Raw genomic sequence first — 72,089 nt, 5'->3', positions numbered from 1 at the left:
GTCAAATTTGGTGGCGAGATGAAGCATTAAATGCCTTGAGAAGAAGGCCACTCGAGTAGTTTTTTTGGGCAAAATGTGAAGAAGAAGATGAATAGTAACCAAAATGACATTGTTTTTGGTAAAGTTCATTTTAGTCTTTCGATTTATGATTTCTCAAAGTTACACCCCTAATTGGGTTCAAACTTTTAATTTTCCTCCTAATGTACTTCAATTTTACCCTTGGATTTCAGCATCTTTTTCATTTTGATCCTTGGTCTTGGATTTATGTAAATTGACCCTCAATTGACCATTAAATTTTCAATTTTCTTTAAATTCACCCCTGATTTCATCCAATTTTATCTCCATAGTTCGGAGCCTTTTGCAAAATGATCATTGACTATGAATTTCTTTAATTTAACCCTTAGGTGACTCTAAAACTTTGATTTTCTTGCAATTATACCCCTGATTTGAATCAATTAACTTGGTAAAAATTAAATTTGGTCTCCTAAAATTTCAATTTTCTTAATTAAGCCCAATTTAGGCTCCCAAACTTAATTTTTCACCAATTAAGCCCCTAATAAAATTAATTTGACCCATTTAAAGTACAATTAAGTCCTCGCACCTAATTAAATCCTTCAATTGGACCCGAATTAATTCTTAAACATAATTAAACTTTAATTTGGATCATGATTAAGTCAAATTGACCTATTAATTCTTATGCAGATTCGTTCAATAATCATGTAACTTGACCTTCGACCTACAATGTCTCTTTAGTTTTGGGTAAAATGAGGTACGATTAGTATCCCAATTCCATCCAAAATTACAGCTTGATTTTTTCTACATGTGAAATCCTCCCATCTTGCTTTTGCCAAAATACTAGTCTTTATTTTATTTTTTTATTTTGAAAAGAAAAAAGATGAATTTGGGGAATAACCCAGAAATGATTTATGATAGTTGCCCTCCTCTTTACAATATTACGATAGAAAGTCTCGTAAGAGACATTAGATAGTAAACTTTGTAAAGAAAAAAAAAAGAATGGTGATAATAGATTCACTAGATCAAGAAATGATCAATTTTTCTGAAAATATTTGATCTGAGGGCTCTAAAGCACACTCAGAAGAAAAAGGGATAATGCTAGAAAGTGCACTTGAAAGAAAATGAGATAAAGTTTGTAAAGAAAAGAATGATCTTTGTGAAAAACTGAAAGTTTTTTTTTCAAAGTGGTCTTATTGTAATAGGCGACCTGCCCAAGTAGAAAATGAAAGATTTTCAAAGTGGTCTTATCGTAATGGGTGACATATCCAGGTGAAAAAATGCAAAGATTTTGAAAAATGATCTCATTGTAATGGGCGACTTGCCCAGGTGAAAAAATGCAAAGATTTTGAAAAATACGAAGATTTTTAAAAGTGGTCTTAGTGTAATAGGCAACCTGCCGATGAGGAAAATGCAAAGAGTTCTCAAAGTGATCTTATTGTAATGAGCGACCTGCTCAAGTGAAAAAATGCCAAGATTTTGCAAGATGATCTCATTGTAATGGGTGATCTGGCCAGGTAAAAAAAAAATATCAAGATCTTTTCAGTGGTGAAAAATATGAAAATTTTTCAAAACCCCATTCTTAACTTTTCCAACATATCCATTAAAACAAGTATCTTTATACAAAACTTACAATTCTACAAACATGACATTTGTTTAGGCATTCTTATAACTAATTCCTCTTTTTTCAACAAACTTTAGTTCCAATTAAAAACCTCTTTAATTGGTCGACCACATATCTTTAAAGTTCAATCCTTAAAGTTCCCTACTTTCCATCCAATTTTTCTCCCTTCAATTTTATCATTTAAACTAACTATCATCACATAAGTTTACAAGAAATTCAACAAAACAAACATTTTTTTTTAAAATCTCATAAACCCTAAAGCTTAAGATTTTAAGCTTTTCAATCCTATATATTAATTAACCAAATTGAAACCTTCCCAAGTCATTTTCATAACCCAACATCAATAAAACCAACTCAAATAAGCATTCTAATATACACACAACATAAACACTAACTTCAAGAATTGGATAAATTTCAACCCAAGCATAAAAATCCATTAACATAAGAAATAAATAGGTTAGAACTTCTTAGCACAACCAAAAACACCCAATGGAATGAGTTCATTGCCAATATTCTCCAAGTTTTCCATTTCCTCTTCAATTTAACACACTTTCCCTCACTAACTTCTTCACTTTTCATTGTTAAAAGTCCTTCCAAAGATTGTGTTTATGTGTTTATTCCTCTTAATCTACCATCAACACATTTTAATTAAGAATCCTACTATAGAGAAAATTAATGAAAAAATTGGGGAAAATAAGAAAAAAGAGAGATTTGCTCTTTGTTCATGGCTGCTGGCATTTTTAAGAGGAGAAGGAGCTGGAATATTTGATCTAATTACATTTTTACCCTTATTGTCCACATGCTATTTTCTGTATTTTCTCTCGACCACTAGTAATTTTGTATGGCCTTTACAAACTTTAATTGACCTAAACTTTTAACTCAAGTTAGAAAAATATATCAGGAGACTCCTCGTAAAATTTCAGCCCGATTCAACAGTCGTATTGAGAGTTATGCTTGATATCGTAAAAGTGGACAATAGAGAATTTTTCACCAAAAATCCAAATTTGCTTATTTTTTTCATTACATAATGAATCATAATTCTCAGAATAATTCATTGTAGAATTCCATCTATAATCATAATAAAAATGTTTTTCAGAGTTTTCACCGTTTTTAGTCGAAATAGCGTGTATGTACACGAGACTTATACTAGCAAGTCAATGTTATTTGTGTGTAAATCCATACATTGCTTTATTCAAAATTCCACTTCATTCTTGTTGTTGGTTTTTTTTTTTTCCTAACCATTTTCACCTCAATTTATAAAAAAAAAACTTTCTTTTAAAATGATTATTTTACCAGTCAGAAAGTTTATGCGATTTATCACCAATTACCACTTCACGTACTAATTTTATTATTTTATTTCATTTGAAATTTAAGTTGATTTACTATGGACTTTTATCCCATATTATGACATTTTTCTCTTTTAATCTACCTTCTTTGTTTTTTCTTTTGAAGAATACCTTTTTAATCTACTATTTTTAAGCTAGGGGTTTACCAACATTGTTAACACACTCTTTAGCATAAAGAAAATTTTTATTTGTGAACTGAAGATTTGATGCATCCAATTAATAAAACTGATCAAGAAATATATTTTTCAATAAATATTAAAATATTTTGTTAACATTAACTAAAGACTAAGTCAATAAATTAAATATAGAAGCAAATTAAGATATATAATCTCAGCGTTATAGGGAGCTCTTAAGTTATTTTAATTATATGACAATAATGTTTTTTTATAAGAATAATAATAATTTAAATTTCATTAAAATAAAATAATTTTCTAACATAATTCCTCTTTTTTATTAATACTTTTTTAATAAAAAAAATATAGCTTTCCATAATCATAAAAAAAGTGATTATAAAATCTGAAATAAAGATAAAAAAAAGTATATCTTTAATTAAAACCCCTTCACCTTATTAATATGCTATATTTTAATATTTTTAATAGAATAGTTATTTTTTTAATAATAGTTTATCATAACTGTAAAATATATATATATATTTTTAAATATGTTTTGATAATTTGAAATGAATGTATTAAAAAAATAAGAATAATATATTTTCATGGAGAGCATTTTAGTATTTTCTTTTTAATTAATTATGTGATAATAAAAAATTATATTCACATGAAAGAAAATTAATAAAATTATGGAGAAAATGGATTGTTTTTGTCAAAATTATCTTTTTTTTATTCATGTAATCTTTTGTTTTTTTTGTAAAAAAATATTATTTTCTTTAAGAGTTTTTATCAATTTTAAAACCCCACATAAATATACCTAAAAAAACAAAAAAAAATAAAAAAAGTTGAAAAAAAAGAGAACATGAAGAACTCTTATAAAATTGCCAAAGATTGCTTAATGAGAATCACAATATAAAAGTTTGAAAAAATTAATAGACAAATTTTGACCGATAAAGACTGTAATCATAATAGAAAATTGAATTTGGGATCTATTCTTCTAAACATGAAAAAATTGATACACCAACTTCTCAGTCTAGCAAACATAGCAACAGCAACGGCTGACATCTCTTGTCTGCTCAGCAACGAGAACTCAGGCAATAGCGTCCAGCCTCTCCATGCTGGCAGTTTCTCCACATCACAAGGCAGCATAGATCCACTCCACAGAGCAGCAGCTGTTCTCAGTCCAGTAGCAGCCACAGTGATACGGGTTCAGCAATATATGGCATCGTGATCTCCTTTCCTATGCACCAACTCCAGACCGAGAGCAGCAACATCCATCAACAACAGCATCGCCTTTCCACTACTCAAACGGTTTCTCCACAGCAGCAACATCCGTGGACGACAATAGCTCCAGCAGCGGCCACGAGCAACTGCAGCAGTAGCACTTGCCGGTCAACCCAGTAGCAGCCATAACGACCTCTCAACCAAGCAAGCAAGCGTTTTAATTGTTTTAAGGAAATCATGCAGTGAAGTCCCTTCTTTACCTCATGAAGCGTACGTCGTGTTGTTTTTTCCCCCTAGACAATGAATGTATTAGCGCTGTCGTGCATAGTTTCTTGTAGTCGGTACTCCTGCTCTTTGATTCTGATGTTGTTTGAACCTAGTCGTACGTTTTAGCTAGCTTGCATGTGCTGTTAATGGAATCCTATCTCTGTGACAATGTGTGTGCGTCTGTGAAATAATTCTACTGGACATAAGGATTGAAGTTCGGTTTTGGGAGAGAAACCCGTGGATCAGGCTTGGGATCTTGGTAAGGCCTTCTAGTTATATATATACATATAGCTAAAAGCATCAGCTTTTAAGATTACTGTGTCACAATTCATTATGGATTAATGTACCTCTGTATGTTTTGAAAATTTTCACTTTTATCCTTAAACTTTTATTTTATACGAATTGGCTTTTTAGAGCTCAAATTAGCTCCCAATTACATATTTTTTTAAGGAAAAAAGATTGAATTGAAAGCAAAGGGACTGAAGTGAAAATCTCGGGTAATATAGAAGGCAGGTTGAAAATTTTGTTGAAACATTTATTTTAATCCCCCATGTTTTTTAGGTATAAGGTTACCAGTCCCTTTAATTTTAAGACAATACATTTTGGTACCTAACTTTATTTACTTCTTTTTTCAATCCTTTTTTGTTGGGAAGAGAGAGAGGGAATTGCTGGATTCCAACCTAGAGAGAGAAAGTGGTCGTCGAGGAAGATTATGACCACCAAAATAGTTGATTTTTGTGTTAAAAGGTTCCATATGATGATATGAGTTATGTAAGATGTTTTTTTTTTTTTACCTTGCAAACACCTAAAATAATAGATCTGAGTTCGGGAAGAATTTTTGTTCCAGGTGGATTTCAGGGTTTTGGGAGGTTTTTTGGCTTTTTGGTGGCTATAAATTGGTTTAACACGGTCTCTAAAGTGTTCTCTAGGTATTTTGGGCCAAAAGTGGGGTGAAAATGAGATTTCTGGGTGATAAAACAACGGACCTTATTTTTTCGGCTATCACAGCGATCGAATTTTGGGTTGGAGCAAGCGATGTATCGTCTGCTAATATAGGTGATGCGCCATATATTTTTTTGAAATATTTGGGGCAGACGACGCATCGTTGCGTCGTCTGCCCCATTAAACTTAAAAAAAGGCACGTGCTCGAGCCTGGCGTTGTAGGCCCGAGCGCGGGCCGCTGTTTCATTAGGCCAGGCTAGGCCCATAGCCTGACTTGGTTTTTTTTTTCTATTTTAAAAAAAATAATGCATTATTTGTGTATATTTTTCAAATAAATTTTTTGTTTATATTTTAATTAGATTGTGATTATTTTTAAATAATATTAAGTGTGTTTAGTTTTTAGAGAGGTGAGTATGATTCATCTGTGATTTTTTTTAATTTTAAATAGATTAATTTTTTTTAATATTGATTTTTTTATAAGATTTTTCATATGTACAGTCTTGCATTGTTATTTTTTTAATTTTATGTGTGTGTCGGTTTCTATTACAAATTTTATGTGTTTTTCTATTACAAATTTATTTTGATAGAGAAATTTATTATACATGATCAGGTAAATTACTCGTGTTGCAATGTGAGATATCTTGATTTTCATTTTTCGTTTGGTTTTATCAATTTCATTTTTATTTATTGTTGATGAATTATTTTTTCATTACTTTACACAATGGTTATTGAGTTGTTTAATTAGATGCATTCATAAGTTTTTCGATTTACATTTGCTATATATGTATATACATGCAGAATCTGGTGGAGGAAATTATTTGACTAATGCTTGCCTAAGAAAGTTTAAAGGCTTTAGGTGTTCTTAGGGTGCTTTATCTTGAGGGAAAAATTTACCTTTTAAGACGAGTATTTGAGGTATGTACCATACTCATTTTATAAACTAGGTCTAGACACGTAGATGGATACATAAAAGTTTTTAAAGACATTTAACTAAGTTATTCAGGTCCTTGCAGTAATAAGAAGTTGACAAGCATTTGTTACTCTTTACTTGCTAACAGTTGTTGGGACTTCACTTCTCACTCAAAATTTGGGCTTCCATACTTTTTTTTTGTTTATCATGCCACCTTTTGTTTTGAGTTGCTCAAAGAATGTCTTTGTTAGATTGATGTCCCTTTACATTTTACAATTTGATTCTTATATGAAATTCAAGATAATTTAAGCAAGTTTTTTGCTTATTACTTATTTGTAGCTTGAAAGTCAAATCATATACCTTTTTAATACTACCAGCTCTTGATTGCATGCTTAGATAATGTTTTTTTCTTTTCTTTCAATTGTCTTATAATTAAAAGCAGCATATATTTTCAGAAGTAACCCGCGATAATACGCGGGCAACCTATCTAGTTATAATTATTTGTGATGAAGTAGTTTGGGCTTGTGTCTCGTCTTTTGGTTTGGGTCACTTTTTTTACATCTTTAGGCTAACCTTGTTTAATTATATAAGCTTTTTTTTTTTTGGGTCGGATTAGCATGTGAGTTAGGTCTTTTATTTCTTGGCACGGTTGAGGCTTGAAAAGCTCTATGGTCATGTTTATCCTGGTAGAAATTTCACAAATATAAAATAATATATTTTTGGTCATCACACCAAACAAACACATCCTAACAAATTTTAATAGTTTTTCTTGCTATTTTTTTAAAAATATTTTGTCAAATAAATCCTAAATAATTTCCAAAAAAATTTAGAAAAGATTTAGGGATTTTTTTAAAATTATTTATGGGTTCCTCATATATTTTTCCAACTATTTCATTTAATATCGACATTGTAAACTTATACATAAAATACTGACTCGAAATTAAAATTACCTGCTTTTCTTCAATTTTTCAAAAAAATACAAAAATCCCTTATATAAGAAAAGTGCAAAATTTTGTTTTTAATCGTGTGCATATGACCAAATTCTAAAAAAAATAAAATTCATGCATACTTTGTAAAAAAAAAAATTGCATTTTATCATACTTCTAAAAATATAAAAAATCAGTTAATGAGTATCATAACTAGTTTATATCATCCATTAGGATTTGAAAAAAATCTCAAAAAACCCTAAAAATTATTTTGTTTAATTAATATTTCGGGTATGAATTTTACAACGTAATGCATACTCCTAATATTAAATTAAATGAATTGACAAAAATAAAATGTCAGGAATTAATTGTAGACTTTAATATTTGGAGGTATAAAATTATACTGTAAAGTATATCCTCAGGTATTAAAGATACAAAACTATAAATAAATACACTATTAAATTTTAAACTTTAGAATGATTAGGTTTTAACTTGATAAGATAAGGACCTCCTTACCGAGAAAGACTTTTTTTGAACTTTAAATGGACTAACAAATAAAAATAAAACTTAGCAAAAAATAAATAAATCAACAATGTAGTTTACCATAGGTAGGGTGTACTGGGAGTTGTGTGTCTTTTTCATGCACAATTAGTCCCTTTACCCAGACTCTCGCAAACCATTAGGTTTTCTAATAACCATAATACTAGGTGGTGAACTCCTAAACCTTTCAAATTATAATTTTATAATTGATCTCAACACATACAAAAATTCTCGATTCAGGAGGAAAACCAGCGGCTCGATATCGTGCATGCCATAACAATGTTTTTATAAAAAAAATTCCTTGAAAGGTTTGGTTATTTACTCTAGGTGTCTAAGGTAAATATACTCCATACGGGCCATTGCCTTAGACAACCTAGGGGGTATCATTTCTTGGTTTTCAAAAATGGGCCAAAGCCTAAAAGAAAATTTGTTTTGTTATTAATTTTAGTGTTTAAAGCATATGGACCCACAAGCCTCACAGCCCTCAGAACAGGAAACCGGTTATGGCTATTGCTTCTCAGGGTGTAACATGCAACAACAAAGGTAAGGAAGTGACAGGTACCATGGATGCTAGAGAGGGGAGAGCCTGTGATGAAATCCATAATAGTCAGCTCACCAGTAGTGGGGGAAGGATCTATGAAGGAACTCCTACCAGGCTGATCACCAGGACTGGGGGGAAGGTCTGTGAAGGAACTTATACTGGTATGCCTGTTAGGAATGGGGGGAAAGCCTGTGATGACATCTCTCAGGGAGTAGCCTCTCAAGTTGTGGCCACAAGGAGTGGTAGTAAGAAATCAGGTGGCAGTGGTAGGAGGCCTCCTACCTCTCCTACTATTTGATGATAGTTTACAGCTGGAACATCAGGGGACTTAATAATCCTTTGAAACAACATGAGGTTGTGAACCTCATGAAGAAGAATAAAATGGATGTTTCTGGTTTTCTTGAAACCAAAATGAACTCTTCGAAGGTTGCCTATATGCACAAGTTTAGGCTTAAACATTGGAAGTTCCTAACTAATGTTGGGGCTGGTAGCAATGCTAGAATTGTTGTCTTTTGGAATCCATCAATGGTAAAGGTTGAATTGCTTGACTGTTTAGCTCAAGGTCTTAATGTCACCATCAACAGCTTAGTACACCCGTTCAGTTTCACTGCCACTTTAGTTTATGGTTTTAATATTATTATTGCAAGAAGATCTTTATGGGAAGACTTACGGGGTTGGTGGCCAAACTATCCATGGCTGGTTGTAGGTGACAAACACAATGGTGAGCCTGTTTCTAATTATGAGGTCTTGGATTTTAGAAGTTGTTGTGCGGACCTTGGGCTAAATGATCTTAATTACATGGGTTGTCATTTCACCTGGACTAATGGGAGCATCTAGAGCAAAATTGACAGAGTATTAGTTAACTCCTCTTGGTTTTCTCTTCAAAAAGCAACTCATGTTCATTTTGACAACCCTGGAGCATTCTCGAATCATTCACCAGCAGTTGTCAGGTTTGATTACCAACTCACAAAGGGGAGGAGAAACTTCAAGTTCTCTAATATGTAGGCCTCTCATGATAACTTTCTAGAACTTATCTCTGAAAAATAGCACTCTAGTGTTCATGGCTCTTCTATGTTCACTCTATGTAAAAAGCTTAAGCGTTGCTAAAGAGGCCTCTAAAAGAGCATAATAAGCTACATTTCAGTCATATCTTCGAGAGGGTTGTTAGAGCTGAGGAAACTTTAGAGGATCACCAAACAGATATTCATGCTGACAAGGATAATTTGCATCTTTTGGAATGTGATAAACAACTCAGATTGAAGCTGATAAATCTTAAGTCTGTGGAAAAAATGTTCTTTGCGCAAAAACTCAAATGCAATTTATTCAAAGAGAGTGACAGAGGCACTAGTTTTTTCCATGCTCTTATGAGTCAGAAAAACAAAAGGAATCATATTCCTGCTATCTAGTGTTGTAACGGTATCCTTAGTACATCGGCGGATGAAGTTGGTGAAGAATTTGTCAGATTTTACCAACAACTACTTGAAACGTCCAAGGAAACTCTTCCTATGGTTATGGAGGTTGTTCGATGTGGGCCTTGTCTAGATGCCAATTCCCATGAGCTTCTTTTAGCTCTTGTGTCTAATGAAGATATCAAAAAGGCTTTGTTCAACATTGGAAATGATAAAGCTCCTTAACCTGTTCGCTACTCCTTCTTTTTTTAAAAATCATGGGATATCATAGGAGAGGATTTATGTGCTACAGTTCAGGATTTCTTTTCTTCTAGGGAGGTCTTGAAACAAATCAATCACTCCATTATAACATTGGTCTCCAAGTCAGCTAATGTAACTGCTGCCAATGATTTTAGACCCATCTCTTGTTGCAATGTGGTCTATAAAGTAATCTCTAATATTTTATCAAGAAGATTAGCTCATGCATTAAATGACATCATTAGTCCTATGCAAAATGCTTTCCTGGGTGGAAGAATGATGGCAGATAATATTAATCTGGTCCAAGAGTTTCTTCGACATTATGGCAGGAAAAGGGCTTCGCCTAGGTGCCTTATGAAAATTGATTTCAAGAAAGCTTTTGATTCGGTTCAGTGGGCTTTCATAAGAGAGCTTCTTCGAATGCTTGGCTTCTCAAATCATTTTGTTCACTTGGTTATGAAATGTGTTAAGACAACATCTTTCTCTGTCGTTGTTAATGATAACCTTTATGGTTTCTTTCCTAGAAAAGTGGTGTGAGGCAGGGTGACCCCTTATCTTCTTATCTTTTTATTTCTTGTATGAAGTACTTCTCTAGGATGCTTAAGTTAGCATCCAGGAAATGTGACTTTCATTTTCACCCGAAATGTGGTGCATATGGTATATGCTACCTTACTTTTGCTGATGATGTTCTCTTACTGACTCGTCGGGATAGAATCTTGGTTTTCACTCTGTTTCAGCAGCTGATGATCTTTGGACATACTTTAGGGTTAGCTATTAATGTGGCTAAATCTTCCATTTATTTTGGAGGAGTTAGTGAAAACTTGAAGCAAGTTATTCTCCAGGATACTAGATTCAGATAAGGTAGCTTTCCCTTCAAATATCTTGGAGTTCCCCCTAGTCCCCATAGACTTCTAGCAAGCTAGTACTCTCCTCTCTTATATAAAATGGAATCGGCAGTCCAGAGTTGGATGGGAAAGCATCTTACTTCTGTTGGGAGGTTGGAGTTAGTGAGGAGAGTTCTATATGGAATGGTTCAGTTTTGGCTAAGTATTTTTCCTATGTCGGGTATTGTAATTAATCAGATTATTTGCATTTGTAAAAATTTCTTATGGATAGGCAACACTGCTAAAAGTATATGTGCTCTAGTTGCTTGGAAAAATATGTCTTTCCAAGAAGGAAGGAGGCCTTGGCTTGTTTGACTTGAAGGCTAGAAACAAGAGTTTCCTAGCAAAACAACTCTGGAACATACATCTCAAAATGGACTCCATATGGATCCAATGGGTGCATCACTACTACTTGCATCGCCATTCTATATAGAGTACTGTGCATGCTCATAAAACTTCTTCGCCCATGTGGAACTCCATTATCTCTTTAAAAGATCAGTTAGTTGAGGATTGTGAAGGCCAAACTGAAGCCATGACGTTGCTAAGGAGCTGGAATAGTAGTGATGGCCATTTCTCGGCTAATGCATATGATTATCTTAGACTTTCTAGTATCTAGGTGAACTGGGAACGAGTGGCAGGAAGATGAGTCGCATAGCCATCTCTTTTTCACTTGCAATTGGACATCATACCTATGGTGGAGAATTAAGTCCTGACTGCGAATAAATAGGAAGATGACGGGCCCTGACCAATGCCATTAGAGGATTAAACTCAGGAAGAAATAAATTAGAAGCTAGAATGAGAAGAGTTTCTTTGGGACTCACAGTTTACTTAATATGGGAAGAAAGAAACAAGAGGATATTTGATGACACTTGTATTACGGTGGAAACTATATTTCGGAAATTTCAAGTGTTGTTTTACATAGTATTTCATTTCCATGAAAAAGACCACCACATCCTCAATGTTGGCTGAAGTTTATGGTCATGGCTAGTTGACTCTATGGGCTGCTCTGGGCAGAATGCTTGTTATAAACTGGACTTCCCCTTGCATGCCTGAGTAGTTTTCAGTGGACATCACTGAGGGCTACATGTTGAGAATATGGTGATACAATTGTGACGCTGATAATCATTGTTTTGTGATGATGTTGGTTAACTTGGTATTACTGGTTTTCTTGTTGGCGTCATTATCCCAGCCTTGCTGGTGCTGTGGCCGCCAGGCTGCTTCTCCTGTGAATATTGCCACTTGTTGGTGCTGGTGTTTATATGGACCATCATCTGAGGCTTGGGATGATTACTTTGGATATCTTTTCTTACTCCAACTCAATTGCTGGCCTTAAGTGATTTGATGCTGTTATGCTCCTTCTAGCCTTTGGTGATGTACTTTGACAGCTTCTGATATCTGGTTCTTGTGTGTCTTGTTGTCATGCCTTGTCTGCTAATTATGTTGGCTACTGTGGTGATATACTTCTCTGGTTTGCTGGAGTATGGTTTATGTGTGTCTCGCTATATATTGGATCCTCTTGAATGCAGTGATGCATCCTACTGTTATGCTGTTTTTCAGGTTGTTCAGCTTTGCTTCATGTTGTTAGGGAAACCGGGTTCGTGGGCTACCTTCTAGATGCTTCCTGTTGATGTTTGGGTTAGTTTAGACACCACCATCTATGGATTGGTTTCTTCTTTAACCTTTGTCGCACTCGGCCTTGCATGGCCTTTTGCTGTTTCTGCAGGAGCTTGTTCCCTTTTTGTTTTATTTATAGGTTGTATGCTTCTCTTTGTTCTCTTAGACAGTTGGCCAACGGCTTGGCTGTATCTAGTTTTGATTTCATTGGGAGTCTGCTCTCTTTTTGTCTTCTCAGTATTTATTTCTATACATCTATATGGACTTGTTGGTTAACTAGCGTGGTAACTTTTGATCTTAATATATATTTGTATTCTAATAAAAAAAAATATATGAACTCTACATGGGCATGATCTTAAATCCTAACAAAAAAACAAATAGATAATACCTTTCCTTGTATTTTAAAAAATAACATCTAAATCCAACCTTCATCAAAATAAAAGTGTTGGCCTTTTAAAATTAGACTCTTATACATGTTCAACCAAGAAAAAGAATATTATAGAATAAGATATATGAGTAACCACCAAAACAAAAGGTAAATGTTAAACCAGTATAACTAAATGGAAAATAAACTTGAAAAAAAAGTTATTGTGCAAACCAAGATCTAAAAAGGATATCATGTCACTCCAATGGATGAATCTCTTATGATCATTACTTAGATAAGATTAGGATATACAATCATCATTCAACAAATTTTACAAGTGAAACCTAAGTATTATAGAATAGGTAAATCTTATCAAGGTATCATCCATGAACTCGTCTCAAGATTTGGGTCGGATTTAACAAGCCCAACACAAACACATTAGTTATTCACTGATATGACTTGATAGGTCATTAGTCACAAGTTATGATCTTGAGTAATCAATTTTAGACTTGTCTATTTATCAAATATTATCAAAAGATAATAATTAAGAATTGTGAAAGTGAGTTGAACTCTAGAATGACTAGACTTAAATCTTCAATTGATTATTTAACTCACAACAATAGATCCATTATCACCTTATAGATGAACTATTGATATATTAGGCACAACAAACTGTTATGAATAGAAAACAAGTTAGCAATGTAACTTATCTTAGATAAAATATTTTATTGTGATAATATCTTACTTTTAGGATGACCAGTTATTTACCTCAGATCTCTGTAGACTAATTAGGGTCTTTTAGCGACTATAATACTAGAAAATAACATATTTTCATAAAGCTAAGACTTTTCCTCCTTTTCACATTAAAAAAAACCCTTTTTTTTCAAAAAAAAAAAATAGATTGGCATGATATTATACGTAAAAAGATTCGCTCCCATAGAAGTCATAAAGATTGGGACATCAGATCCATATTTGTTGGATTTCAGTTGATATAAAATATATTCTTGGTACTATTTATGTTATTTTATAAAATTTTATAATTCATAAAAATAAATTTAACATACAATAACCTACTATATATCTGGATTACTAATTGGTATTTCTAAAAAATGGATGCTTAAAGCCATAGGTATTTTGTTTTCATTTTTTAGCCAACCCTGTGATTATATTCGTCATTTTTGCTCTAATTTTCTCCATTAAAAAATATCCATGTTTTAATAAATGCATTTTCTTCTTTCTTTATATTATTATTATTATTATTATTATTATTATTATTATATCATTTGCAAAGTCCATTAATCACACTCCTTACTTATTAGGAGTGGATGATTTATTTATCAAAATAAAAAGAAAAGACAAATTATCTAAAACATCTAACGTTCGCACTTTCTTTTCTACATTTAAAAAATAACATTTTAGGTATTAGATAAAATACATAAGGTCTTTGTTCTCCTCCAAGTTTCGATGGCATCTCTCGTTTCTTGAGAGAACTGTTTCATCTGAAGAACACCATTCTTCTCGACTTCTCTATTCTTACAGTTCTACCATGGAAGGTTTTGCGGCTATTCTCTCTGAATCATAGATCGAGTCATTGCAAAAGTTGCCTGATGTTGTTGCTATTACACCAGATAGGAGGTTCCAAGTTCAGACGACATGTTCCTACAAGTTCTTGGGACTTGGCCCCACTAGAGAAGATGCTTGGTAGAAGTCTGGATTTGGTCGTGGAACAATAATTGGGGTACTTGACACTGGAGTTTGGCCTGACAGTCCAAGCTTCAATGATCAAGGCATGCCTCTGGTTCCCAAGAAGTGGAGAGGGATTTGCCGAGAAGGGCAAGGCTTTAATTCGTCAAATTGCAATTGGGAACTCATAGGTGTAAGGTTCTATACTAAAGGTCATCGTATGGCTTCTACATCAGCATCACCAGACTCTGTTCAGGAACACGCATCACCAAGAGATTCCCGTGGACATGGAACTCACAAAACATCGAAAGCTGGAGGAGTTTAAGTTCCAGTGGTGAGTGTGCTTGGTCTAGGTTCTGGTGTGACTCGAGGCTTGGCCCCTGGTGCTCACATTGCATTGCACAAGGTATGCTGGTTCAGTGATTGTTACAGCTCTGATATCCTAGCAGCAATGTACGTCGCGATTACAGATGGAGTTGATGTCCTCTCCCTCTCTCTGGGTGGATTTCCATTGCCACTTTTTACAGCTACCATTGCAATTGGAAGTTTTCGAGCAATGGAGCATGGAATTTCAGTTGTATGTACAGCAGGGAACAATGGCCCCATTGAAAACTCAGTTGCTAATAAAGCTCCATGGATTGCTACCGTTAGTGCAAGCACACTTCATAAGAGATTTCCAGCTTTAGTTCAAATAGATAATGGACAATTCCTTTATGGAGAATCCATGTATCCCGGGAACCAGTTATCACCCACAAAAGAATTTGAACTAGTTTATGTAACTGGTGAGGACAATGGGAGCGAATTTTGTTTCAGAGGTTCTCTCCCAAGGGCAAAAGTTGGTGGGAAAATGGTGGTTTGTGACAGAGTTAATGGGAGGACAGAGAAAGGACCTGCAGTGAAGGAGTCTGGGGGTGCTGCAATGATCTTAACCAATACTGCGATCAATCTAGAGGAGGACTCGTTTGATGTCCATGTCTTGCCTGCAACATTAATTGGTTTTGATGAAGCACTTCGCTTGAAAGCTTACATAAACTCTACTAGTAAACCTAAAGCTCGAATTGTATTTGGAGGAACTGTTATTAGGAAATCCAGAGCACCAGCAGCAGAGCAGTTTTCAGCTAGAGGACCAAGTTACACCAACCCTTCAATCCTCAAACCAGATGTAATTGCTACTGCAGTCAACATAATTGCTGCCTGGCCTCAAAATTTAGGTAAATCCATATTTATCTCAATTTAATTTCTGACTAGTAGTTGGCAATAAAGAGAAATTTGCATCCAATAAATGAAGATAATCTTGTATTTCCAAGTAGCAGTAGAAGTTAATTGTAATTATCATTGTTCTTATCTTTGATTAGTAATTATCTATTAAATAACTGTCAAATGTAACTCTATTTATTATAGAATATTATGTATGGTAGTACATGTTGTAATGAAAACCTCTTTGTATTTGATGTGATTTCACTATGAGAGTGATTCTCTTGAGTGGTGTGAGGCTACTTATTTCTTATTCCTTGTAATTCTTGGTTTCTACAATAAAGTTATTAGAATTCTTTCCCTCTGTCAATATTTTTCTGTTGTCTTTCATATCGTGTCCATTACTTTACACAAATTGTTCCTTTCCTTAATATTGTTTGACATTATAATGTATAGCTGAAAAATGAGTAACATGGATAAGCAAATTAACCGAGCTTCTGTCTACGCGTGAAGAATTGAGAGATCTTCATCGATATCAATAAAGTAGGCTGAAATTGATGTTTTTCTTAGAGATATAGGAAACAAATCTTTTTGCCCCCTCTTTAAACGATAATGAATGAACTGATCCTCAAATGTAAAAGTTGTCACTAAACATTTATGAAAAAGGTTTGGAACCAATCTTTTGAGCAACATATTTTATTAATGAGTATAAATTTATTAAGCATTGGCTTAGATCAAATTCCCTCGGCAGTTACGAAAGGATCGGAAATCTTGCTCAAATGATGGTCATATATTAGTCCAGAAATTTAGCTAACCCCTATCCAAACATGCATCATCGTACATAACTATGCATCCATATGAAATTATGTTTATGAATTTTAGGATGTGCCGAACAGGTATTCGAAATATAGGTCCCCTTGCTAAAGTCTATAATACTAGACTTCGTAGAAAGATGGAAAATGAAGAAATGACTCGCTTTGAGGCTCATTACCAAAAAGAGTTAGACAATGTATGGCTCAGATGACTAGTTTACTCGAGCAACTCCAGCAAGCGCAGTCAGGGGAAGGGACATTCAGTCAACAACCGACTCCGCTACCGCCACTCGCAACCCTAGTTATCATTGACCTATAAAACTTGAAGACAAATCCCACCGCCAGACCACAAGGAACAACAAGCATCCTGATGACTCGCTCAATTATGCCTGCTCAAGATCTAACTAGGGGGAATCCCATGGGATTAAATCTTCTAGTCACCCTGAACAAGATAAGTGAGCTACTTAGGAGGAAAGGTTGAGAGTTGTTAATGGATTTAACGTCTATGACCCGATTAGAGCAGCTGAGATATGCCTTGTACTGAATGTAGTGGTACCCAAGAAGTTTAGAGTATTGAAGTTCGTCAAGTACACAAGGTTTGAATGCCCTAATACACACCTAAGGTCATATTGCAATAAAATAGTGAAGGTCATACACATTGATAAGTTGTTCATTCATTTCTTCCAAGACAACTTGACTGGTTCGCCCTAAACTTGTATATGACTTTAGATAATACGAGGGTTAAGAAATGGAGTAATCTTGATGATGCTTTCTTACTAGCTTTTTCCATGGTATTGCTAAAAATTTAAAAGAAAATGATAATATGTTTATCAAAATGAGAAATCATATAATATAAACTAAGTGAGCAGCAATCAACTGTTGCAGAACAAATTTAAAATTCTGAAGTTGATTAGACAATCCTCTGCTAACCCCCGAAATCCTCGTCCTTCCAATCCAACCCTCACCATCCACATAAAACTCACTCTCCCCTAGCCTCCCCCTCCATCAATCAAGCTAAAGATGATTAGACAATTATCAATCAATTAGATTGCTGGCTGTACCTCGATTTTAAATAATCAATATAATGCAGGACTAATGCATTATGAACATGTTTGTGATATGAGAAATGTTGACAGAGGTGATAGCACTTGTTGTGCTAGTTGAAGGGGAAGTAACAGTGGCAGCACGTTCACGGTAATGTTCGTCACCTTAGCATAACTGTGGTGTTGACTCAAGTTAAAGCAACTTTGGCTTTCAACAATCACAAACTCTTCTCATGATAGAAGTTATCTTTCTTAAGCTCTAGGAATATATAAAAACCACAAATAAATGTTGCAATTTATCCACTTGAAAATTGAAGCAAAAGAGCATGCTAGACAAGGTGTCGTCTTCAATAATCATATTCAAGTAAGGAAAATCGTGCACAGAGAGGCTTGAAACATCTTTACCTCTCAATTCGTGCCAATTTTAAGACACCATTCTGCTGTCTTAGTCCAAAGAAATACTACTAAACTACACTGGATTACACCAACAAACAAAATAAGCAGCATTGTCTTCATCTAACAAAAGCAACATTGTCTCCAAGGCATCAATTTCCCAATCCTACATATATATATATAAAAATCAAACTTTCTGAAAACCCAGTAACATCATCGCAAGATACATAGCAAAGTACCTGCTACAGCCATGATAAATAGCAAGATCATCAAGAGCACTCAAAGCAACACCACCCGTGACTGTAACCGACACAAAAGACACTGCCTTTCGACCAAATGACTTGCTCTTTCCTTCATCCAAGGACTTCACTCCACTACCGATGCAAAATTAAAAGCAGTAAATTAGAATAAAAGGGTGGGTTATTGCTAAAAGAGAAACGTTAGTTACCTCGGAATTTGGGAAGCTTGGGAGCCCTTGAACAAGGAAATAAATCTTCTCGCCAACATCTCTCTCTTAGGATTTGCACAAATGGCATTTGGGTTTCGCTACACCGATTTGCTGTTTGGGATTTAGCGGCACCGATTGTTCAACGTCGCCATAAACAACGTTTTAATTTGGAGCATAGCAAAGACAGGCTGCGAACTCAATGTGGTCTGCTGGAAAGGCAGATTGAAAGAGAGAAAGAAATCACGAGTCGAAAACTGACTCAGTTGTCTTCTTTACCGGGCGGATTATCTGCAATAAGAGCCAAAGGCCCATAATGGAAAAGCCTAAGTGAGTAGACTTTGGTGGAAGGGACTTAACTTATGGTTTGCAAAACTACAAGGACTAAATTATAAAACCATACACAATACAGAGACTAAATCATAGAATTTACTCAGCACAAGATATATCTTTTTTTCCATGGTTTCATTACAAGAGCAACAATGGAAAATAAATAAATAAATAAATAAAATGCTGCATTTTCTATCATCAAATATGGAATCAAAATCTTTCTCGAGTAATATTTCCTCTTCTTTTGCCTTGTGGGGGTAAAATCTTACAACTCATTCATCAACATCACTGGACAGCATAAATGGCAACCTAGTGCCCTGTTCTTCTTCCACTCTCCCATGCCGATCCACTATCACTGATTTGCTTGAAGGGAAACCATGCTCGAACTCGATTATTACATAAATATATATAATCAAGAATGAGAAATGTAGATACAATGCGATAAGCCTTGAAGTTCAGTCTTTCTACAGCCGTTGTAATGAGTACAGAAAGCAATGAAGCCAATGAGATAAGAGTCTGCAGTAAAGGAGAGAAAAGGAAACTAGCCTCTTTCATCTCCCACCCAGTTGTTCTTATCCTTTGGCCCAGTAGGACCTTCTTCTCCACAGAGTTCCACTGGAAACCCGTCAAATATGTTCTTTACTGAATATCTAAAACCCACGGGCAAATGATTAATTATCTTATCTAGCTCGATTCTTGAACCATAGACAATCGTTGGACCCCATTTTCCCATAAACTGTAACCAACAAGGCTCAATGAAATCACTACCTTCAAGATACTCTGCTGCAATAATTTCATAACGGGTGCTTGAATCCACGTATAAATTACTACGTGCTGCATCGTTCCGTATTCCTATTCCAAGTTTAGTGGAACCCTGGATGTAACACCCGGGATGAGGGAAGCTAGCGTGTCCGTTTTTTGATGAATAAACAATAGCTTTGTTCCCCTCTATGTACTCCAAATCATAAGCATCAACCCATTCACCACCACTGTGCTGAGAGAAGTATATACTCCACAGCTCTCCAGTAAAGTTGCATATGCGGAGAGTGAAATGCTCCCAATCGCCTACATGCTGCCCAATCTTGCCAAGCGAAATATTCAATGGTCCAACTTTAAGAGTACCTGGCCCATTGAAGGGATAGAAAACCCACACTGCAAGATCAGTAAAAGTCCCACCAAGAGCAGGCTTCACATGAACGTAAAGTTTTGCACTTTCCAAGCTGCCCTGTTTGACAGTATTTCTTTTGCCATCGGAAGGCAAGTCTATCCAAAATGCACCATCATTTGTTCCACCGCCTGGCAAATTAGTGCCCTCTGCATCTATGGGTTCACCAGATGAATCCCCAGCTTTGTACAAGAGTGCTCCATTTTTCAAGAACCATGGCACAGAAGATGGCAAATAGACCTCATTGGGATGAAAGAAAACTGTAGGCCCATAGTGCTTCATGAGTGCATGGATTTGTTCGAGGTTTGGCATGGCATGTAGTTGGTTTAAATTCTTCAAGCATGCAATATTCAACTCCTCTTCAGAGGTCCAGTAGCCGCAGAAAAATGTGCCAACTGAAACACCTTTCCCTAGCACTCCTCGATGGCTGGGTCTTGTACTCGAAACTCGAACTGGTAGATTTAAAAATTTAGAATATGATTCAAGTAGTAGACGATAGGGTTCACATTCATCTGTCAGGTCTGCTCGAACACACCGTACTTCATCCAAATCTGGCTTGTCTGGATTGTTGGTGACTAGAAACCCCAAGGGCTTATAACCCTCAGGAGGCTGAGGAAGCCAGAAGAAGCCACATCCTCCATACTTCTCCTCACTTTCATCATCTGAACTCCAAACTAATGTATAATCTAGGGGTTTTAGAAGAGTTGGTGAATTGGCAGCTTCTGGCTCAAAACAAGCCACCTCACGAACCACAAGAACAAAACCCCACAAGGGCTTATTGTTGAATTGGCAATAGTGGCCAAGGCTGTAGAATCCATTAGGCACTCCCACAGGTTTATAGAATGAAACTCCTTTTTTCTTGTCCTGCAAGAGATTGCTGCTCCAAATGAACTCGAACCTGGAGATTTTGAGGGCTTCAATTTTGCCCAAGTTTATTCTTCCAGAAGCAAATCCTCGGCCTGAAGTTAGAGGTAAACAAAACAAGAAACCTTTAAGCAAACTACATTTCTAACTTGAAGGTTCCTCTTCAACACTCTATTTTACAATTCTTTTACTTTCCAATTTATGGCATTTAAAACTATGACAAAATTTTGAGGCTTCAATAGCAGAGTATGGCAATAAAAGCAAAGAGAAGACTCCCCACAGAAAAACAAAAAAGGAGGCTTTTCCATTTATTTCGTATAGCAGCAACAACTCAAGTAACAAACATGGACACAGATGTCAGTGACAGTATTTAGAAACACTAACAAGAGAATTTGTGGGTGCTCAGAGTTTTTCAGATGTAAATACGATCAAATAACTACTAAAAGCTTGTATAGTTCTCAGGAGACACATAACAACCGTAATAGTTTCAAGAATGCTTAATAGAAATTTCCTCCTCTCTCTTCAAAGACTGTAATAAAGCCAAGGGAATTTACTTGCAATAACATTATCAAACAGAAACAGAGGATCCTATCAGAAGAATATAGGAAGAGAGGAAAGAAGAGAGACGGGGAGGTGGTAAAGGGTGAAGTTGCTGCCGGATAGAATTTTGGACGTATTTGATCCCATGGAATTCAAAACAATAATGCAATGAAACAACAAAAAAAAGACAACCATGTGCATTAGCATGGGGAAAAAATGGCAAACAAACAAATGCACAATAGCCTCGAAAACCACTTGTCATGCAACTTCATTCATTAGGAGGCCAAAAAAATCTAGCCAAACCTACACATGCATAAGGACAAAGCAAAATCAAGTGAAATGCTCCCCACCCCAACATGTCAAGAAAGTTAAAGAAACAAGATGGCAATATTTTTTTTTTAATATATATATATAAAGGCAAGAAAGCAAAGGGAAAACATCTTGAAGTTGAGAATTACCAGTCATGTTAATATATGAATAAAACAAGAATAAAATTCCGGGCTGCAACAAGGAGTGCATGATGCATTATAATTTATAGAGGACATCCTCGTTTAAATGATTTGCCTGGTAATTAAAGTAACATGGGAAAAATTGAAGAAAGTATGAATAAGGTATGAAGAGCATACAAAAAATGATCCAAAATGAATGAATTCAGGACAATACCCTTCTTTATCCTAGGAATATAATTGAAGAAAAAAAATACCATTTTTAACGCCGCAAAGCTTGAATCACATTCAGATTCGCGAATGTGAGCCAAGAAAGTGAAGAGAGATTAACGGAAAACTTTTGCCTCTAGAGACTAATTGACAAAATCTTTGCACAAATGTTTCCTCTTTAAATCGGCCAGCCAAAAAGTAGACTACAAACAAAACAACAGAGTCCAACTTGACAAGAAAACAAGCGTGTTGAAAAAACATGGCGAAGTTCCAATCCTCATGAGAAATGAAGCGTCAGCAATTAAACTCGGGCTTGATCAAATGCTTAAATACAGTCACTCATGTACATCTAAGGGAAGAAGGAAGAAAGAGAACACCGAATAAACCATCCAAAAAAAAAAAACATAAGCCCATGAATGATCCATGTTTATATGAAGAAGCAAAAATCCAATAAACCAAAAACACCCACCAACCAGAAAACAAATCAGAACCCAACATAGAATAAATGAGACAAGAAGACTAGAAAATAAAAATTGATGAAAAATGGGGGTACCTTGAGACCAATCGGGAAGAGGAGAAGGTAAAGAGAAGGTCTCGGGTTCAGGCGGCAACAAAATGGCGGTTTTCCTCCAATACAAACAGTTACACCAAAAATTTCTTTCTTCGCACCAAGACATTCTCCTTTTGCACCCAAATGGCTGAATTATCTCCCTTCTATGTCACCAGTCAGAGAATATCACAATACTACTATGACCATCACCATCACCATCAACAACAACAAAGATGGTGTAATTTAGGACTTGGACATTTAGTAGTGTAAAACAAGAATTCAAGAAAGCATGTATTTTTCAAAGTTTCATGAGGTGGGATTTTTTTCTTGTTCAGTAATTGTTTGTTGATACACAAAATAATGGATTCACCTTGTCGTTGAGTGTTGATTGGATTTTGGGTCTCTCAGCAACTTTCGGTTTTCTTCTTTTTTCACTTTTTATCTTTTAGTTTTTAAGGAGGAAGAAGAGAGGATCAACTCTTGGCTCCACGAAAAAAGGGTTTTTTTTTTTCTCTAAATGAGCACAATAAATTTAAAAATCTGATGGGATTATACCGTTTGAAAAGAATTATTAAAATAATATAGTTTGATCTAAAATACGATAATTTAAGATGCTAATATCAATTAAAAATTAAGTGTCATTGAAGAACACCTTCCAGACGCGGCTTCTCTCTCTAAACCGACAGCACCTTGACTTAAACCCAACAAAAATCCTTAAAAATACTTACATTTTTTCCCCGAAACAATAAAAAATAATTATACCGTTTTGGTTACTGTCCGATTGTTATAGTATGCCCATTGATATTATATTTTTAAACCGTGATATTAATAAAATATCATGGCTCATAACTGTGATATTTTCAAACTATTATTTAACCAAGTTCTTTTTTATTTTGTATTATTTATTTATATTTTTTGGATTAATTACTGAATTTATCCCGAAAAAAAAAAGAAAGACTTTTAGTAGGGAAATTGTCATGGCTCATAACTGTGATAATTTCTTAGTCAATAGTGAAATTAAAAGAATAGGGACCAAAAAAAAGCTCCAAACATGGGTGGCATGCTAGAAGTTTTGAGAAATATACACTTTGATCCTCTAACTTTAAAAATAACGTAAATTATACGATTTTAATGCCTCAATTTTTTTCAAATTTAATTTTGGTACAAAAATTCATTTTTGTTATTTTTTAGTCCCTGATTAAGAAAGAAGAGAGAAAGATCATTGGATTCTGGTAGTAGAGAGAGAGAAATATCATTGACACTAATTTCGATCACCAAAACGATCGATATTTGTGTTAAATTGTTTCATTAATGAAGAAAGTTCATATCATTTGTTTTTTACCTTTAAAGTTCATGAAAAAATAGATCTGAACTCGGTTTGATTTTTTTATTTCATTTAATGAAGGAAGTTCATATCGGTTGATTTCAATTTTTGGAATGGTTTTTTTTATCTTTTTGAGACCATGAATAAGTTTTTTATGGTTTCTAAGATGTTTTGTAGGTGTTCATGGTCAAAATGGGTTGAGAAACAGGTTTTGGGATAAAAACAACTTAAACCCTGATTTTCTAACTACTGGGGTGGCTGTAATCTGGGCAAATTAAACGACTCGTCATTTAATTTTTGTCAAAAAAAATTAGGGCGAACAACATAACGTGTCATCTGATTTTTTTTTTCATAAAAATTTGTGGCTAATGACATGTCATCCATCCAAGTTGAAACAAAAAAATATAAGAGTCTAGTTGCGCAGGCCTACCAAAACAGGGTCACGCGTGAGCTCTATCAAAATGGGTCAGGTGGGTTGGCTTAGCTTGAGAGGCTGAGCAATGCTTGGCTTTTGTTTTTTTCTTTTTTTTTCTAAATTAATTTTTTCTAAATTATTTTTTAAAATTAATGTTTTTTTATTTGGATTTTTCTCTAATGTTTTTTTAATATTTAAATTAATATCATTTCTCTCTTTCATTTTGTTTAGAAAACATCTTTTAAATAACATTTATATTTTTTGTTATGCATTTAAATTCTGAAGAGTTTTTCTAATTCATCGAAAATTGTTTTTACCTTTTGTATAGATGAATTTTATTTTTGAAAATAAAATAAATTATTTTTCAGATAATATTTATAATATGTACAACCTTATGTAGTGTTTTTTCCCCTTTTATTTTATTGAATCAATTTCGTTTGTGTTTTTATTTATATTATTGTTTGCTTGAATAAAAAAATATTTTAATAAATAAATTTAGCAAACACAACTAGGTAATTATCCCGACTTACGAGATTAAATATCTTGATCTAGATCTGTCTCTTAATTTTTCTATAGAATTTGCAAAAAAAAAGAAAAAAATGATAATGAATATAATAAAATAAATAAATAAAAACATAGATAAGTTTGGTTTTGTAGTCTTTCTAACCTAAGCAATTAAGTCTGAAGGGGTGTCTTAACACCTAATACCCTAAAATCAACTGACTTGGGAGCTATTGACCCCAAAGCATGCTACATGGGTTGAGGAGAAAGCTTAAGAGAATCAAACATTGCACTATCTACATTTTAGTATCTACAACCGGAGTTACTAAGCTCTAAGGGGTGTCTCAACACCTAATGTCCTAAGACCAACTGGTCTGGAAGTGATTAGCTTAAAGCTCGTTACATGGGTTCATGAAGCATTATGTTTTAAGTTATTACTTTAAAAAAAAAGATAATAATCCCAACCCAAGGAAGTTAACCTTAAACATTAGAACCAAATTTTGAATTCTTCCAAGAAAAGCCTCATAGTTATGTTTTGATATATTGAGCATAAAATGAAGGTTTATTAATATCTTGATTAAGAAGTATGAAGCATATATATAAATTTAATAAGAGTTTGTTTATTTGGATAGATTAATGGAAGTTAAATGATGAATGCCTTGCTTTCTGGATTTTATAAATTGTTTTTCTACTTTAACGTTTTAATTACTAGAGACTAGTAATAAGCTGGTTGGGGGGTGTGATTAGTACTTAAAAGTGCATTGTTATTAAGGTTTTATATCATCATATTGTACTTTTAGTATCATTAAATTCCCTAATTTAAGCATATTTTATAATAACAAGTCTGATAATATAAGATAGCTTTAATTTATGGTAAATGCTCATTTTATGAGGCATATCTCACAATTTAAATGATTCATTGATGTGATTAACTATTGAAAGTGAAAGGACAAAAGAAGGGCTAGACTTAGAGAAGAGATACTAGTTCAATTCAAACTGGAACATCATTCAGTCATTGGGTCATATCTGAAGCAGTAGATCTTGGATTTCAGTCTAGTTTATATGGCTAGAAAGCTAAGACATAGGCCTAAAACATTAATGGGGAGTCCAAGACTCAATTCTGCCATTTTGGAGTCCAAATCTTAGCATCAAAAGAGAAGTCTGAATCTGTCTTGCAGCCCAGACACTGTTCAGTGTTCAGTCCATATCTCGGGTTCTAGAAGTCCAAATGAGCTCATTATTTTTTGGTGGAAAGCTAAGACAGATTCCTACAACTTTCATGAAGACACGTTATCGAATTCTAATTCGAACAACACCATTTCGTCTAGAAAACAAATGCATACCTAAACCACCAAGTCCACTAAGCGAATAGGTGGCCATTAATCCAATGGTTAATTTCAAAATGAATAGTTCTTTTTAGCCTATAAAAGAAGGCATTTGTCATACATTTAGGCATCTTGGTTTTCAGATCAAGATTATTTTTTTGATTGCTCTCTTTGTAATGTTCAAGTTTTCTTTCATGTTATATTTTCATTAGTCTCTTGTTTATATTTTTCATTTTCTTTACTACTCTTAGTTAACTTATATCATAATTATGTTCTTATCTTATTTATTTATGTTCTTCTCCTTCATTATGTCTAACTAAGTTAATTATGTCAAGGTGAAAAGGTTTCACTAATGGTGTTAGAATATGTATAATATAAACTCAACATGGACTTCAATGTTTATATCCAAGAAAGTTTGTTATTAATGTCTTATCTTTTTATCTTACTAATTCTTAATACCTTGCTTGTTAAATGATTAATCTAGATTTGTGTTGTATAACACTTGGTACAATAAATGTTTGATTCTTCATAGCCATCAGTCGACATCGTTGTTATGAGAGGAACTTGATTTGTTGTTAACATAAGTTAGCATCATGAATTCCTGACAATATTTAAAAGTATGGTGTTACTAAAATAAGATAATTAATATGATTATGTTAAAAATTTATTATGAACTATTAAGGATAAATCATTCGATTGGAACCTCCTTTGTGTGTAGTTTCTAGTTGAGTAATAAAAAGAGTTTATACTATACTTATTTCTAATACCATTAGTGAATCCTCTAACCTTGACATCTGTTTTTATCATTGTTTAATTCTCACATTAATCTCATATCTTAAAGATCTCTTTAACTCTTTGTTAAAATATATATATTATTTATAATTTATATAGTTGACCTCCTTGTGGTTCGACCCCAATCTTGCCGGGTTATTTATTACTTTGACACTCATGCACTTGGGATAAGACATCAACTCTTTGATTGTGTTATTTTCCTTGCTATGAATTTTAGCAGCCTTCAAATTAATAATATTATTGTGTTTTGCTTGAAGTAAACATGTTCTTTGCTATGACAAGAAGTAAACCTGACTTATTAAGGTATAATTGACCTTGCGGCGTCAATTCATGAATTCCAATACCTCTTGTTGTTAGTTACAAGTTAACTTTGGGTCAAAGTTCTCAAACCTGGTTTTTGGATTTCTTAGGAAAGTATCATATTCATCAGGGGTTGCTTGACCACGTAATTAAGAAGTTTGCATCACCCACCCATGTAGATAGACCACTAGCATATTAGGCATCACATCTCTATTAGGAATAGAAGAAAAGTAGCAATGCAACTTATCTTATGTAGGACGTTGTAGGGTGATGGTATCCTTTCTTTAGCATAGCCGACCCCTTATCTTAGAACTCTGAAAAATAAGTTAGGATTTCTAGTGACCATGATACTAGATGAAAACTCTTTTTAATACATATCTTTATAGACCTAATTTAACATAAACATTTTTTTATAGGGTTGCCACAAATTTAAGAACAAAGATCAAAATAAATAACATGTAAATCTAAAGATATATAAATAACCTAATTTCATATTCATGTTGATAGTAATTGATGTGAACTTGGAGGACAAAAACCCTAGAACTCAACCAAGATAAAATACAACACAAGAAAGCTAAAATCATATTGAAAAGAATATGATCCAATGATTACCTAAATCAAGGAACCAAAGTTATTGGAATGAACCCCAACTCATTGATTATAAAGAATCAAGAACTGCCGGTATAAGGATGAATGCCACAAAGACAATTAATATTTAATAAGTATTGAAGAGTTTGATGGAGAATTAAAAGTATGAGTAACCTCACACACACAATATTATTTTGAAATAAAGCTAAGACTAAAAAAACCCTAAATACAAGCTAAATAACCATATTTATACTAGGTAAAACATCCTAAATTTTTTGAAGAAATAAAAAAAATAGTTATAAATAAAATAGGAAAACACAATCTTAAACCAACTAGGAAAATAATGTCATTTTTGCATAGTATCTTCTAAGATCTATCGCAAAGCCTTCCCAATGTCCGATCGCTATGAAATTTTAACCATATAGGAAACAACGCCTTTATAATCTTTGGAAAAAAATTTAGCCTAATCAAATGGTCAGATATAAAGTTATGCTTATTAGACTAAAAATGTGCATGATAAAAAATTAACCCAAAACCACCTCTCATTGTTCAATTTGCAAGCTATCAAGATTTCTTACCCAATCCGCAAGATACTAGGCTTTCCTAACTCCTTATCTTGTATGAATTATATTAATTAAATCCTGATCATTTGAACTCATCTTGCACTTGACTTGATCCAAATATGTTGAATTAGCTCATTAAATGCTTATTTGATCTTCTTGACTCTTGACCTTGTAAAAGGTCCAATTAGCACCTCTAATGGATCATGTGATACTGCTTGATGACTTTCATCATAATTGTAGAGAAAAAACCAAGCATCGCCTAAACACTTTAAAACTTAGGCTAAATAAGGAGTTGGTTAGAAGGTTTCAAGTTTGGTCTACTTAGCCAAGTTTAATGACAACGCCAAAGAGTTACTTGCAACTTTGAATATTTTTTTAAAAAAACAAAATTGGTCTAACCTATCAGCATTGCATGGAAAGTAATCTAGTTAAACCTAATACTATATAGGTCTTAAAAATATGGTGCTTGAGTATGTTATGGAACTGACAACCTATGTTATAGGGTTGCCCCTACTCGAGTGCCTTGCTTTGAAATAAACACTAGATCGGTCTCGGGCCAATTTATGGACAATTCAAACCCAATCTTGTCTTATATCTTAGATGTCTTGGATTTGTTCTTGACTCGATGTATTGACTACTTGAACACATTCCTAATCAAATCTCTCAAACATCTTGAATCTAGTTTTGGCCCAATTTCAATCCTATCCTTGGGCATCTGGGACTTGGCACCGTTTCAATCCTCAAGTGTTCTAAATCTAATCTCAGCTTGATTCTCAAACACCCTGGACCTGATCTCTAAAGGCCTTAGTTTTGGTTCTTTTCTGATCCTCGAGTGTTCTAGACCCGATATCGATTTGATCTCTAGCCATTTTGCATGCAATCTAACATGGGTCTTTCTTAAGCACTCCAAACCTGGCACCATTCTAATCCTGTTCGATTACTAAATTATAAGCTAATAGTGTTAAAGATACTGTTATCAATTTTAGGATTCCTAAAATAGTGTTAAATTCAATCTTCTCTACTTGGTGTTTTAAAGGAAAGAGAGGGATTGAGGTTCTCTTCTCATATGCGTGCGTATGTGTGTTGTTGTTGTATTATTATTATTATTATTATTATTATTATTATTATTATTATTATTATTATTATTAGGGCATTTCTATAATTTTGTTATTTTTTTTTCTATGTCAAGGATTTTCAAATTCAAATTAATTTTATCATACTTAAAGATTTGAGATATGATGATTATGTGAAGCGTATTATATCTAAAACATTAGGAGCTAAGTCAAATAAATATAAGTTTATGGATATCCAAAAGAAACTATTGGATATTATTTATATCTCCTATTAAACAAAAATATTTATCTAAAAAACATGTTATCTTTTTAGAGAAAGAATTTGTTCTTTAAGGAAGAAATGGGAGGAAATAGAACTTGAAGAAGTTCAAGAACCACAAATTGATATCCAAATAGAACCTAAGCATGAGGCTATAATATTGGATGTTCAGCCTGAAGCTTAAAAAACATAAAACTTTTATAGATTTGGTAGGGCAAGTCATTCACCAATAAGATATGGGCTTCTTATAAAATCTAAAAATGATGAGTTGCTCATATTTGATGAGCCTACCAATTATTTGGAATCAATATATGATATTGATTCTAAGAAATGGCTTGAGACCATGAAATATAAAATGGATTTCATGTACACCAACCATATATGAAACTTGGTTGATCCACTTGAAGGAGTAAAACCTATTGGATATAAGTGGATCTTTAAGATAAAGACTAACATGGATGATAATTACAAATGAACAAAAGCTAGACTAGTTACCAAAGGTTACAAACAAAAACAAATAGATTGACTTTGATGAAACCTTCTTCCCGATAACTATATTAAAATCTATAAAGATTTTGCTTGTTATAGCTACATACTATGATTATGAGATTTGGCAAATGGATGTTGAAATTATATTCCTGGATGGGAATCTTCAAAAAGATGTTTATGTGACACAACTTGAAAGTTTTTAATCTAAGGAATTTGCCAATAAAATATGCAAGCTATAAAAAATTATTTATGAAATTCAGCAAGCTTTAAGGAGTTGGGATATCCATTTTGATGAGATAATCAAATAGTTTGATTTTATCAAAAATATGAATGAGATTTGTGTTTATAAAAATGTTAGTGGGAATTGAGTTGTTTTTCTAATATTATATATAGACAATATATTATTAATAGAAACAACATTTCTTTGTTGTAGTTAGTAAAGATTTGGTTGTCCAAGAACTTCTCTGTGAAGGATATGAGAGAAGCAACCTATATACTAGGAATAAAAATTTATAAAGATAGATCTAGAAAAGGTTGTTTTTATTGTCTCAATCCATGTACATAGACAAGATGCTATAACAGTTTAGCATGAAAGAATCCAAAAGATGATGCTTATTTATTTCGCATATAATACTCTTTCCAAAGATATGTGTCCTAAAACATAAATTGAGAGAGATAGAATGGAAAAAATTCCATATACTATGGATATAAGATCCATAATATATGTGATGTTATGTACAAGATCAGATATATCTTATGCTTTGAGCACAACGAGTAGATACCAATCTAATCCAGGTGAGAGTCACTAAAAGATAGTTAAAAATATTCTTAAATACTTAAGAAGAATTAAGAATTTTTTTTTTGTTTGTGAAAGAGATGAACTAGTAGTTCATGATTATTTGGATGCTAGTTTTAAATAAGATATTGAAAATAGAAAACCCAGTCTGATTATATTTCACTCTAAATAATGGTGTTGTAAGTTGAAAGAGTTCCAAATAAAAGACCAAACTATATTCTACAACTAAAGTTGAGTACACCTCTACATTTGAAGAGACAAAAGTGATTATTTGGATCAAGAAGTTCATCACTGAACTAGGTGTAGTTCCTAGTATTGTTGATTCAGTAGCCATGTAGTGATAACAATGGAGCTATTGCACAAGCAAATAAACTAAAGTCTCATCAATGATCCAAATATGTACTTAAACAATTCTATTTAATTAGAGAATCATAAAAAGGAAGATGTAAAGATAGAGTGAGTACCTATTAAAGAAAATCTTGCGGATCCTCTTACTAAGTCATTGTCCTAGTAGAGCGATATGATATTTGATACATGAGTGATTGGCTTTAGTGCATGTGTGATATTGTTAGTGTATATGTCATGTAGCCAATCGATTGGGTACATGTGACATTGACTTTGTTCTTGTATATATATTTAATTTATTAATAAATGCTTATTTATTAATATTGATCAAATATTTGAATAATGAATCTAGAGTAAAGATAAAGTCTTTGGGGTAAAAATATTTTGCAAATAAAATTATAAAGTTATTATTATTATGAGATTTTTATTGCATCAAAGCATTGTTCCTAAATATTCCTGGTCAATCCTATATTAAAACTGGATATTAATTAGAGTTGTTGATACTAATACATAATATATTCTTTTCTTTATGAAAGAAAGTAGTTGTTCTCATAAACTGAGGTATGAGGGATACCTAGAACTAATATGTGAGTGCTTGTTAAGAGAGGATTCATCACCTGAAGTGAATTAGAAAAAAAAAATTCATATGTTTTCAAATAGTATTAATTGCAAATCCTTGTGCAAGGTGGAATGAGATTTGAAAAGAGTTTTAAATCTTATTCAAATAACCAATGATTGTAGTGTTTGTAACAAACATGATTTGACATAATAGACACACTTCATGCTATAATGTTTAAATTAGAACATTGTTGATGAATGGATAATAATTACACTAAGAAACTGATCACTGAAAGGTTAAGTCAAATCATTCATTATTTTCCTACTATTTGAAGGATCATGACAAGTTGTTAGACATTGTACTTGATCTTCGAATATAAATCAATCTATTTATTTAATTTATTTAATTCTATTTTATTTAGGATTGTGATTTATTTTTTAGCCAACTTATTAAGGAACATAATTGATCACACATATAAGAACTATTGGTCAGAAACTAAAATGGGATGATTAATCAAGTGTGACTTGATTGTAAATAAATTTTAGAAATTAAGGACTAGAATGTAATTAATATAGGGAATTACAATTCTAGACTTAGAAACAATCAAGTAAGGACTTGATTAAATAAATTTTGCAAATTAGCATAAAATAATATATGTGATATTATTTAAGGGGCATATTGATATTATTTTTTTATTTATAGGATTTTTTAGGTTTCTCTATAAATATAATGTCATACCTCTTATTTTATGGGAGGTTTGATGAACAAGGTAGGTAGAGTATAATATATAAACACCTAAAACATATATATATATATATAAGTTAGTGCTTTAAGGTATCTCTCTCTCCTAAAAGAATTTAAGAGATTTCTCACTGGTGGTTCATGTGGATTATCGTTAGAGGTTAGACAATTGGATGACTTATGGTTTACGATAACCCAACCTTGAAACAAATATTCAAAGCCGAAAAGAAAATTTGATATTTAGGTAATCTTTGTATAAACCTTAAAAACTCTAAATCTATCTAACGGAATCCTTGAAACTTTCAAAACAAATCTTAAATTTATCATTTTCATTACATGTGTTTCAAGAAACTTAGCCATGAATGATTCATTGTTCGATGAAAATAATTGTTCAATTGCGCCCTGATATGGCTAGAAGCAAAAAAAAAAAAAAACACCAAATTAGACTGCAACATGTAAAGAACATGTGTCAAGAGCATTGAAGTGTGGTCCTATAATTACTATACGTACCCATTGAAAGATAAGAAAAGCCAAAATAACACTTGAAGACCTAATTTTCAATTTGAAAAAATCAAAACTTTCCAGGTATCTTGCCAAACCCACCCATCTCTTTTTATAACCTTCCCTTTACAACTTGTGCAAGGAAACAAGTTGATGTTTTTCCATGCATTATCAAACTACACCTTTGGTTTTGGCAGATAGAAGGGCGCAAGTCATAAATAACCATGTTGCTAAGAAGCTCTTCAACACCAATTCTTGGATCCCTACTCTCATCTGTTGGTATAGTTTGTAAATGAATAAAGAAAGAAAAGATATTTATCTCGCATTGAAAAGAAACACTCCCTCCTAATGTTTATAAGTATGGGTTTCTATTATGTAGTAAATTAAGTCATGGTGGAAGGACTCTCCTAGTGGGCTTTCTAATGTTATTATATGAATATTTATAATATCAAAAGATGACACTCGACACTTGAGCACTTGAAACTTCATATGTTAGTGAGATTAATTAATCCTTGAATTAATTTTCATAATTAATTATGATATTTGTGACTGTTGAGATAAAACTGAATAGCAACTATTCAATTTAATTTAAAGTATAACTCTTTCATCAACAGTCATATATATAGTTTCATGAACAGTCATATCGTTTAATCGTGATGGTTCAAGTATATTAAAAACCTGCTACTATATAGAAAACAATACAATAAAAAACATAAATTTTAATCGTTTTGACACCTCCATATTTGTTTCATCCTAAATATTTCTAACATCATGTTTCTCGGACAGTCCTAACAACAGCAGTGACAATCACCATCATGATATTATCACCATGATGCTAAGAAGAGAGTGATGTTCAAGATGAGGGGGGGAGAGAAGAAATGGAAAGTGTGAACACGGAACCCAGGCAGTTTGGTTTAAGTAATGAGATCATAATGAGATGGAGAACATGGTTTTGACTGAGGAGGTGAGAGTCATGGATAGATTTTGGAGAGTAAATTTTGAAGAAGATAGGTGAAGAAATGCATCTTGCAAGAGATCTTGGTATTGATCGTCGCGGTGAGTTTGATTCAGGAGGTGGAGATGATGGAAACATGCATGGCACAGAGGAATATTGTAGGAGGATGGTGCAGGAAAATCCTGGCAACCATTTGTTTCTAAGGAACCATGCTCAACTGTTGTATCAGTTAAGTCCTGTTTCAATTCTTCGAGTCTAATTCTGATTAGTGATTGACCAGAACAGCACAGGGATTTTTAGTGATAAAACTTCGACACCGTAATGACAAATATTCCGCAGACAAAGCGAGACCTTCAGGGAGGATAGACTATAGAGGAAAGCGTTCATTTTTCATTAACAGAAGATTACTCTTCTAACCCATAAAATTAGCACATCAAATCCATACACCACCATGTCGGGCTTGAATCAAAATTTACACACTCCAACTGTATGGTAAAAACCATTCGAGGCGTATGCATAGCATCAGAAAAATCACGCGTAGAAACTCCATTTACGTGGAGATGACACTTGAAAAGCAGTGCACAATCGAGGGAAATATTCGATCAGGGATCAGCAACTCAAAAATCCTGTATAACCACCACCACCTTCGGATCAAATACAGGCAGAGCGATTCTTCCTTTCCACACTATCATTCCCTGATAACCTTTTGCCCTATTGTAAAGCACGCTGATAGAAACCACTGCCTCTTGCTCTGCTGTAGTCACCACCACCATCTTGATTGCCTCCCCTGCCCAAACTGCGGGCACCAAAACGCCCCCTTGGGGCATCTGTTTGGTAACCTCTCCCTCTTCCCCTTCCTCCTGCACACAGCACAAAATATACAAATCTGTTTTACAATGCTACTTCAGTAATACAAGGGTTTGAAGCATTGGCTGCTCCATGCGCGCACCACAAAACACAAGGATGTGGCATTTGATGACAGTAATATTACTTACCAAAAGCAACATGGAAAATCTAAGTCCTATCACAGGCACATGAGCAAACATAGCAGCCACCACCTCGGCCATTAAGGTTATCGTGCATCTATATATAACATCACAGTCACCACAAACAAACACCTTTTTGTGGCATCAATTCTATCAAAACTGCCACTGCTTAAAATGAAAAGATTATCAACCAGATACGATGGCGCTATCATCACTCACTCCACCCATCCTCTTTGACTCCTACCCATAACCATCCTTGAGTTACTGTTCTGAGCAATATAATGCTTTTGTTCAATTTTTAGCTTCAGAATCATTTGATGACAAAAAGTTTGTATGCACTGTACATGCATGTGGATGGCTGTGCCTGTTCCTCAATTAAGTGAGTGCATATACTATCTTTGAAAACCTAGGACCGCAACTTATTGACCTTACTGTACATGATACCTCTATTTGGTTCGTAATATGGCTGTGTGCTTCTCCCCACAGATTATGCTGGCACAACACGCGTGACAGTTCCTGGAGTTTAAAACTTGTAAGACTGTCCTGGACGCATGCATCGGTATCACAGATGGCACATGTGAACATGAACTATTGGCATGCCATCCATGTCTACAGTTACCTTAATTGATCTCATAGGTATTATTTGATTTTAACATCATAATAGAAAAGGACTTTTCCACCTAACAATTACAGCTAAATAAATAATGGAGGAGAAATGTATGCACATACTTCCACCTCGAGAAGCAATGCTGCTGCTTGATCTTCGCTCCTCAATGTAGACTGGCCTTCCAGCCAGCTGTATTGGAGACGCCTACATTCAAAAACCATGAAAATATAAATAAAAAAGTTGATCTGGAGAAATACTGCAAGCAAAAAACAGCACCAGAAAATGTAGAAACCTCTAGGCATAAACATGCCCACTGTTTGCATCACGAAGAATGCAATAAATACTATTGAATAAAGATGTTCATGTTTTCCAAAATATAGACATGGATTTAAATTTCTATCTTCAATTTTAGAAGGTTCCCCATATCTGACAGTTCATGTTTTGCACATATTAATAGCAAAACATAGAAACCATAGCTTTAATTGATAGCCTCTAACCAAATCTTTGCACGACAAAAGAAAATCAAATGAGATTTAAACAAAGCCAAAACTAAAGAAGTTAAATCTAGTGAATAAGAAAGTTCATGCATATAGATGCTAAAGGATATGAACAAGCAAAGAGAAGCATGTATCAACAACGGGCATTGATTAGTTGGCAAGTTAATAAGATAAAAGAAAACAATCTTTTCATGATATCAAATTCAAACCTTGATTGCATTTTGAACACTCCGAAGATCTTCAAACTCAACAAAAGCATAGCAAACACCAACAACATCCTGCATGAATCAATTGCTATTTCAGCCAAAGTCAAGGTTACATGCCAATATGAAGAGGGAAGAGAAGACAAAAAAAGTTCACCTTGCGGTTCCTAACAAATACACCATCAGGTTTGATTCTCCCAAAGTGTTTAAACTCCTCCTCAATTTCTTCAGCAGTAATATCAGAGGGCAAGTTTCTCACATAGACAGATTTTAGTTCACCTGTATGAGAGGATGATCAAGAATCAACTTGATGTTTTCCAGTTGCGTAATTTTCAAACAGCAATATGTTCTCCCAAGTTTCAAACATTTAGAATGCAACTTGCATATATGAATATCATTCAGGAAGAGAGAGAGAGAGAGAGAGAGAGAAGCCATAAAAATACATTATGCACAGAGGTCAAGTCACCCAACTAGTGCTGCTGCTGCCAATAAAATCGTTTATGTTTAAAGTTTAGCCATTGCACAAATATTTTCCTGACGGCGAGGATCATGTGGGCAATTAAAAAAGAGTAAGACATCAACTCCTCCCAAAGCATAAATTCAAGAGTTTCATTCAAAAGTAAGGTAGAATGAATAAATTAAGCAAGATCACTCAAAAGTCCAGCCAAGGGAGAAAAATATCACTAGAGTGTTGGAAGTCATGTATTAAGATAAAGTTTTTAAGGTAGAATCAAGAGTTTGACCTTCATCTAGTCCCAAGCTATCCTCTGTAACCTCCATTCCAGATTCTGGTGCAGATGACAACACAGATTCTGGCTGCTGAGCAGTGGGTGTCGGCATGTGATTCCAATCAGAAGTAGTAGGGGCACTCTTGTTAACAGGTGGCTGAGTGGCAACTGATGATGAAAACTGCCCCTTAGAAACCTGTAACTACACATCCACCATCAGAAAAAAAAATACAGACTAAAAATTACTCCACTTTTCACGTTCCAACTAAAATAAGTTGACAGTAACGATACTGCAGGGGAAAACATGAAAATAAAAATAACTCTATTCCCGTAATATTTTATGCAAATACCAACCCGTGCTCACTTGTACATACTTTGTCTTTTTCTGATTTAAATTTTACTACATATGTGCAAAGTTTATCATCTTGATCTTTCACATCTTTTATGGAGTTGATGTATCATGTAACCCTGGCTTTCTATATTAAGAAGGCATAAAAAAAGTTAAAGCATTAATCAGATTTTATAGTGCTCAAATGTTGAAATAACCACTTCTAAATCATTTTAGATATGCTTTGTATAGCTGAAAACCACAAAGTTGCAGAGGTACATGCAAAACCAAACAAGAAACACACACAAGCAAAGAATAGATGCCTACTATTGAAGCATAAGTTTTCTTTGGAGGCTCTTCCAATGGTTCCTCTGGAGCAGCAGTTGGGAAATCTTGCACAGCATTTACAGCAGCTTGAAATGAAGCAGCTGTTTCATCTACAGGTGTTTCTTCTACAACAATTTCAGTCTCCAAGTCTTCTTGGTGCTGTTGCTCTGGGAGACTGTACTTGTCAACTGGATCATCATCTATACGAACCGAGTTCACGCATTCTCTAGCTTCTTCCTCCAAAACGTAGTCAGAAACTGCCAAAACTCACAGATTAGACCAAATGACATGCAGCGGTACTTTGTGCTATCAAATGACCCTCAGGAGCTAAGAACTGTCCCAGAGATTTAAAAGTTCAATTGCATTTTAAACCACACAATTGTACACGAGTATAGTCCTCATTTTTTCAGTTCAATTGCTAGATCCAAACTTGAGCACTCATCCCATCCCCATCCTTTGCACAGCTTCAGCCAAAGCCCAAGGACAAGCAGGCAGGGATCAGCTTTCATATTGAAGTTTCATAACCAAACAAATAAAAAAAGGGGTAACTAGACCACAACGATGTATCACCACACAGCCCCAGGCAAAACTACTCAATTCACAATTGAATCAATGCTTCACTGCACACGTCATCATCCTATTACCTGGAGCCTCTGGTAGAGGGTTGGAAGAATCTAATTGGGCATCGAAAGTCTCGTCGGATGATATAGGCGCTGGATGTTGCATGTGGATGTTTTCAGGTGGCAGGTCTTGTTGGTAAGCAGCCCCATCATCAACAAACAGAAAGATATCATTGAGGACATAGTAACCCTTCTCCTGTGGAGCCAGGAAAAAGGTCTGCACAAATATCCTTCTGTTAACAAAATCCTTGGTCTTGACAGACCCAGACACCATCACCAGAACACCTCCATTCCATGAATCGAGAGAATTGATGGTCTTGATTTCAATTGCAGTGAGGTTTAGAGACATGACAAGTGCATGGATTTGCTGGAGAGAAACAAAGGAGAAGCAAAAAGAAGGTGAGTAAATTCCACAAGAAGGGAAAATCACGAAATAACTGACTGTTAAGAATTTTCCTAACAGAATAAATAATTCTTCTTGGATTCCCATTTCAACCTCGATTGTATTGGGCAGAAACCTTCGCCGGCGGAGTTAGGCATACATGCAAGAATAAAAAAATCCGCATGGAAGGAGGAGGAGGAGTACCAGCATTGTGTTGGCAGATTCAGTAGAACCGGCATCGATACGAGTCATGTTACTGCTACCCGCATAGAATTGATGTACGAGATCTGGATGTTGTTGGAGAACCTGATAGTACTGCCCTACAAAGTAGGAACCAACCTAGCAAACAAAAATCAACACTCATCAACCAACCAGAGATAAAGGTTCAAACAACAAATATGGAATCGTACCTGAACTGCGTTTACAGATGGATATGCACTCGCCGCCATTTTTAATAACCAGTCAATTACCCTTGTTAAACAACAACAGCAGCAGCAACACGAGGAACTAGAGAGAGTGGAGAGAGAGACACTGAGATTTAGTTAACGTTTGTGATTATGATATTTCTTGTTTACCACAAACAGCGAGCGGTCACAGACTTACTTTCGTAAGATAGAAACAGAGAGAGAGAGAGAGAGAGAGAGAATTAGGGTTTTGTTATAGAGAGCGAGGATGATGATATATATATACTAAATGATGGCTGTACGCTCCTAACCGTCACGACCGCGGAGTGGCTTGGTTGGTTTTGCTCCATACGATTTTCCACAAGTGAATCTGTGACTGTCAGGTAAGAAGTTATTCACAGCATTTTCTTGCAACAGAGGAACTAGAGGTGGCGGCCGGACTCCAAAAGTGGGAGCGGAGCAGACAATCCTTGCCTCCACAGGACTAGGGGGCTGGCTCCCTCTGGCCAGGGCAAGAAGCTATGCAGAGCAGAAAACGACCTCCTCCTTTTTTTTCTTCTTTTTTTTGGAGCGTGCGTATCCAAGGCACCCACACCTACAGCGAGGGGGGGGGGGGGGGGGGGGGAAACGAAATTCCTCCTCCTCCTCCAGCGCGAAGCAGTAGAGGCGAAAGCCCCGGGGTTTAAAACCAACCTCTATTAAATTATTGCTCTCAAAGAGGGTTCTTAAATTAGTATTTCTTTAATGAAGAGGACCGCGCGGAAAGAGAAGAGTAGCTGCGACCTGCGAGAGCTCTCTCTCTTTACTTTAGAGATGTTCGAATCAATATTTTATGCGCAACACAGCCAAGTTCCGACAAGTGTACACTGCCATTAACAGTCAGGACGAATTAAAATAATATTTTTTTTTAATAAATTCTCTTCATTTTCGTTAAGGTTTCGTAATTAAGATGACCTCAATTCTCATAATCCACATAACAAGTAGTCTGACAAATTCACTCAGTTAGCTTTTATAATTTGTTTTAATTTGCCTAAACATTTCTTCTTACATATTAAATAAAAAAGAGAGATTTAACACGACCCGCACACTGATCTAAACTAAAAATACTCCCTGAGACACTCACAGCAAGCACAACCACCATCAACAGGAGTTTAGTTGCGTGAACCACCACCAAAATCGAGAGGATTTGAGACCAACTAACTAAAGGAATCAACCATTTTCCGAGCATATTTACGTTCTTGTACGTGTGCAAGACAAATGTTATGAACACGGGGGGAGGGATAAGGGCAAAAGATCTTAATCGTTCACCTAAGTACAACCGCTACCTACAGAGATTACTTTCTCATCTTCCTCTCCCTTGTCTGCATTTTTTCCTACACCACACCATGCTGCCCCTTGTTCCAAAAAAAAAACCCAATGTTACGAGTAGATTCAGCAAAGAGATGGGCACAAAGGAAGAGAAGGATACACGCAGGATAATTCCTGCCAGATCAGTAGTAACTCCCATAGTAAGGTTGTGGAACAGAGGCTGGCTGCTGCGCTGGAGTCAATGCTGCTGCTGGTGGCTGCGCGTAACTCTGTTGCGGGAAAGCCTGCTCGAATCATAAAAACACCATCAGTTACAGAAACAGGAAGTAAGATGTCAAGAAGAAGGAAAAGCGGTTTTTTCATTCCAGTAGTGTATAGACAAGTGAGCCCCCCCTCTTTTCTTTTCTTTTTTTTTTTACCTGGGCAGGATAGGTAGGAGGATAAGCACCATAAGCAGCACCTTGTGCACCTGATGTAGGAACTTGAGGGCTAGTATAGCTGCCTCCATAACCACCATATGCAGCCTAATTACATAAAAGAATAAAATTTGGAATATCACTTCCATTAGGTAAACTATAATACTGCTTGCAAGACACTTGACGATGCCTGAAGACAAGCATGCGGCGTCATTCATTATCAAATTACTAGTGTCCTTGCGTAAAACGGTAACCTACTTGGTTATAGCCTGGAGTCCACTGTTGCGCCTGTACTTGTGTGGCTGGTGGCCAGGCTTGAGGCTGTAAGCCATAACCAGCTGTCCATTGATTTTGTGCACTTGCGTATGCCCCCATCAGAGACTGCGCGGGTGAGGTGGCATCAGAGTAGGGTTTGGCTATTTTTTCCCTATCCGAAGAAAGGTAATCCTCTGCATGGCGCTTTTTCAATTCTGACTTGCTACTGTGGGGTAAGAAGAACTTGGCATGCCGATCAGCAGCCTTCTTTATAGATTGAGCATCTCCAAAGATACCTAAAAACTGAAGGGGGAAAAACCAACGAAAACACAAGGAAATGTGATGAGAAAACTAGGCCCAGCCCATTCCAACACCAGAATCCTCAGCCAAGAAACTCAGCACCTCTTAAGGATAACCATTGCCAGCAAAATGTACAAAATCGATATCATATTAACATATATTCATTGTGCAGTGACTGAACTAGAGTATGCCCTGTAATACACTAATAAATTTTGAACAGTATTCCAGATTGTATAGCAGAGGGAAGTCTGTAATTTGATAAAATGTAAACCAAACTAGATTCCAGAGTCTACTTATGCCTCCTCGACACACACCACAAAGCAATTCTTAACATCCTCTTCAATGGAATAGTAAATCTTTTGAACTTCTAACATAGTACGACCCATATCAATGGAGAGAGAAAGAATTCTACACGGCAGTGTAAAGTCATATAACTGTTAACTGTAAGCCAAAATTTGATTAAATTCTTATATCAGAAGGTAGATTTGAAAATGGATAAAAAAACATTGACTACCTCCAAGAAAATGCAAGACAGCTCTTCCCTCTCAGAAGCACTAGCAGCATTGACACTGTCCGAGCTGGTCAAAATGAAGTTATCAACCAACGAATCAATATAATCGATTCGTTTCGGCTGTGGCAGAAATGTCTCGAGATGTATCAGGGCCTGCATACAGATGTAACAACAAACAGAATATTAGTAACAGGAGAGCATTGTAGGAGTTATAGCTTAACAAAGATAGTGTTTTCATGCTCAACTACAGAGAGAGAGAGAGAGAGAGAGAGAGAGAGAGAGAGGGAGAGAAGAAACCTCAAGAAGTGGCTTTGAAAATTGGGCATTCTCAAGTGCTTCCACTAGAACCTCTCTCGCTTTCTCTACATTTTTTGATGCCTGCATTAAAAAGGATGAACCAAAAAACATTGCAGAGAGGATGAAAATATCAAGAACACTGGCCCAATACATCAGGCATTTAGAATAAATGGTAACAAGAAGAGAAAAACCGGTATACCAGGAAATCATATCTGAAGTTATACACAGCCATTAGAATTCAAAGATTAAAAAGAAAAAGCCTCACAAATATGCACAGCACCATAGACCTACCAAATATATGAACCGGGCATATTGTGCATACAATGCTGGCAGCACTTGTGAATGCTCTTTTCCCTTTTCAATGGCTATGGCCTGCTCATATAAGGAGAAGGCATCTTCAAGATTCCCCTGGGTAATAGAAGAAATAAGTCAAACCATGTGGCATCTCAATCACAATTGAGAAGTCCTAAAAACTTGCCACGGCTATCTTACCAACCGATGCTCCATGTTTGCATGCTTAGTGATTGCTTCAAGAAGACCAGGGGCAATTTCAGCATGCACAACTCGGTATGCAGCTCGAGCACCAGGTATATCCCCATTTTGCTCTTTGAAGCGCGCCGCAAAAAGGTGAATCTCTGGTTGTCTCTGTTAAATATTCAGTTCATAAAGTCCAGGCATGATGATTAAAGTAGGTAAAGTAAGAGACAAGGCAAACAACGCTGCTAACATGAAGCCATGCAGCTTCATTTTAATTAATGCATTAGACAACTAGCACGTTGCAACATTTTGGTTTGTATAAAAAACATAAAAGCAGAATTAAATCCACGGCAATTACCAAAAGTTTACCATGACATGCAATAACTAAAAACAAAAGATAATACAGAGCAATAGAACAAGCCTCAGAAACTTCACACCTTGACAAATACTTGAGTTGCACGAGCGAGAGCATTATTTGCAAGATCCATATTCCCATAGGCTTCCATGCACAAGACATAGCGTATCCAATACTCGGTATAATTGGCACATGCTATTATGCATCTTTCATATAGCTTGACCACCTGACTCAAGAAAACATGCCATCACAGTCTAGAAGGTACAATTGAATCCATCACCATATTAACAAAAGGAAAGACACAAAGCACAAAGGAGATATGCATAAGAAATACTCCATTGGGGAACAGAAAGGCCCCTCAAATACGACAGGAGGGACCCTCCTTGCCAGACAGAAGATGTATAGGAAGGCAAGAAGATACCTGCATGCATAACATATGAATTTTAAGAAGAATAAAACTTTAACACATACAGGAACCTAGTCTACTGACAAACGAGGGTTTGAAATACTTAGCCTCATAGAAACCAAATCGAGGCCCATGCTTTAGTCTCAGTTCAATTTCCCGTTAAAAATGTTGCTTCATCCAATGGTTTAGCCAATAAAGCATATGATGCAGCAGATATTACTTAACTGTAAGCCAACGTATAACAAGGTACAGCTAAAAACTAAAAACCAAAAAGATCAATGAAGAACTTAAACAAACCCAAATACCTTATTGAAGTCATCCTCTCTTTCTATCATATCCAAATAGTTATGCCAATTTTCAAGCTCTGCGACATTAAGGGGCCGCACATGAAAGTAGGGCCTCCTAATAGCATTTTCAAAGTCAGAGATCTTAGAATCGAACTCTTTAGCTTTCTTATATATCTCTTCTCTAACGGCGATATACTTCTCCAACTCCTCTGCTTCTCCTAAGCCAGCACTTACAGGTTTAGAAGGCAGTTCAGCTGCATCAGGATGGACCTCTCCCTCATCTGCTTGGCCACCATCCTCCAGAAGTGTACGTGCTGCAGCAGCAGCAGCAGCTGCTTCCTCAGCAGTCCTTAATTCTGCTAAAGGTCGACTTGCAGCAAAAGCCTTAAATCTGAAGGCCAACAAAAAGAACATAAGTAAAACTACACTTCTCATTCGCTTTTTTCTTAATGCTTGTGTCATGTATCTGCACTCAACAATCATATTTAAGCAAAACACTTCTCATGGCCCTTTTTTTCTTTGATAAGAAAAAACCTTGTCAAAGAACAGAAAGGTGAAATCCATGTAAAAAAAACAGAGTAGATCATTTGTGGTGTGGAATCTAGATCCATGCTAGAAGATCACCAACGAATATAAAACAAGGTATTTGAACTTAACAGCATCTAGAAACACATAGTAACCATTGTGAAGGACAAGAACTTTGTAGAGCAACTGAGATACTAACAAAAAGCACATCTAAGTCAAAGCTAATCAATCAGCAGACTTTCTGGGAAGACACAGTAAAAAGATCCAGTAAAATCAAATTTAGCAAAGATCCAATGTTTATTTCAGATGGCATTGTAGCCTGCCAAGCCAGATACCTTTCAGATGGACAACCCCTGTAAAAGTGCAAAGAATGAAGTAATACATATGCCAAAAACGCAACATGCTACACATGAAAACCTGGACTTTACTAGAAGCATACATGCAAACATTTTTCTAGAACCCCAACAAGCTGTTAGTGAAGTAAATACTAACTTGGACACAGATCAAGAAGGCATGTTACTCATACTCAAATATAGGAGTAGGATAACATCCACACCAGAAATGGATATATACATTTTTTCTAAGTTTCCCATATTTGAAGGATCAACCCAAGCACCCAAGCCCATATGAGGCATCCATATATGTCTCATATGAGTACATCAGGGTAAGTACAAGTCATGGCAATGCCCTAGAGTTGACAACCACCTGCTTTCCCAGTAAAATACAGTGATAGTTTAAAGACAAAACCAACACGAATCTACTTTCTAGTGAAAGACCTTTATGGTTGAAATGGGAAAGGTGTTCATACACACGAGAAACCGCTTGCTGAAGTAGGGACATCACTCAATTCAAAATGAAGTTCACGAGGGGGGAACAAGAACCATTAAGTCAACAAAACAGTCAAGTGTTACAAAACTTAGTCTTCAGCCAAAACCAACTAATTGTCACATTCAAAACATGGGACAACATCGAATCTAATGCACACAAGCTTTGATAGTGTGCAGATAAAAAAAATAAAAGTACGAACCTTAACTAACTGATCCTAAACTGAAGACTATTATTATCACAAAATATAGAGTAAAAATGGCACCTGCACCAAAATTTATGCATAACAAAACAAAGAGTTGTCTGCTCAAACAAATACAAAATAACTAAACCAGCTACAGACACATTTCAACATGTAAAAAATGATATTATGGAATACAAAGATTTCATAATTATATAACACAAATCATCAACTCAATAAATGAAGTTAGCCAATAATATGCGAATGCTAGAACAGAATATTACCTATTGAAATAATCATCCAGCTTTCTGTTAGGAATCTCTAATATCCGGGTATAAATCATGGCAACACGGCCCCACTCTGCATGCACCTCTTCATATTCGATGTACTTGTCCCAAAGGGGGTAAGACAGATAATCTGTTCCAACATAAGCTAATCCTCGCTCAAAAAGCCTGATTCACAGAAAAAGAGAAACATATGGTTAAGATATAAATATGGGCACAGCACAATCAATGCAGACACTTCCATAAATTGGAGACCCGAGAATATCGCTGAAGGAGAAGGAACAATTCACTCTTAACAGCACGACACTTCCAAATGCTGCATTTACCTTCCTGATAAAACCATTCTATGTCTGAAATCCAGCACAGAATGAGGCCATCTTAGCCTTTATTTGATGAGATCTTCCCAGCAGCATTTTGCATATTGAAGCACCTCAGAGTCTCAGTTTAAGACAGCCATAATTCATAATTAACTACATTACTATGACGGCGCCCTTGAAAGGAGGAAGGAGAGATGGGGTATAATGAGGCCGGAAAAAATAGAGTTGGCATACTAAAAAAGAATCAAACAGCTACTCATCCAGCAGCCTAAAGTTAAAAGGTTTGCACAAGAGAAATGTATTTCTAAAGCATTCCCATCAAACCTTTCGCCATTATGTGAGAAATCACTGTTGCAGGCGCACTGAAATAATGTTAGAGAGCGACAAAAATCACCAAATCCTTGTGACACAGGAAACCAAATGATTGTGATTCCAACATGGTCTGATAACAGAACAGATGTATGTACAGCTATTACCTTCTAATGGTTTCTGGATCTCCATACATGGATATGGCAGACATGCAATAGTGCAACCAAATGTCCACCGAGTACGTGACCCCGAGAACAGCCCGTTCATAGACCTCCACAAATTTGTCCATAAAACCAAGGCGTGCTTCATGATCTGCATACTTCTTCCAATATCCATAACACAATGGAAATTCACCCAAAAAAGCATCATACACTTTTCGAATTTTCAATATCTTGTCCTGCATGATGTATAGGTGAACATGTTAGCTCCACTAGAACAAGCACTCAGATTGCAGCTACATACATATAAAACAAAGTAAGTTCAGAAAGAATAAGAATTAGCTTCAATTGATAATTGGTATAGCATAGTAATTCGTTTTCCTCTATTATTTAATTATCAAATCCTAATTTCCTACAGATTAATTGACAGTTTAATCATTTGAGTACAGCTGGGACCAGCTCAAAAGATGTCTTGAAGGTAATCTGCTTTTCATCCAACTTATGGAAAGATCAAACAAAAACAAATTTACTCCATTTTCTGAAATTCAGGAAGTTCAAAATATCTTTAATTTGCACGAGAAAAAATATGTTAGACAGTAAAAATATGAGAACTGAAACCAGCAGTTCATCATGTGTCTGATATTTCATACCCCAGCCACCTTCTCTGTCTCATCTATTAAGGCAGTCCATGCATCAAAATCCAAAGAATTAGCCTTCACAATGTTCCACAGCCGGTCTTCTTCAGCTGACATTTCTGGCACTAAAGAAAGGGAGAAAGCATTAGGTAACACCTAATAACTGCTGAACAGAATCATCTGCATACAGTTTTGGAGGAAAAAAGAAGAAAAAATAGAGAATGTCAATAACATGGAAACATTCATTTCACAAGGAAACAGACTCTCCAGTCAACCCTAAAAGGGAAAGCAAGGAAGTAAACAATACGAGTTCAAGAAAATTATTCATCAAAGTTATTATTGGAACAAGGATCGAAGGACTCCTACACATTTGGCATAAGCTTTTCAAGGGATTGTATCTTATATCAACTTTTCAACCGGATTTGAGTGAACAGCCTGCTGTGCTCATCAATCATTTCACTGTTCCCATTTAGATTCAGATTGTAGAATATGTGAAGCATTTGCTACAAAGCTCCACTATGTTTCATTCATAAGAACAAAACGATCATGTAAACCACCTATATGCCTTGAAAAGAAAAAGGAAAAAAAGTTGAAATGCCTAAGAGTCACTTGAAAAAGAAAAGATAATACTTTAGTGTATCACTGGGATTCAAAAGATACATGGACCAATAAAGTGTCACATGAAATTGTAAAAACCTTGCTCTTACTTTGCATCAGACAGCAGTAGCATGCATCCTATTATCAGCTGTGCACAAGGAAATTTACTAGTCCTTTGTGAGATCATTCAAGAAATGGAAAACAAAGGAAGCTCTACCTAGTTAAAAGTTTTCAGAGTCAGGTAAATTCCATTAATACATTTGGAGAAATGATAAACCCTTCCCATTCTTGTATAGCAAGGTCAACATCACAAGCTCTTATGCAACATGCTTACCATATTGTACAACCTATATTCTCTAAAAGGCTATATTATAATCTCAACTAACACATATACATATAACAAGCATGGCAGAGAAGACATACCAGAACCATCCACGAACTGTTGCACAGCATCAGCTCCACCCACAACCTCTCCAGCATTTCCATTCTCAACTGATACCACAACTCCAGCTTCAGCACCGATGTTTCCATTTACAGCTGAATCATACCCAGAAGCTTGAGGTGGCGCAATAGATGCATTTTCTGCCACAGCTGCATTGTTAGTAGTACTGTCCATTCCAACAACTGCCTCTGTCCCATGTGTTGCCTCTACATGACCATCTAGCACAACAGAAGTAGAATCTGTACCATATGCATTTCCAGTATAAGCTGCCTGCGCTGCAACAAAAGAAGCAGTGAAATTCCCAGTACCCTCTGCAGTGTAAACACCGGGACCAGGAACAACATTTGAAATGGCATCAGCATAGCCAGTAGAAGGATAGCCAGCCGCTGTATAATCCATAACTGCAGATGGTTCAGTTACTACTGTCTCACTATCTCCCATACTCTACAACTTGTACTGCTACAGTATAAGCTGCGATAATACAAGCATAACACATTTTTAATTATCATGTTCTAAGAAAATCCAGGAATTCAGCCTTGAATTCATTTTGTTGAACACGATTGACACGGATTTAATTAAAGCATTCAAGCCTCCAATCATAATTAATATAATAAAACAACAATTATGCTATTGCTAATCCAACATATTCAGAAAATTTAGAAACTAATTCGAAAAAAATGAGAGCAAATATTACACGCAATTCTATACCCATTCGATTCACTTACAAACATAGAATCAGATCGCAAATGGCTTGACAGATAATGAAGCAATAACAACAACGAATAAACCCTAATTTCAAGGTGTTGAACGCAAAACCCTAAGTGAAGGCCGTAACTAAGAGGAAGAGACAAGAGAGAAAATGGAGTTACCTGGTAGTGCAGAAACGACGCCGCGTTTGGCTCGATAGAAAGTTCTAGATTAGAGTTTGGCCTCTCTAATATTGATTGAGAGAGCTTTGGGTTTTGGGTTGCTTTTTTGAGTTTCGGATTTTGGTGGGTAACTAAACTCCAGAAACACCGAGAGGCGCGAGAGCAAAGTGAGGTGCCGACGCGGAGCTCGGTTTTTATATAGTGCATGGGAGTAAATTATAAATTAGCTCCTTTAATTTTGAAAATGAATTAAATAGTCTCTTTAATATAAAAAAAATATTTAATTAATCCCTTAACTGATGATGAACATGCTTAATTTAATACTAATTTATCTCAAAAAAATGTCTTACTTTCTCATTAATATTTACATTACCCAATTCTTTTTTATATTTCTTAGAAATAAATTGGGAAAGAACATAAAATGAAAAAAGGACTAGTTAATTAGTTTTTAAAACCAAAGGCATCATTTAATTATTTTTCAAAATTAGAGGTGCTAATTTATAATTGATTCTCTAGGTGACACGTGTTGTTGTTAACAAAAAAAAATGGTGTTTTTACCAAGCACCATCTCATAAAATACTATTTATTATAATAATATTTTTTTCCTTTGGATTTTTTGTTTTTTAAATTCATATTTCTTTTCTAGATTTTATTCTTTAATATTTCATTTATTAAGAATTGGATTTCATGATTTGATAAAGTTTACTTTCTTTGTAATTTGACTTATGTCGCAGGTTTGGTGGATTAGCCCAATTGACTTGAATTATTATTTTTTTAATTTCACTATTCGACATTGGATTGATTAAGAATTAAGTTTCATATATTTTTTTCGGTTTACTTTCTAAGAGGTTATCTCAATCTCAGAAACCAAGTAATAGGTTTTGCAAGTTAACTTGAGTAGACTCGGGTCATTTTATTGTGTCCTTTTTTAGATTGATTTTTTTTCCAGTTTTATCCTTCAATAATGAGTTTATTAAGAATTAGAATTCATAATTTGTTTTCTATGGGATTATCTCAGTTTCATGACCTGGGTTTGACGGGTTGACATGAGTCATTTTCTTAGTTTACTTTCTATGATGTTATCTTAAACTCATAACCTGAGTTATGAGTTTGACGGGTTAATCTGAGTTGACTCAGGTTGTTTTTTTATATCTTTTTTTAATTAAATTTCTTTTGCAATTCATCCTTCAACATTAGGTTGATTGAGAACTCATTCTTTCCCTTATCATGTCTCAAATATCTACTTAGAAAATGCCCCTTATGGTGGCAAAAGCAAATTTTACAAGGGTTATGAGAGTAAAGACACTCCCTCCTACTTTCAGTTACGTTAGTTTCCTTTTCTTTTTCTTAAAAAAAGTTATATATATATATTGAAAGGTGAAGGAGGTGAGGGCTAATAGAGGAGCCACCTGCTATGAACAAGGTATGGATTTTAATTACTTTTGTGTGGCCACAACGACCTCTATGAGCATTTTTACTTGCTAAGCTAATTATTGAAGATTTTAGAATTAGATGATTTTTTGTTATTGTATATGTCATGTAGAAAATTAGTTGGTTACATGTGGTATTGACTTTATTCATGCAAAACATATTTATAATTAATAATGGTTTTTCTTTATCTTTAATATTCATTTATCTTTGATTAATGAAGATAATGTTTGATCAACAAATCTAGAGTAAAGATAAAGTTCTTGGGATAAAAAAACTTTGTAAAGAAAATTGTAAAATGGCTATAATTATGAGATTTCTATTGCATTAAAGCATTGTTCCTAAATGTTTATATTCAATGCTCTATTAAGAATGGACATTAATTTGAGTTGTTGAGACTGATACATATTATATTATTTCCTTTATGAAATGAAACAGTTGTTTTTATAAGTTGATGTAAGTGCTTGTCATATAACATGTACACTAAAATGAAACGTATGAGAATTTTATATAGAGAGATTACTTGTGTCTATGAAAAGACTCACATGAGAATTGTGTAAGTGATCCTTAGACTTGATATCACCATATTATCTTATATAGGGAATGTTAGCTTTGATCCTAACTACATGTTGTCCTAATCAAGGATAACAAACGGGCATCCATTGAGTATAACATGAACTATATAAAGGTATTTGAGTGATTAAAAAAGGATTCATCACTCTAGGTGAATCATGAGAAATGTTCAATATGTTCTTAAATAGTTTTGATGACAGAATCTTTATGCAATATGGAATAAAATTTAAAAATATCTCAAACCTTATTTAAAGAATCAATGACTATAAGTACTGAGAACAAACATGATTTGATAAAGCAAACACACTTTGACACGACCAAAAGATTGATGTCTTCTCCTAAGTGCAGGAGTGTCGAAGTAATAAATAACCCGGCAAGACCGGGGTCAAACCACAGGGAGGTTAACTGTATAAATTATAAACAACAATAATACAACAGCAATAGTATCAACAATAACAATAACAACAACAATAACAACAACAACAACAACAACAATAATAATAATAATAATAATAATAATAATAATAATAATACTAGTAGTAGAAGTAATAATAATAATACCAATAATACTATTAATAATGATAATAATAAAGATGATGAAGAAGAAGAAGAAGAAGAAGAAGTTGATGAGAACTTTGAGATGGAAGATTAACGTAAGGATTAAACAATGATAACAACAAATGTCAAGGTTAGAGGATCCACTAATGGTATTTCAAACAAGTATAGTATAAACTCTTATTATTCAATTGGAAACCACACACAAAGGAGGTTCCAATCAGATTATAAATTGTTAACATGATTACATTAGTTATCTTATTCGAATAATACTAATGCTTGTAAATGTTGTCAGACATTCATGATTATAACTTATGTTAACAACAAATCAAGTTCCTTTCATAGCTCAGGTGTCGGTTATACCATACAGTATGGGCTATGAAAGTGCCAAATATTTGTTGTACCAAGTGTTATACAACATAAATCTAGATTAACCATTTAACAAGCAAAGTATTAAAAGTGAACAAGATAACAAATATAAAGCATGTTAGTATCCAACATTAAGGTCCATGTTAAGTTTATATTATACTTATTCTTACACCATTAGTGTACCCTTTTCACCTTGACATAATTAACTTAGCTAAACATAATGAAAGAAAGAAACATAAATAAACAAGATAAGAATATAAATGAGAAAGAAGTTAACTAAGTAAACAAAAGGAAATGAAAGGCATAAACAAGAGATTAATATAAACAAAACTTAAGTATTACAAAAGAGAGAGCAAGAGCATGATCTTGATCTGAAGACCAAGATGCCTAAATACATGGCAAATGCCTCCTTTTATAGGCCAAAATTCGGAACTATTGATTTGTTGACTAATTGATGAATGGGTGGCCACATCTTGACTTGGTGACAATTCTTATCTTCTTGTCTGCCAAAAACATCATTGATAACGTCATAATTTGAACAGACTTAAATCATGAAAGTTCTAGGAAATTTTCTCATCTTTCCAGGGTAAAAATTGAGATCATGTGGACTTCTAGAACTCGAGATATGGGCTGAACACCGAACAGTGTCTGGGCTGCAGGACAGATTCAGACTTCTTCGTTGTTGCTACAATTTGGACTTGAAAACGGCCTTGTTAAATCTTGGACTCCTCATGAAAGTTGTAGGCCTATGTCTTAGCTTTCCATCCATATAAGGCAGGCCTAAATCAGAGATCTACAGCTCCAGATATGACCTGATTACCAAACAGTGTTCCAGTTTGGACTGCACCAATCATCTCTTTTCTAAGTTTGGCCATCTCTTTGTCCTTTCAATTTCAATACTTCAACTCATCAATCAATTCTTTCATTTATGTGATAGGCCTGCATTTAAGATGAATATTTACCATAAATTAAAGGTATCTTATATTATTAGATATGTTATTATAAAACATGCTTTAGTTAAGGAGTTATTGATACTTTAAGTGCAAAATGATGATATAAAACCTTGATAAAAATGCACTTTTAAGTACTAATCACACCCCCAACCAGCTTATTACTAGTCCCTAGTAATCAAAGCGTTAAAATAGAAAAAACAATTTGCAAATTCCACAAAGCAAGGCATTCATCATTCAACTTCCATTAATCTATCCAGATAAACAAACTCTCATTAAATTTTATATATCTGCTCAATAGCTCTTAAACAAAATATTAATAAACCTTCCTTGTTATGTGCTCAATGTATGAAAACATAAATGATGGGGCTTTTATTGGAAGAAAATAATATTTTGTTCTAATGTTTAAGGTCAACTTCCTTGGGTTGGGATTATTATTACTATTATTAATTTTTTTTTTGAAATATATATAACTTAAAACACAATGCATCTTTAACCCATGTAATGAGCTTTCGGCTAATGACTCCCAGACCAGTTGGTCTTAGGGCATTAGGTGTTGAGACACCCCTACGAGCTTAGTAACTCGGGTTGCAGATATTGATATGTAGATAATGCAATGTTTGATTCTCTCAAGCTTTTCTCCTTAACCCATGTAACAAGCACTGAGTCAATAGCTCCCAAGTCAGTTGACTTTAGGGTATTAGGTGTTAAAACACCCCTTCGGGCTTAATTGCTTAGGTTAGGGAGGCTACGAAACCAAACTTATCTACGTTTTTATTATCATCAATATTATCGATTTGTTTTGTTTTTGTTGTTTTTTTTTTTGAAAATTATATACTATCCATTTTCCTTAGTTGTTACCTTTAACAAAAAAACATAAATAATGTAATAATCCAATATGCAACCCACAATCATATGTTAAAGTGTGTGTGTGTGAAAATGAAGGTTTAAGAATATTTGTTAAATGAGTATATGAGCAGAATCAAGTGATAACAATGTGAGAGTTTGTAAACCTGAATATTTCAAGAAGTATTATGATAGGCCTTGATAAGACTATTTACTAAGATGCATCTCAAGAGTCAATAAAATTCCTCCTTACTCTGTCATCCTAATAACAGTTTTGTCAAATGGTTTTAATAATAGCAAAAACAGTTAGTAAGTTAGTTTTTTTTTTTTGTAATGTCAACTACTACCCTCTCCCCCCAACCAAAACGAGACATTGTCCTCAATGTCATAAGATAGAAAGATAGAGTATAGAAGACATCACCTGAAACAACGAACACTGACAAACCTGAAACACACTTAAACAAATATAACAAAACAAAATAATATGCTAATAATAAAACTAAAAGACACGAGGATTCACAAACGAAGGCTCAAATCCAATCTAAGCTTTTTACGGCTTTCCTTAGTTGACCAATTTATGCGACTCATGGAAGGATCAATTACAAGGGTGAAAGATTGTAGTTGGTCGATCAATTGTTCAGCAGTAGCAGCAAAGATTATGATTTGTCGTGCCGAAGATGTTAGAAATTCCTATTCCACAGCTTGATCAAGAAAAGACAACAAATTATCATAAAAACCATTAACATTTAACAGACCTATATGTTTATGGTGAATGTGAAGTTGGGCCCAAGAGGAAATATGAAAGATCTCTTCCAATGTGCCCAGAACTCTTGGTAAGGCAATGAAGGCGTCAGCATGGTTAAACATTGCATTCATTCGATCAAACATTGTCGAGACCTGTAGTTCCTCTCCAATTGTTTTTCCAATGATGTCCCCTTTTGCTAAAGCCTTGGGGACTACCCCCAAAACTTGACTTCCTCCTAAAAATACAGCTATTGACACACCCCCCCATTAACCCAAGGCTGCCTCCTCCATACACTAAATGAATCTTTCTCTCAGCTAATACCTGACCAAGATGATTTGCTGATTCTAAAAACTCCTTTTCTTTCCCAGGACTGGATCCACCGAAAACACAAATATTTCTGATGTGATGACTTGAGGAACCTGCCATTTCTACACACTTTATATTTGTTAAATGTATGGGTTGAGTAGAAATGAGGGGAAGGAAGAGAAGATTTTATAGATGAGAAATTGAAGATGCAATCATACCACCTATATGTAGGCCAGCTGGAGTCTCACACACTCTCTCTCTTTATTTATTTATTTATTTTGAAAAAGCATGTGTATGTATAGGTAGTTGTGATTGTGGCTCACATCTTCCCTTGGTTTTACATCCAAGAACGGCTTAAACGCCCTCTATGGGTCGGGGATAGGCTTTCCATCCAGTTTTCTTAAAAACTGGCAAACAGGGTCTTTTATAGTCAGATTCCCAAGACTAAGTCGATCATGTTCTTTATGGAATTGTGGCCATAAATCATGCATAGCACGATGCACATCTCCACTAGGATGCCTCTCAAGGGTTAATAGAAGATTATCTAAAGACCCCTTACTCAAGCCATCCTTAATGAATTGTATTTTATCTTCACGATTTATAGATACCAACATGTTGCATTACAAGTCCATCTGGCACATCTGTGACAGACTTTCAGTCGTTTTGCACGACGTTTCTTTGCAAAAGTGCTTTTACCTGTTCCAAGCATGTATGAGATGAAAGAATTGGAGGACTCACCTGATAAACAGACCTTTGCTTCAATCAACCAACATATATCTTCAGGAATTCCATGATTCATTAACAACCTCAATCTTGCACACCTAGCACGGTAAATTTTTGTAATCGCATTCTGAGGCAGAGCGGGAAAGTACTTTTTCAATTTTTCAAGAGTGGTGTCCATTTTCAAATGAGAATTGGAGAAGAGATTCAAAGAAGAGAGAAAGAGCAAAGAATTGCACAAATATATACAGATATCAGTTATTATGGGAAACTGAAAGAATCGACTGAAGTCACGGAGTACCATTATCCGCCATTTGACCGGGGTGAGAGAGACTAGCAAAACAAAATTCACACTAAAACGAAACACAAAACAATGTGAGAAAAAGAATCATTCTTTATATACAGGATCACTCAATTCAATAGAGTCATTTTCAACTGAAAAATTGTCAAAGTAAACTTTCAAACGATGTCCATTTACCTTGAAAACATTGTCATTCTTTGGATTCTCGATATCACAGGCCCCATATGGATATACATGTTTCATAATAAAAGGACCGCTCCATCTTGATCTTAGCTTTCCAGGAAATAAATGAAGTCGAGAATTATAAAGCAAAACTTTTTGACCAACATCAAATGTTTTTCTCAAGATTCTCTTGTCATGAAATTCTTTGATTCTTGCTTTATGAATTTTTGAATTCTCATATGCATCATTTCTTATTTCCTCAAGCTCATTTATTTGTAACTTACGCAGCTGACTAACATCATCAAGGTTTGAATTGAAAGCTTTAATAGCCCAATAAGTTTATGTTCAAGTTCCACAGGCAAGTGACAAGGTTTTCCATAGACTAGTCGATAAGGTGACATACCTAATGATGTTTTATAAGCAGTTTGATAAGCCCAAAGTGCATCATTAAGTCTTAAAGACCAGTCTTTCCTATTAGGGTTCACTGTTTTCTCTAAGATTTGTTTGATCTCCCTATTAGCAAGCTCTACTTGTCCACTTGTCTGAGGGTGATAAGGGGTGGCAACTTTGTGTGTGATTCCATATTTCTTCATTAAAGACTCAAATGGCTTGTTGCAGAAATGTGTTCCACCATCACTTATCATGGCTCGAGGGATTCCAAATCGACTCAAAATATTTTCTTTCAAGAACTTTATAACTGTTTTGTGATCATTGTTTCGACTTGGAATTGCCTCTATCCATTTTGAAACATAATCTACTACGACTAATATGTACAAGAAACCAAATGATGGAGGAAATGGACCCATAAAATCTATACCCCAACAGTCAAAGATCTCAATGACAAGAATAAGATTTAAGGGCATCATGTGACGTTTTGAAATAGATCCCAACTTTTGACAATTTTCACAAGTCTTGCAGAATGCATGTGAGTCCTTGAACATGGTGGGCCAGTAAAATCCACTTTGTAAGATTTTTGCAGTGGTCTTTCTTGATGAGAAATGACACCCACATGCCTCAGAATGACAAAATTTAATGACACTACTTACCTCATTGTCAGGAATGCATCTTCAAAATATTTGATCAAGACAATATTTGAATAAATAAAGGTCATCCCAATAAAAGTTCTTTACTTCGTTCAAGAACTTTCTTTTGTCTTGGGTACTCCAATGAGCCGACAATTGTCCTGAAACAAGAAAATTAACAATATTAGCATACCAAGGCATTGTAGAGACATAAAATAAAGATTCATTAAGAAAGTAGTCATCGATTGGTGTGATGTCAGATCTCGAATATGTTGTCAATCTTGACAAGTGATCTGCGACAATATTTTCGGTGCCTTTCTTGTCTTTGATTGTGATATCAAATTCTTGAAGTAACAAAATCCACCGAACCAATCTAGCCTTAGAATCTTTCTTAGAAAGAAGATATTTCAATGCTGCATGATCACTAAAAACAACAACAGGTGAGCCAACAAACCTGAATTTTTCACATGCAAATACTACTACAAGTAATTCTTTTTCAGTGGTGGTGTAATTCATTTGAGCACTATTCAAAGTTTTACTTGCATAGTAAATCACATAGGGTTTCTTATCTTTTCTTTGTCCCAAGACAGCACCCACGACATAATCACTAGCGTCACACATTATTTCAAAAGGTAATGACCAATTAGGAGGTTGAATGACAGGAGTAGAAGTAAGCAAGTTTTTAAGTTTAACAAAGGCTTCTTCGCAATGTTCAGTCCATTCAAAAATATTATCCTTTGTTAAAAGGTTACTCAAGGGCTTAGATATTACACTAAAATCTTTGATGAACCTTCTATAAAAACCAGCATGTCCTAAGAATGATCTAACATCTTTAATAGATTTTGGTGTTGGCAAGTTAGCAATTAACTCGATTTTAGATTTGTCAACCTCAATTCCTTTCGATGAAACAATGTGACCAAGTACAATGCCGTTTGTTACCATAAAGTGACATTTTTCCCAATTCAGTACAAGATTCTTCTCTTCACACCTGCTCAAAACATTTTCTAAGTTAGTCAAACAATCATCAAATGAATCACCAAAAACAGAAAAATGATCCATAAAAATTTCAAGAAAATATTCAACCATATCACTAAATATACTGAGCATGCATCTTTGAAACGTGGCTGGTGCATTACATAATCCAAAAGGCATCCTTCGATATGCAAAAGTACCAAATGAACATGTGAAAGTAGTCTTCTCTTGATCTTCCAATGCAATTTCAATTTGGTTATAACCTGAATAGCCATCTAGGAAACAATAAAATTCATGACTTGCAACTCTTTCTAGGATTTGATCCATGAAAGGTAAAGGAAAATGATCTTTTCTAGTCATTGAATTTAGTTTCCTATAGTCAATGCACATGCGCCAACCAGTAATAGTCCTAGTTGGAATTAACTCATTTTTCTCATTTGTTATCACAGTGACTCCAGACTTATTGGGTACAACTTGGGTAGGACTTACCCATTTGCTGTTAGAAATAGAATAAATGATTCCATTATTTAGAAGCTTAATGACTTCATTTTTCACTACTTCTTTCATATTAGAATTAAGCCTTCGTTGCATTTCTCTAGAGGGTTTAGCATTTTCCTCCAAATAGATCCTGTGTGTGCAAATCAAAGGACTAATTCATTTTATGTCAGCTATGGTCCATCCTAATGCATTTTTGTGCATTTTCAGAGTTTGTAATAACTTACCTTCTTGATGTGCATTAAGTTTGGAAGAGATTATTATCGGAAAAGTTTCATTTTCTCCCAAAAATGAGTATTTAAGATTGAATGGTAACGACTTCAAATCCGGTTTTGGTGGTTGAACACTTGAAGGTATGGACTCAATTGATCGTGGTGGCAATTCCTCAATTTTCAGTCCCCAACTATTTGCCTTTGATTCTTCCTGAAAATAAACCATTTGCAAATCATTAGATTTATCAATCTCAATTTCACTAGAAGTGGTTTGAAATTGGTGATGAACTAATTTTTCAGTAAAGTCCACTTCCTGTAAATCATTATCATCTCCAAGTTGCTTGCAAATGTTGAAAATATTCATCTCCAATGTCATGTTTCCAAAAGATAGCTTCATCAGTCCATTCCTACAATTAATCAATGCATTAGAAGTTGCAAGAAACGGACGTCCTAAAATAACAGGAAATGAATTACATGCTTGAACAGGTTGTGTATCCAAGACAATAAAATCCACAGGGTAAATGAATTTATCGACTTGTACTAACACATCTTCAATTATTCCTCTAACTTGTACTAACACATCTTCAATTATTCCTCTAGGCACTTTTACAGATCTATCGGTAAGTAAGAGAGTTACAGAAGTTGGTTTTAACTCACCTAGATTGAGACTTTGAAAAATTGAATATGGAAGTAAATTCACACTAGCTCCAAGATCAAGTAAGGCTCTTTCAATTTTATGTTCTCCAATAAAGCAAGAAATTGTAGGACAACCAGGGTCTTTATATTTCAATGCATTATTGTTCTGAAGAATGGCACTTACTTGTTCGGCTAAAAAGGCTTTCTTTTTCACATTCAGTTTTCTTTCACAGTGCACAGATCTTTCAAAAATTTAGCATAAGAAGGAACCTGTTTAATAGCATCCAACAAAGGTATATTGATCCTTACCTATTTGAAAGTTTCAAATATTTCAGAGTTGTGATTGACTTTCCTTTGTTTGGTCATGGTATGAAGAAATGGAAGTGCTGGCGAAGAATCAGTCTTTTCTTTACAATGTTCAGATTCAACCCCTTCCTTACCCTCAGAGATTGACTCATCATCTTTCTCACAAGTTTCAAGAATGGGTTTTTCAATAACCTTACCACTGCGAAGAGTGATGACTGATTTGGCTTGATCCATGTGTTGGCTTCCAGAACTACTTGCATTCACATTGTATTGCCCCTTGGGATTTTGTTGTAGTTGAGATGGAAACTTACCTTTCTCTTGAAAACTGAGAGCAAATGTCAATTTTGCAAGAGTATCTTTAAAATCTGTCATGCTTTGAGCAAGTTGAGTGTTGATTGTCTCTTGCTTTTCAATGAATGCATGCAATGTTTCCTCAAGATTTCTTCTAGGAGGTGGAGTATAAGGAGGTGCATATCCATGAGAATTTTGGAAATTATGGTGTGCTTGAAACGGTGGCTGTGAAGTTTGTGCATTATTGTTATCACTCTTCCAATTAAATTTGGGTGATTTCTCCAACCAGGGTTGTATATTTGCGAGTATGGGTTATGATTGGGTCTTTGGAAACTGTTTAAAGCATGAGCTTGTTCATGGAGACATTCCTTAAAAGAGGGCAAAGTTGGACAATCATTGATTGAATGTTCATTGGTTTCACAGATTTGACACACAATGTCTTGAACAGATTTTAGTTGACCGCTCTTTTTTAATTCTAGTGCCTCGACTTTTTTAGCTAAAGATGCAAACTTGGCTTGGAGGTCATGATCTTCCCTAAGGTTGTACATACCTCCACTAGATGTATGAGGTTGGGTTTTACTTGGTGCCTCATAAGTTCATGTAGTGTCTCAATTTTGTGCATTTTCAGCTAGCAAGTCTAGGTATTCCATTGCTTCATTAGGGTATTTATCCTCAAAAGTTCCATTGCACATCAATTCAACCATTTGCCTATCTCTAGGAGTTAACCCTTCATAAAAATGTGACACCAATCTCCATATTTCAAAACCATGATGAGGGCAAGTATTAAGCAAGTCTCGATACCTATCCCAACATTGGTAAAATGTTTCTCCTGGTTTTTGAGTGAAAGTGATTATTTGTCTTTTGAAAGAGTTTGTTCTGTGGGACGGAAAAAACTTTTTTAAAAATTGTTGTTGCATTTCATCCCAAGCACGAATGGATCCAGGTCTCAAATTTTGTAGCCAAGTTTTAGCTTTATCTTTTAATGAAAAAGGAAAAAGCTTTAACCTAATGGTGTTCATGCTACAATTTGAGTCATTATAGGTGTTACAGACCTCCTCAAATTTCCCTTAAATGCAAGTATGGATTTTCTAAATCTAAACCATGAAAAGAAGGTAAAAGTTGAATAATGTCTGGCTTAAAATTAAAATGAGATGCATCAGGAGGAAAAACTATGCATGAGGGTGCACTTGTTCTTGTGGGATTCATGTGGTCTCTAAGTGTTCTAACCCGAATATTCTCATTATTCTCATTATGAAGCGATTGATTATCCTCTTCGGCCATATTTTCTGAAAATGATGAGGATACCCTACAAAGTCTACCACTTAATGTACGTGACCACACTCTCATGCACGTGTAGGAAGAGAATAAAAGGAAGAAGAAAAGAAAAAGAAACAAAAGAAAAGAAAAGAAACAAAAGTTAGATAAAATGAAAAGTGAAAAGAGAAAATAAAATAAATATTATAATTTGTACAAAAATTTACCTCCCCGGCAACGGCGCTAAAAACTTGACACGACCAAAAGATTGATGTCTTCTCCCAAGTGCAGGAGTGTCGAAGTAATAAATAATCTGGCAAGACCGGGGTCGAACCACAAGGAGGTTAACTGTATAAATTATAAACAACAATAATACAACATCAATAGTATCAACAATAACAATAATAATAATAATAATAATAATAGTAATACTAGTAGTAATAGAAGTAATAATAATAATACCAATAATACTATTAATAATGATAATAATAAAGAAGAAGAAGAAGAAGTTGATGAGAACTTTGAGATGGAAGATTAACGTAAAGATTAAACAATGATAACAACAAATGTCAAGGTTAGAGGATCCACTAATGGTATTTCAAACAAGTATAGTATAAACTCTTATTATTCAATTGGAAACCACACACAAAGGAGGTTCCAATCAGATTATAAATTGTTAACATGATTACATTAGTTATCTTATTCGAATAATGCTAATACTTGTAAATGTTGTCAGACATTCATGATTATAACTTATGTTAACAACAAATCAAGTTCCTTTCATAGCTCAGGTGTCGGTTATACCATACAGTATGGGCTATGAAAGTGCCAAATATTTGTTGTACCAAGTGTTATACAACATAAATCTAGATTAACCATTTAACAAGCAAAGTATTAAAAGTGAACAAGATAACAAATATAAAGCATGTTAGTATCCAACATTAAGGTCCATGTTAAGTTTATATTATACTTATTCTTACACCATTAGTGTACCCTTTTCACCTTGACATAATTAACTTAGCTAAACATAATGAAAGAAAGAAACATAAATAAACAAGATAAGAATATAAATGAGAAAGAAGTTAACTAAGTAAACAAAAGGAAATGAAAGGCATAAACAAGAGATTAATATAAACAAAACTTAAGTATTACAAAAGAGAGAGCAAGAGCATGATCTTGATCTGAAGACCAAGATGCCTAAATACATGGCAAATGCCTCCTTTTATAGGCCAAAATTCGGAACTATTGATTTGTTGACTAATTGATGAATGGGTGGCCACATCTTGACTTGGTGACAATTCTTATCTTCTTGTCTGCCAAAAACATCATTGATAACGTCATAATTTGAACAGACTTAAATCATGAAAGTTCTAGGAAATTGTCTCATCTTTCCAGGGTAAAAATTTGAGATCATGTGGACTTCTAGAACTCGAGATATGGGCTGAACACCGAACAGTGTCTGGGCTGCAGGACAGATTCAGACTTCTTCGTTGTTGCTACAATTTGGACTTGAAAACGGCCTTGTTAAATCTTGGACTCCGCATGAAAGTTGTAGGTCTATGTCTTAGCTTTCCATCCATATAAGGCAGGCCTAAATCCGAGATCTACAGATCCAGATATGACCTGATTACCAAACAGTGTTCCAGTTTAGACTGCACCAATCATCTCTTTTCTAAGTTTGGCCATCTCTTTGTCCTTTCAATTTCAGTACTTCAACTCATCAATCAATTCTTTTATTTATGTGATAGGCCTGCATTTAAGATGAACATTTACCATAAATTAAAGGTATCTTATATTATTAGATATGTTATTATAAAACATGCTTTAATTAAGGAGTTATTGATACTTCAAGTGCAAAATGATGATATAAAACCTTGATAAAAATACACTTTTAAGTACTAATCACACTTCATGGTATAATGTCAAAATTAAAATATTCTTAATTGAGGAATAATAATTACATCGTGAAACTACTCACTAAAATACTAAGTCAAATCATATATAACTTTCAAAATATTTAGGGGATTGAGACATGTTGTTAAACAGTGCACTTGATTTTCAAATATTAATCAATCAATTGTTGAATTGAAAATAAATTAAATTGTTTAATTTATTTAATCATATTTTTATTAGGATTATAATTTATATTTGAGTCTACATATTAAAAACCTAATGCATCACAAACAATAAAAACCATTGGTTTGAAATTAAATTGAGATGATTAATCAAGTGTGACTTGATTGCAAATAAGTTTTAGAAATTAAAAATTGAATGTAATTAATATATGGATTCCAATTCTAGACTTAAAAAAATTAAGTAGGGACTTGATTGCATAAATTTCTAAAATTACTCTAAAATAATATATGTGATATTATTCAGGGGAAAAAATGATATTTTTCTTATTTATAGGGTTATTAGGATTTTCCTATAAATAGAATGTCATGCTTTGTTTTTTTGTGTTGAGAGAAAAAACTATGCAAGTTACAAAATATATGTACAAAGAAACACCAAAAACGAAAATAGAGAGTTAGCACTCAAAGACATAGTGATCCATCTCTCCTAAAAATAGTTTTAAGAGATTTTTCATTCGTGATTTGTGTGGATTCCTATTAGAGGTCAGGCACTTGGAATGTTTATGGTTTGCAATAACTCAACCATAAAGAAACTAATCAAACCTCAGAAAGAAGTTATGAACTTTAGATAATCTTCATATAAAACATAAACGACTCTAGATTGTTTAACAGGATTCTTGGGACTCCAAAATAATTTTAAATTACCGTTTCCATTGCGTTTACATGCTTTCGAGAAACCCAACATTTTCTGCTATAGTTAATCAAGTTTTAAATTTAAATAAAATATTAGATAATATCAATATAAATGCAATTCAAGCATCTAATATTAATATAAATGCAATTCAAGCATCTAATATTATATATGAAATTTATGCAGGGAATCACATAAGTGTTGGTGTCAATTAAGGATTATTTTGAAAAATGAATGCAAAGACGGCTTGTTCAAATACATATAATCAAAGTTGGTGTAATTACCCAAATTTTTCTTAGAATAATTCTCAAAATGCTATAAAATAAAAGAGATTTTAGTCATAAGAAAAAAAAACCCCAACCTCGAGGACTTGCTCACTCTATACATCAATAAATCCAAAACCAGGCTGTAAAATCAATAAGCTTCTATTTGTAATTTTGAAAGACAAGTAGGGCAATGGGACAATATGATGTTTGAGAGATTTTAAGAGTTATTTACAAGCAATATGAATAATAATTCAAAAGAGCATGTGAAATTGATTACCTTGTGGGATGGATAAAAGCTTGTTTTGCAATAAAAGAAATAAGAAAATTGAAATTGAGAATTATTATAGATGTCCAACAAGGCAAGTTGTTACATTCAATGTATTCAAAGTAATGAACTATCCTTTAACATTTAATACTTGCAAAAATATAGATATAGTTGATGAGCTTGTGGTCGAGATATTTGAAAAAAGTAATCCAATAGAGTCACTTAAAGCAAGTCTCGCTCAATCCAAAAACATTTAACCCGAGAATATATTGATAAGAGAGGGTGCACACTACTTGGAATTTACCCTACCCTACTACATTTAACAATTTTATCGATGAAAATTTCAATTAGTATTTACACTAGCATTTTGTTGGTATGTATGTTACCAACAGACTCATGGACATAAACAGTCCGTCAGAAAAAATCTCGTCTGTAATTTATGGACTATCGGTTGTCGCACGGGTGCGGCGTCGCGGCGAAAACATCCACCCTCAAAATCTAATCTTATGTGGCAAATGTGTGGAGACAAGGAATTCATGTCTTTTATTAGTGAAAAAATGGAATGGGAGTCGCCACCTAGTATTTTGGTCACTAGGAACCCTAACTGGTCTAAGAGATCGGGTACGGAGACTGGTTGCGTAAAGGGAAGGTATTAGCACCCCAAATACGTCCTACCTAAGGTAAGCTGCATTGTTTTATTATCTGATAAAATCTAAAGTCATGTCGTGCTTTTTATTTGTTGGTCCGTCTATGGCTTAAGAAAAAAAGTTCTCTTCGGTAAAGAGATCCTTATATTATCGGGTAAAACCTAATCGGTCTAATACCAACAAAGAAAATTTTAATATCCGGAACACGTCTTACGTATAAGATCATAACCCCCGATATTAAAAGAAAACAAAATAAATTTTTTTAGAATTTTTGAAATATTGGCCTAGTTCTCGTGACTTTAATAAACTGGTTATTAAAGCCAAAATGCATGCTAATACATATTTTTTGAAATTTTCTTTGTTGTATGAAAATACAATATGATTTTTTATTTTTGAGAGACTTGGCCTTATGCATGAAAACAAAACATTTTTTTTATGTCTGGACGAAAACGTGGTATTTTAATATCGGATTTGTATCTTTACAGTATAAAAATACAAACCGATATTGATCAAAATGCAGTAAAAAACTTTACAAAAAAATCACAGATTTTTTTGAAATACTTTTTGAAGAATTTTTTTTGGGGCTGGGCCCAGCCCGGCCCATGTGGCTGGGCTGGACCCAGCAAGCCTGGTCGGGTCACTGGCCCAAGCCAGTGACCCGACTGGCTTTTAAACGCAAGCGTTCGTGAACAATTCACGCACGCCTGCTACAGCCACAAAGTAATTAAATTGCAATTGCATAGTATTTGTGCAATTATAAACGAAAGGAAAAGGAATGAAAAGCTTACCTGGTTCACAACTGCTGCTGGGAGAAATCTCTCCTAAGCTTGTCGCTGGGATTCTGGGAAGAAGCTATGATGCCACTCCCTGTCTTGCTCGGTCTGGTTCCTGGTTCTGGAGAAGCGGAAGTTGATGGTGATGCCGTCCTCGTCCACTGACTTCTTCTCTCCTCCTCTGTTCTCCCCGTTTTCTTTCTGCCTCTGCTCTCCCTTACTCTTCTTCTTTCTGCTCTCTCGTTCTCCTTATTGTCTCCTTCTTCTTTTTCTGTCTTTTCTCCCTTCCTCCTCCCTTTCTCCCCCCTCTGCACTGGCTTCGTGGTGGTGCTGCTGCTCTCGTTGGTTCACAGTGGCGACTTCGCCGTTGCAGACGAAGATGACAGTGTGGAAGGGCTGTTCCACCAACACTACTTCCTCTCCTCCTGTTGTATCCTCTGTTTTTTTTTCTTTGCTGTCCCGCTCCTCCTCCTTTTCCCCCTCTGTTTCCTGTCTCTTTCGTTCCCTCTCTCCGTTTCTGTTTTTCCCCCTATTTTCTCCTCACTGTAACCTCTCCTCCTCCCTCTTTTTCTCACGTTCTCCCTCTCTCGGTTTTCTTTCCTCTCTTACACTGTCCTCTCTCCCCTTCTCACTGTCTGTTCTTCCTGCTTTTTTAGGCCAGAGACGGCCTTGTGCTGGTAAGTGGTAACGGTCGCCTTGTAATATGGAAACAACGGGATAGCAGCCATAAAATGTGCCCCAAGATTGGAGCAATTTGGCGCTTTTGCTGCAAAATGTATATCTGTTTCTTTACTGCTGAAAACGGCTTCTTGAGGGAGACAACGAATATTGCTTTTAATGAAACGGCGCCGTTTCAAAATTCAAATGAATGTCCTTGTATGTTTTTATAATTTTGCAATCAAGCCCCCGGATGAATTGTAATTGGATCCCTTGATCTTAACGCTTTTCTGGTTTGGTCCTTGGTTTCAGATTGTTTCAATTAAGTCCCTAATTGACCATCAAACTTCAATAATTATGCAATTAAGCTCCTAATTTGACCAAATCAACTCTTTAAAATTATAATTGGACCCAGAACTTTAATTTCTTCCAATAAAAGCTTAAATTGACATAAGAAATCAATTTTCTTGCAATCAAACCCTCCATAAATTCATTTAAACCTTGGATAAAATTTAATTGAGTCCATAAACATTTGATTTTGGACTTTTCTTCCTCAAATTGAATTTTCCTTATCAACAGGGTTCTTACTGTCAAATTTCAATTCTTGTATTTCTGAACCTCCTCAACCAACTCCTAGCCATTTTATGGTAGTTCCAGCATCCTTTTCTCACTCTTATTTTTTTTTTCTTCTGAATATATTTTTTTATGTGTATTGTTTTTGTATTTTTTTTCATTTTTTTGTGGGGAACCCAAAAATGGGTAACAACATCGGTAATAAATATACCGATGGATTTATAGACGGACAAAGTATGCCAAAAAAAATTTATCCGTTTTATTCCATCGATAAATATAACATATCATCGACATAATACCATTTGTAATTTTGTTAGTGCGTTAATAGTAAAAGTAGCATTTGCAGTAATTCTTTTTCAACTCTCTAAAATATACCAATAAAGTTGTGTTATCGGTAATCCCGTCAGTAATATTTTAAAAATATATATTTTTAAAAATATATTGAATAGAAGTAGAAAATAAAATAAAATAAATAAATATAAAAATCAAATATTTATTACAAATTTAATAATTTGTACGTTAAAATACAATAAATCTAAAATAGAGATGACGCTAGAGGAGGAGAAGGAGGAGGCTGGTCATGATCGGGACTGTGGGGCCAATTGGGGAGTGCACATGAACCACCCATCTGTGATCTCATCTCTATTACCAATTGGCAAAATTCTACATAATCAGTAGTGAGTCACTCATATTTATCATTAAGATGAGTCATTTGATCATGTATCCGTTGGTTTAACATCGCCATGAACTTCAAAGTTTGAATGCTTAGGATCGATTGCGAGCATTCAATAGTCAAAGCACTACGGGTCGTCTGTAAGTTCTCGACCGTAGTGTTTGAGAGTTCGTACACCGATTTCTAACAGGTCCATCGGACGATCTTGCCTCCAACCACAAATCTGGATCGATATCCTGATGGGTTGAATGATTGTCCCCATATCCTCCTTCAACCGACTATCATATGTATATTGAAAAGAAAAAATAATTCATCAAATTCAAGAAAATATAACTTAAGGAAAAAAATGATTGAAAATCAACATACCACAAAGCACTGAGCTTGACTATTAATGAGTTGTTGCACCCATTTTAGCGGTCATCACTCTGCACATGCATTTCAACTAAAAGCTCTAACGAGCTTGGCTCGCGTCCAAGAACCATAGCTTGTAATAAAAAAATATTGACAGTTAAATATATTTATAAAAAACAACTAATAAAAATAATAGATGTAATAAAAGTAAGAACAAATGACAATATGTAGAAAACAATTGAAGCTAAAAATAAATGGTAGAATAGCTTATCCAAATGTCAACTGAGGATGCATGAAAAGATAGTCGCCTAAAGAAATCAAAGAGTGTTTTAGCTTTTGTGCTCGCTTTTCTAAAAATAATTTTTATTTATGTTTTCAAATCATTTTGATGTGCTGATATCAAAAATAATTTTTAAAAAATAAAAAAAACATTATTTTGATGCATTTCTAAGCGAAAAGCACTTTGAACCGCAACCACAATCCCAAACAAGCCCTAGTGGCGTGCGACACTTAAATCTTTGGAGGTAGAAGGATTAGGGTTCGATTTCACCCGCGGTTTAAAAACAATTAAGAGGGTAGTTGAGCATGTGGTAACGCTATTTTTTAAAGTAATTTTTGTTCAGAAATATATTAAAATAATATTTTTTATTTTAAAAAAAATTATTTTTGACATCAGCACATCAAAATGATCTGAAAATACAAAAAATAATAATTTGAAGCATAGAAAAAAATAAAATAAATTTAAATTTTTTTGAAAGTGCTTTTAAAACTCAATAACAAACAAGTACTAACTGTCCGAGATCCCCATTAGAAATCCACACTAGGGACGATATATTGTGTCACTTTGGTTATTTTATCTTCAATTATATTTTAGCAAATTTAAGTTTATGGGTATTTTATGTGCTTCATTTTTATATGATTTTACCACTCTCTTAATTTCAATTTTTGTATTAGTTTATCTTCAATTTCTCAATCTTATTTATTTTCAAATAAATTCATGGAATGCTTTGGAGTGAGAAATCAACATTTAATTCTTGAAATTCCAACTATGCTTTGGCTCTACTTGGATTTTGATTTATGGCATTGATGATGTCTATTTAGAAGCTAATTAAATAAAAAAATTAATCTTGAAAAGGTTTATTTGACTTATGTACACGTTTTACATGAATGAAATGAGGAAAGTGAAGTTTCCTTTCTTAAGGATTAGAAACTTATGTATCTTAGCAAAACATACATGATTTTTGTTATAGATGTCCAATCAAAACAATTTTGATGGTAAGATAAAGATGAGAGGAACTCTTCAACTTTGATGATGATCACTATCTTAAAATAAGTTGTTCTGATAGAGAAAATTAAGCTAAAGGTCAACGGTAAAAACCTACTTGTTTTGAAGAGGAATTGGAGAAAAAAAAGAGAAAAGAATCCATTAAAAGACAATTCAAGTTGAGGGCAAGGGTTTTTCAACATTGAAATTTGCAATTCAAGTTGGGTACAATAGAAATAAGAAGAAGATTGAATTTAAGTTTGTTAACAATTAAGAAATTCAATCCAGATAGAGTTTATTCCTTATACTTTTCTTCTTGGTTTTTTGCTATATTTATTATTTCACTTTCACCATGAATTATATAAAGATTTTGGTTTGTAATAATATGATTATAAGCTAAATATTATTGCTAAATCTATAATATAGCCTCTCAAAGACATTCTCAAATTTCATATTTATATTATTGAAGTATTTATCAATCCTTATTAAACATGTGCATATTAATATCAAAAGATTATACATGTTATTTGCTTCTTATTAAGTATTTTATGAATTGAGCAAAAAACAAAAATATGCTAATGTTATTTGTGCGGTTATTGTTTTGAAATATTATAGGACTTAATGCGTTTATGTGCTATTAAACTTGCACGCTATTAAACTTGCACAGAAATACCATAGGTTATTGCGTGTAGCTAATTTCAATTCTACTCGAGGGAGAGTCTTTGATAGAATATAATATTTCACCATCAATTTGGTTGATAAATATTTAATAATATATTTGCTTAATCGATATGGTTTTGTTGGGTAAATTAGAAGCTTGAGTAACTTGTCAATCATTGAATTCGTTTTACTATTGTGCTTTTGCTTGATTTCTTGTTTTTTATTTGTTAATTTTCTTATATGAATTTATATGTTTCTTGCTTTCAAATGTTTTTTAAAATGTATAAATATATTAGACTAACAAGCAAAGATGTTTAGTTTATTATAACAGGAGCATTAAAAACCTACAAATAGTTTAAAGAAAGCCTAGAATGCTTACATTTTTAAATCTATAATCATGAAAAATATAAAACTTAAGTCAAACATGCTTTCAATATAAATATAATAAAAGAATACTAGCATGCATATTAAACATCTATTCAAATTTGTAATTGATAATAAAAGAATACTAGCATGCATACTAAAAATAAAAATAAAAATAACCATACTTAAATTAAAACAAAGAATGACATTTACTTGTTAAAACACTTTAAAGTAATGAAACTTTTGTTGTTGTCAAGGATGAATCATTTGATCTTTAAACTTTATTGCTTCTCACTTATGCAATTAGGATGTTTGCATTATGCCTCCTAAGATTCCAACAACACCACCTTAATTTAGATGCACTTCTAAACAAGGTCTTTGAAACAAAAATTGTGTAACGCAAGTATCTCTTAACATGATAAACCTAAGCTCTAGATTTGGAAGAAAAACCAAAGCATAAAAAGAGAAGAAAACACTAAAATATGAGGTGAGGAAGAGTGCATAAAAATCTGAAAAAACATTGTTTTAAACTTTTCCTTCGCTCTATTTTTATAGTGAATTTTAAAAGTTAAAAGGTTAAAGAATTAATTTTCAGCATTTAACCTTTGATTAACCATCATAAATAAAGAATTAAATCTGAATATAGTGATCATAAATCTAAATTTTTTTGAGCTGAAAAAATTGTTAACATAAAATGCTTATGAAAGAGATTATTAAAATTCATTGACCAGGCCTAAGTCCAGAATTCAGTTGACAAAAAATGACCTTTTATGGCATAAAATATTATTGTACAAAAAACTCAAACCCCAGTTGGGTCAACATGCGCGTGCGGGTTTAAACCTAAAGCCCACTTTTCCTAGAATCTCCACTCTAAAAGCTTAGGTGTCCTTTGAGTTTAATTTTAACTTTTCAACTACTCATTTTATAAACACCAAGAAAGTTTTATATCTTTCTTACATGAGATATTGTTCTTTTAAAGGGTTTTAAGTTTCACCAAAACATGTCAACTAAGGGTTCTTTGAGATTAATTTTTCGTTCACCCATAACTTATTCAAAACATGTTAGTGTTCCATGTTAAAGAACTTATATTAGAGATTAACTTCCATGTTGATAAACCAAGATTTCATCAATATATCTTTACCAAAAAAACACTGGATCAAGAAAAACTTACGGGTATAAATTTTCCGGAACACAAACACGTTCGGTGAAGGTGCGTTGGGTTTGACACTAGTCAAACTCAGCTGCGATTGGGTTTGGCAGTGAGTCAAGCCCCGAGAATTGGGTATGGCGTTGACCAGAACTAGCCATGTTTGGGCTTGGTAGTGAGCCGAGCCTTAGGCTTTGGGTCTAGCGCTAGCTAGACCCAACCACAGATGGGCTTCAAGCCCCCGATGTTGCTTCTGGCGCTGGCCAGACCCAACCGTGATTGGGCTTGACAGTGTGTTAAGCCTTGGGTGTTGGGTCTGACATTAGCCGGACCCAACCACGCTTAGGATTGGCAATGCGTCAAGCCCCGGGCGTTGGGACTGACGCTGACCAGACCCACCCATGATTGGGATTGGCAATGCGCAAAGCCTCGGGTGTTGTGTCTGGAGCTAACTTGACCCAGTCGCGATGGGTTTGGCAGTGCACTAAGCCTAGAGCATTGGTTCTGGCGCTGGTTAAACCCAGCAACAGATGTGCTTGGTAGTGTGCCTAGCCCAG

At 34.4% G+C, this 72,089-nt stretch overlaps 4 protein-coding genes across 9 annotated transcripts; 1 reads left to right on the top strand and 3 right to left on the bottom strand.

Annotated features, from left to right (window-relative positions):
- The first annotated feature begins 14,367 nt into the window (after positions 1-14,367).
- LOC18105413 (subtilisin-like protease SBT1.2) lies at positions 14,368-16,197 on the top strand. Its single transcript, XM_024584347.2, has one exon. The coding sequence runs from the start codon at positions 15,085-15,087 to the stop codon at positions 15,868-15,870; it is 786 nt and encodes a 261-aa protein (XP_024440115.1). The 5' UTR covers positions 14,368-15,084; the 3' UTR covers positions 15,871-16,197.
- A 1,815-nt stretch (positions 16,198-18,012) lies between these two features.
- Positions 18,013-23,157, bottom strand: LOC7455698 (hypothetical protein At1g04090). 3 transcript variants are annotated; one of them, XR_002977931.2, is made up of 5 exons: positions 22,629-23,157; positions 19,120-20,974; positions 18,524-18,811; positions 18,315-18,449; positions 18,013-18,241 (listed from the first exon to the last, which is right to left on the bottom strand). XR_002977931.2 is itself a non-coding variant. In XM_002320574.3 (2 exons), exons 1-2 carry the CDS (start codon positions 22,750-22,752, stop codon positions 19,392-19,394), a joined length of 1,707 nt encoding a protein of 568 aa, XP_002320610.1. In that variant the 5' UTR covers positions 22,753-23,157; the 3' UTR covers positions 18,932-19,391. The 3 variants fall into 3 exon arrangements, 1 of the variants encoding a protein (XP_002320610.1); XR_002977930.2 differs by having other exon boundaries at positions 18,013-18,449; XM_002320574.3 differs by lacking the exons at positions 18,013-18,241; positions 18,315-18,449; positions 18,524-18,811 and having other exon boundaries at positions 18,932-20,974.
- Positions 23,158-34,519: 11,362 nt separating this feature from the next.
- Positions 34,520-40,044, bottom strand: LOC7455696 (nuclear transport factor 2). Of its 2 annotated transcripts, XM_024585392.2 has the most exons (10): positions 39,433-40,044; positions 39,240-39,336; positions 39,034-39,168; positions 38,472-38,814; positions 37,828-38,084; positions 37,188-37,374; positions 36,602-36,723; positions 36,451-36,519; positions 35,867-35,948; positions 34,520-35,011 (listed from the first exon to the last, which is right to left on the bottom strand). In XM_024585392.2, the coding sequence occupies exons 2-10, from the start codon at positions 39,276-39,278 to the stop codon at positions 34,863-34,865; spliced, it is 1,383 nt and encodes a 460-aa protein (XP_024441160.1). In that variant the 5' UTR covers positions 39,279-39,336; positions 39,433-40,044; the 3' UTR covers positions 34,520-34,862. The 2 variants fall into 2 exon arrangements, with proteins under 2 accessions (XP_024441160.1, XP_024441161.1); XM_024585393.2 differs by having other exon boundaries at positions 37,188-37,368; positions 39,240-40,044.
- A 175-nt stretch (positions 40,045-40,219) lies between these two features.
- On the bottom strand, positions 40,220-49,167 carry LOC7455695 (pre-mRNA-processing factor 39-1). Of its 3 annotated transcripts, XM_002320572.4 has the most exons (14): positions 48,988-49,167; positions 48,100-48,589; positions 47,095-47,204; positions 46,454-46,683; positions 45,661-45,828; positions 43,864-44,236; positions 43,235-43,378; positions 42,813-42,965; positions 42,612-42,728; positions 42,321-42,401; positions 42,027-42,176; positions 41,216-41,515; positions 40,961-41,065; positions 40,220-40,825 (listed from the first exon to the last, which is right to left on the bottom strand). In XM_002320572.4, exons 2-14 carry the CDS (start codon positions 48,557-48,559, stop codon positions 40,724-40,726), a joined length of 2,493 nt encoding a protein of 830 aa, XP_002320608.2. In that variant the 5' UTR covers positions 48,560-48,589; positions 48,988-49,167; the 3' UTR covers positions 40,220-40,723. The 3 variants fall into 3 exon arrangements, with proteins under 3 accessions (XP_002320608.2, XP_024441157.1, XP_024441158.1); XM_024585389.2 differs by lacking the exon at positions 48,988-49,167 and having other exon boundaries at positions 47,095-47,259; positions 48,100-48,248; XM_024585390.2 differs by lacking the exons at positions 46,454-46,683; positions 47,095-47,204; positions 48,100-48,589; positions 48,988-49,167 and adding an exon at positions 45,987-46,238.
- Between the last annotated feature and the right edge of the window lie 22,922 nt (positions 49,168-72,089).

This window comes from Populus trichocarpa, chromosome 14 (assembly GCF_000002775.5).
Source record: "Populus trichocarpa isolate Nisqually-1 chromosome 14, P.trichocarpa_v4.1, whole genome shotgun sequence".
NCBI lineage: Eukaryota > Viridiplantae > Streptophyta > Magnoliopsida > Malpighiales > Salicaceae > Populus > Populus trichocarpa.
The sequence above is the reverse complement of the archived record's forward strand: the minus strand, read 5'-3'. Positions and strand labels throughout refer to the sequence as shown.

Coding starts and splice junctions, on each gene's coding strand:
- LOC18105413 (XM_024584347.2), top strand. CDS start 15,085: ATGTACGTCGCGATTACAGATGGAGTTGATGTCCTCTCCCTCTCTCTG.
- LOC7455698 (XM_002320574.3), bottom strand. CDS start 22,752: ATGTCTTGGTGCGAAGAAAGAAATTTTTGGTGTAACTGTTTGTATTGG. Junction 20,975..22,628: donor TCTTCCCGATTGGTCTCAAG/GTACCCCCATTT, acceptor CTCTAACTTCAG/GCCGAGGATTTGCTTCTGGA.
- LOC7455696 (XM_024585392.2), bottom strand. CDS start 39,278: ATGGCGGCGAGTGCATATCCATCTGTAAACGCAGTTCAG. Junction 37,375..37,827: donor AGAAAACTTATGCTTCAATA/GTAGGCATCTAT, acceptor GTGGATGTGTAG/TTACAGGTTTCTAAGGGGCA. Junction 36,724..37,187: donor TAGCTTGGGACTAGATGAAG/GTCAAACTCTTG, acceptor CCTCTCATACAG/GTGAACTAAAATCTGTCTAT.
- LOC7455695 (XM_002320572.4), bottom strand. CDS start 48,559: ATGGGAGATAGTGAGACAGTAGTAACTGAACCATCTGCAGTTATGGAT. Junction 46,684..47,094: donor AGACAGAGAAGGTGGCTGGG/GTATGAAATATC, acceptor TACATCATGCAG/GACAAGATATTGAAAATTCG. Junction 41,516..42,026: donor TGTCTTGCATTTTCTTGGAG/GTAGTCAATGTT, acceptor TTCCCCCTTCAG/TTTTTAGGTATCTTTGGAGA.